At 43.5% G+C, this 72,089-nt stretch overlaps 2 pseudogenes and 4 gene segments (V, D, J or C); all 6 read left to right on the forward strand.

Annotated features, from left to right (window-relative positions):
* Nucleotides 1–409: 409 nt before the first annotated feature.
* LOC132358173 (uncharacterized) lies at nucleotides 410–7,537 on the forward strand (annotated as a pseudogene).
* A 7,401-nt stretch (nucleotides 7,538–14,938) lies between these two features.
* Nucleotides 14,939–15,405, forward strand: LOC132358179 (immunoglobulin heavy variable 3-23-like). The segment is given in 2 exon segments: nucleotides 14,939–14,984; nucleotides 15,089–15,405. Coding segments are annotated over 2 exon segments (363 nt in total).
* A 6,720-nt stretch (nucleotides 15,406–22,125) lies between these two features.
* LOC132358174 (immunoglobulin heavy variable 4-38-2-like) lies at nucleotides 22,126–24,925 on the forward strand. The segment is given in 3 exon segments: nucleotides 22,126–22,201; nucleotides 22,286–22,603; nucleotides 24,777–24,925. Coding segments are annotated over 3 exon segments (534 nt in total).
* A 9,040-nt stretch (nucleotides 24,926–33,965) lies between these two features.
* LOC132358175 (uncharacterized) lies at nucleotides 33,966–49,238 on the forward strand (annotated as a pseudogene).
* A 5,992-nt stretch (nucleotides 49,239–55,230) lies between these two features.
* Nucleotides 55,231–58,011, forward strand: LOC132358177 (immunoglobulin heavy variable 4-39-like). The segment is given in 3 exon segments: nucleotides 55,231–55,306; nucleotides 55,391–55,708; nucleotides 57,863–58,011. Coding segments are annotated over 3 exon segments (534 nt in total).
* Nucleotides 58,012–69,914: 11,903 nt separating this feature from the next.
* On the forward strand, nucleotides 69,915–70,382 carry LOC132358178 (immunoglobulin heavy variable 4-39-like; the record flags this gene model as incomplete). The annotated part of the segment is given in 2 exon segments: nucleotides 69,915–69,990; nucleotides 70,075–70,382. Coding segments are annotated over 2 exon segments (375 nt in total), but the record flags the coding sequence as incomplete, so codon positions are not given.
* Nucleotides 70,383–72,089: the final 1,707 nt, after the last annotated feature.

The following is a 72,089-nucleotide window of genomic DNA, read 5'->3' on the forward strand; positions in this document are numbered from 1 at the left end:
CACCCCATGTTTATTCCTGGACACTCCACAAACCTTCTATACCTCTGGGTGTAGTTTACACCTCTAGTATGAGGGTAACAATGACAGCTACCTCACAGGATGTGTGTGCATATGTAAAATGACATATGGATCTTAAATGTTTACTCTGGAAGAATCACATAATGAAAGTTATATTTCCCAAATGCTATCAACACCACGAAATCCGAGACTCTCACACCTGCTCTGAGACCCTCCCCTTTGTGAGGACATTCAATGACATAGCCTCTTATATACTAGAAGGTCATGCAAATAGGGTCCTTCCTCTGCTGATATAAAGCAGCCCCAGCCCTGACCCTGCAGCTCTGGGAGAGCAGCTCCAGCCCGGGATTCGCAGGTGCTCCCATTCGGGGTTCAGGACAGAACACTCACCATGGAGTTTGGGCTGAGCTGGGTTGTCCTTGTTGCTATTTTACAAGGTAATTCATGGAGAGCAAGAGATACTGAGGATGTGAGTGGATGTGAGTGAGGGAATCAGTGGATGTGTGACAGTCTCCTGACCAGTATGTCTCTGTGTTTGCAGGTGTCCAGTGTGAGGTGCAGCTGGTGGAGTCTGGGAGAGGCCTGATGCTGCCAGGGGGGTCTCTGAGACTCTGTTGTGCAGCGTCTGGGTTCACCTTCAGTAACTATCCCATGAGCTGGCTCCGCCAGGCTCCAGGGAAGGGGCTGGACAGGGTCTCAGTTATTAGTAGTACTGGTGGTAGCACATACTATGCAGACTCTGAAGGGCCGATTCACCATCTCCAGAGATAACTCCAAGAACACACTTTATCTGCAAATGAACAGCCTCAGATCTGAGTACACGCCTGTGTATTACGGTGTGAAAGATACACAGAGAGGGGAAGTCAGTGTGAACCCAGACACAAACCTCCTTGCAGGGAGACAGGAGGGGGGATGCAAGGGGCACTCAGGACATACAACTGTGTGTTTCAGCCCCTAGAGCAGGTGCAGATGGTAGTTAAGGGCGGCTTTCCTGTCAGGGTCTGGGGTTTCCTCTCCATATAGCAGTTTTCCCTGGGGAACCTCTCTGTACTCATCCATGGTTCTTTACGTACACATTCAGGCTCAGAATTCCAAAGACTTTTCGAAATGGGGGGGGGGGGGGGGAAATGTCATATATGTAAGGCAGAGACTCAAAGTTAGATATTCAGGTTTTCGCTTGTCTAAATCTTGTCTAAATTGACCTGTTTCAAAACTATCCCAGCGGATGTATAAAGAGTTGAAAAGATTCTTCCTTCCTCATTATGATACCTCAGCCCTGCCCTACTGGTAGACCAGCTGTCCCTGCCAGGATGCTGGCTCTTGACTTGCCTGCTAACCTCTTGCATGAGAAATGTAAATGAGCTGAGCAGCACCCGATCCTCACTGGGTTACAGGGAATGATGCCAGTTAGAGGGGACGTGGGTAGGGGTGTTTCTACATGTGCTCCTTGCTTCCAGGTCCAAGAGAATCCCTATACGCTTAGATAATACCTGCATCCTGTTCTACTGTGCAGTTTATTTTATGTCAAATATTCACTGTCAAAGCTATTACCAATAGATGCATATGTAGTCGGTTGGGAAAGTTTATAGTCAGGTGGATAATAACATGAATATTCAGAAGCTGCTGAAAAGAAATCTATTCTCCTTTCTTCACCACAGCATCGTAGGTGAACGCTAAAACGCAGGAAAGTCACACAGGTTCTCATTCCACGAAGAGTCCTGCAGCCTCACAGGCAGACCCACCTCTGTCCAGGAACCTTTTCAGGGGCGGCCAGGTCCAGGGTGGAGAAGCCCAGGCCTCGAAAGGAGGTCTCACTGTGCCCTGTTGTGTGTTCTTCAGCACATCACCTGCCAATTCCAGGCTGCAGTTTAGCTTCACATCTGTAAGATTCAAGTAATCCGACACCTACATCACATGCTTGGTGTGCATATGTAGAAACAAAATAATAAAAGAGGCCCTGAGTGTTGGGCCTCAGGGTAGCCCACCCCAAAATATGCCTCAAAATGACTTAAGACAGAGCCAGTGCAGAGGGACATTCTGACCTTCCTCCCTGTCACCCTGAAGCAAGAAATAAACCTCCCACGTGAAAGGTGCTCTCCCTGTACCTGGAGGTGGAAGTGAAATGGTCCTTAACCCCATGCCATCTGCCTGCCGTTTATCTGTGCCAAAAATTTAGCCTAAGAGTAAGTTTAATCAGAGAAGTGAGAAAATCTAGACAGAAACGAAAACTGTCCAACAAAACGAAATAATAATAGTTTAGTCATTAAGCAAATCAAGAACCTTTAGTTCCGCCTCCAGGGCTATAGACAATATTCTTCTCCATGTCCCTTGAGCTGTCTTGTAGATACTGAAACTCCTACCAGAAGGAAAGAGTTAACTGCATGATGACCAGACTGTAGCCATGACATAAGCTGCCACAATTCCAAGAAGTGGCCTCAAAGAAATGGGAACAAAGCGACCCTTGAACTGAAGATTAACTCTACTTAAAACAATCAACATGAGGCTGATCACACCACCACATGACCAATTTCAAGACGACTGTCAGAGTTGACTCTGCTGTTTCTGTCTGTAGCCCCCTCCTTCCGCCTATAAAAGCCCTTTCCCACAGATTCTCAGTGGGGGATGGCCTTTGGAGAGAAGTCTGTCCCCCACCCGCGGTTGCAGGCAGCCAAAATAAAGCAAATTTTCCTTTCTACCAACTTTGCCTCTTTATTGGCTTTTCAGCACCGAGCAACTGGACCTTGCTTTCCATTACACAGGGACACTCTTATCACCAGGGACGGGGAATTCAGGCCTGGAAGTCTCTATGAACAAACCTTGTTCCTTCTGTAATGACTATGCCAGCCCAAACTCTGCTTAGGTTCGTCACTAATTGCACACCAAAAACATACATTTCCTCCTTCTACCAATTCCTCACAAATATTGGATCTTGGTCTAAAAATATAAACGCTGCCTGCTTTGGTCACTTCTGGGTCCATTTCTATGGCACGTCTATGCCTGTGCTTACAATTATTTTCTTTTCTCCTGTTAATCTGTCTTTGTTAGTTTTATTATCAGTCCAGCCTCAGGAACTCAAGAGGGGCAGAGGAGGAGATTTCCCTCCTGACAAATCCAAGTTGTCTTCTCTTCAGCCTCACTCTGTAGAACCTCTTAGGAAACTCAGTCCTCACGGGCCACTTTCAGACTCCTGACATCACCTTGCCAGTTGTGTTCTTCTGGCATCTCTTCGTTGCATTTCCATCTCACCCTTCAATATTTTTCCAAATCGCTGTGACATTTCAGTGTCCATTGTCTGGATATACACAGTTTATTAGTCATTCCCTAGGATAGGTCATCTTGGTCCTTTCCAAATTTTGGCAAATATGAATAAAGCTAAGTAAGCATCGTGTGCAGGGTTTTCTCTGGACTAAAGCCTTATTGTCTTTCAGGTACATACAAAAGAGCACTATTGCTGCAACACAGATAAGAGTATGTTTAGTTTTGCAAGAAGCCACCAGAAGAGCTCCTGGGGTGCATCCCGTTTTGCATCCCCACCTGCAGTGAATGGACCCCCTGCCGCTCCACATCCTCCCAGTGTTTAAGGTTCTCAGAGTCCTGACTTGATCCACTCTTGTAAGTTTTCAGGGATATATCCTTGTTCTGATTGACATTTCCCTGTGATAAATGTTCTCCCATAGCCTTATTTGTAAACTCTTTCTCTTTTTGGTCAGGTGTCTGTTAAGGATTTTAGCCCATTTTTTAATAGTTTTATTTCTTTCTTATTGTTGAGTTTAAGACTTCTTGGCACATATTAGATAACAATCAGATATAGTAGATATGTCTTTTGCAAATATTTTCTGCCAATCTCTAGCTTGCCTTTGGGTAAATTTTAAATGTATTTTGTATGCTTCTCAATTATTACTTGTTGTGTTTCTATTACAATGAAAAGTGGAGTTAAACATTCACTTCCTAAGCCATGGGAACTTTATGTGGGAACATGTCACAGTACACTCAAAGGCCTCTTTCAGATACTACAAGGATGGAATGGGTAAACAAAGGGGAGACTTCTTCAGAGATGCTCTTCTGGAAAAATAGAAATGTACCAACATACCCATCTTCCTGTCTTGCTGATGAGAACTGTGCCGCGTGTCCACAGAGACACAGATCCTTGAGGAGAGAGTGAGATTTCATCAGCTAGAATGACCGTTTACTAACAATACATTTTACCCGTGATGGATCTGAGTTTATGAATGATTGTTACTTGAATGATTCAATGGATTTAGCAATGGTTGAAAACAAAATCAATACCTTGAATTATTATTATTAATTTTAATTTATGTTGCCCCAGAGAAGAGTTTGACAATTACAATTTCAGTAACACAGTTCAATAATTTTGACTTATACCTCTTAAAATTTAGATACCACGTTGTTTCACAATAAATGTTTCATCTACATCCCTCACATTTGAAACTGGATTCCAAGTGGACCTAGAAGATGAAATGTGAGGACAGCGAATCTCTCTACATTCAGTAACATCTAAGGCAACAAATCTAATATCACAGGAGGACACTGCTGATTTCCAAGTATAGTTCCTGCTTCTTCTTTGCTCAGTGATTCTAACAAAGATACAAAATGACCTAAACCATTTGGTCTCAATGTTCCTGAAGTCCACACCTCATTCTGATCTTATACTCTCAAGATTTTATGAGGGAAATCACAGAGACCATCAGAAGGCCCTGTCCACGTGGTCACCATGAAGCCCACCACCGTCAATCCTTCTCCCTCCAATCACAATGGTCAGACCCTCTTGATGTGACCATCACTGGTAACCTGCAAAGCAATATGACTTAAATCTCACCACTTCTTTTTACCATCACCCATTGGTCATCTCTAATGGGTATTCTCTCCTGCATTATAATATGATCTAGTCTCCAGACATAATGGCCTGCAATTATCTCCACAAAGGAAAAATATCTTCTTTTTACGCCTGGTGACCTAACACATTTTTCCTAGGGTTAAATAGACCCTAACAACACATCCGCAACCACTGAAATGTAAAGAAACCTGTTATATATCCTTCTATGTTAGCATGAATTTGGATGGATCTCCTCAAATCCACCAGCTCAAGAAGGGGTGGTCAGATGCTGGGGCATCTGCATAAATGCCGGCCCTTCTTCCACGTGGTGAAATATAGGCTTACCTGGTTCTAGGTTTTAGATGCCATCCCTTCCACTCCCCTATCACACAGCATATCAGCTCAATTTTTTGGTCCTGACAACAGGGTCCAGACTTCTCCTGTGATTCTTGTCCATATTACTTTGGTTGGCTCTCCTATTATCGACATTCAATCAGGAAGATTCTTTAGTATTTTATTTACTCTGCAAATAGTATTGGAAAAGCTAGAAGAAGTATAGTACTCTGTTCATGAAATAGTATGGAGTAAATATCTTCTCATAGACAGCAGCCTCGACATCAGTCAGTGTACAGGTGAGATCACTGGGCTGAGGGAGAGCTGACAGGTGTGACCTCGCAGGGCAGGAGTGGAGCCAGTGCTACATGTACAAGGGTGTCCGTCAGAGATGGGGACTCACATTGGTCTTTCTTTTTCCCAGGAGTGATAACATCACCGAAGACACTGATGACAACATTCAACACCCGTGGCACACCCACTATAAATTTCAGACATACCATTACCACCGTGATCCCCGATTTACATCCTTGAAGACTGAAATGCAGATGGTGAGGCCACATCCTCAGTGCCCACAGTGAGATGGGATGGAGCTGTGCTCTGCTCTCCAGCACCACTTACTTATATGACCTCGGGCACAGTTCCAGGACTCACTGACCCAGGGACTCGGGAAAGCTGCTCTCAGGTGGACTTTTCAAAGGAAACTGCTTGCTGAGGTGGGGGCTTTCCTCTGACCATGACACCCTCATACTCTGAAAGCCATTCACTGTGAAGGTTTACTTCCAAGAATCATGCGTGTTCTCTCACCCATTGCGGTGGGAACTGTGTTCCCTGAGCTCCAATGTCACTGGCAGTGACAGAGTTAGAAAGGAACACTTCTAGAAGGAGTGAGTCTGTGCACTGTGACCAGGTCACCTGCCCAGCATATTGGAGTCCTGAGGAGCTTCCCGTAGCTGTCTGTTCTTAGTCCTTGGTAGCCATGGGGATTCCTCAATGTCCACCCTTAAGGAAGGAGCCCTGAAGCTCACGGTGTTCGTGCAGACACTCAGTTGTGCACAGGAAAAAGGCAGGGCAGGCTACTGGCCAGGTCAGCAGTGCTAGGAACCATGACCATCTCAGCAAGGATGACTGTCTTGTCCACAAAATACGCTGTGTGTTTAGTTGTTATGAATAAATCCACCTCCAGAGCAACTCTTGATCATATTTAAACTGTTTCAGGTGAAGAAATGTTCACCCTAGTTAAGGGAAACACGAAGTCCGTTGTGAATTATGATTAACATTAAATTTTACCTAACTTTGTCTGAATTCAATGTGATTATTACATGTATGATTTCTCTCAAATACTTGCATATCCAGGAAATAAACACGAGATAATGCAGAAAGGGCAAAAAATACTAGTGTGTTTCAGACAACTTGGAGGACCCTGAATGTTTGATGGGTATTTATGTGAAATATATACACACATGGGATTAAAGTCTATTCCCCAAATCTTCCATTAATCCTAGACAATATCAGATTTCCTGACTAGCCCTTCAGCATCATTTCATTCCTGAGCAAAGAGTCCCCCAGGCTTCAGGAGGGGGACCCCAGGTGCGGGCTGAGTTCTCTGAGGGCACAGTCAGCACCCTGCTCACAGGGGGAGCCCCAGGTACAGGGACCTCCCTTCACTACTTGATGCTTTTTATAAAAAGGTCCCTCCTATATGCAAATATCCCCTTAGACCACAAGGTAAAAACAAAGTACCAGTTCACTTAAATACGGGTTTCTCCTCATGCTTGAAGACATTTTCTGGGCTTGATGAATCTCATCTGCAAGAAGATGAATCCACTGTGGTTCTTCCTCTTTCTGGTGTCAGCTCCCAGAGGTGAGTGTCTCAGGGATTCAGCCATGAACACACGGGGAAGCTGCATCTGAGCCCATGAGTCACCGTGGTTCTCTCTGTCCACAGGTGTCCTGACCCAGGGGCAGCTGCAGGAGTCGGGACCCAGCCTGGTGAAGCCCTCCCAGACCCTCTCCCTCACCTGCACTGTCTCCGGATTCTCATTAACCAGTTATGATGTAGGCTGGGTCCGACAGGCTCCAGGAAAGGGGCTGGAGTATGTTGGTGTGATGGATTATGATGGAAACGCATATTATAACCCAACTCTGAAGTCCCGGCTCAGCATCACCAGGGACACCTCCAAGAGCCAAGTCTATTTATCACTGAGCAGCCTGACAACTGAAGACACCGCCGTGTATTACTGTGCAGGCAACACAGTGAGGGGAAGTCAGTGTGAGGCCAGACAAAAACCTCCCTGCACGGAGGCCCGTAACCACCAGGGGGCGATCAGGACCCACAAAGTACAGGGCTGAGGCCTGCAGCAGGTGCAGAGAGGGGCTGGGAGGCAATTCTTGTTAGAACCTCTGCTTTCCTCTTCCTGCCCAGGAGCTCCACCAGAGACCCTGTTCTGTATCGAATGTTTCATTGTTGCGGATTATGTTGTGTCTAGAAAATTTTGTGTGCATGTACATATTTGCTTAATTTTATTTTTGTTATAGTTGTGTATATATATTTATTCACATGCACACACACATATAATATTCAAGAATTGAGGTTGTTTTTCATTTCTTTATTTATCTTTTTCTCAACGGAGCTCTAAACAACCCTGCGGCTCACCATAAGGTTCACTTTGAGCCTGAAGTTCGTGAAACTTGTAAATATCCTGAGAATGCACATGAGAATTTTAAACAGTATTAATTGTTGTTCTGTTTTTGTACGTGTGGAAGGAAGAGACACACCCTCCTGCATTCAGCAACCTGCACAAACAGTTTGAATTCTGCAGCAGGCAGTGTTATAGACTCAGATGCCAGAGTGCTCCAATACTGCACATACAATGATCCTCACTATTCAGATTCCATTATCTGCAAATTCACCTACTTCTAGCTGTCATGAGCACCCCAAAATAAACACTGTCATTTTGTGCTCATTCACGGACAGTAACAATGTGGCCCGTTGTTTGAATCACCCAACACACACACACACACATTCCCAGCTGAGGTCAGTCAAGCTGATGCTCTCTTTTCTTGTTTCAACTCCCGTCATGTAATTGAGCATTTTCTGGGGTCAAATTAGTGCCATGCTTTTCATATTTCTGGGATTCTTGGCGATTGTTTAAGGTAGTCACAGGCATAGGGTTGAAGAACAGTCTAGTGTCCCTACGCACCAATGGCTGTGACTGGACTTAGGAAAAATATACATGAGAGATCAGCTTCATTCAGGCATGAGTTATATGGCGATGGGTGGTGAAAATCATACTCATGTTTCCAATATAAATCTCATCCAAAACCAAAAGACAAAACTCACTGCTGCATATGGAATGCAGCCTTGGAAGCTTGGCTTAATTCCAAATACAGCAGGGCAAGTGGGGGCTTATAGCCAAGAAGAGGGTGGGGTGGACTGGACTGGAAATAATTAACAGAAGAAATACAGGCTAAGGGGATTCTGGTTACTTAGCCTCACAAGGATTCTTGCTGAAGGGAGACCAGGGTGATCAGATACCATGTGGGTGATAGGAGGTTTGATGGATTTGATCAAATACTGAGGGCGATCAGAGTTCAAGGGTGGGAGATTTTCATTATTCTCACTTAACAGGGGTCTTGACAAAACCTGGCCATGCAAATATAAACACAGAAGCCCACAGGTCCAGACTAGCTGAGAAGAGCATTACAAGGAGCCTGTTGGCTAAGGGGTGGTCAAGGGTCTTTGTCACACTTAAGAAGAGTAATAACGAACATACAAGTAAACCAGGGATGCACACAGACACACAGAGAAAAGACCATCTGAGGATTCAGTGAGAAGAGGTCCATCTGCAAGCAAAGGAGAAACGCCTGAGAAGGACCCGAACCTGCTGACACCGTGATCTTAGACTTCTAGCCTCCAGGTCTGAGAGGAATACATTTCTGTAGTTTAATCCACCCATCTGTTATTCTGTAATGGCCACACTAGCCTACTAATACACCTATAATATAGACGCAGATAGACATATATGGAAATGTAAGTATCGTATTGGAAAACAAATATCACCCATTCTTCAGAGGTGACATGAAGCTGTGTCCACCCTGGATCTCAGCCAGCACCCTCCTCCAGAGCCCTAGACAAGGACCAGCCATGACCATCTTTATATGGAAACATGCTTCCTACCTGCACATCACACCCAGGCTCAAGGGGAAAACACAGCACCTGTGCTACTCAGAGTCAGGGTTCTCATCTTCACTGATGTAACTCTCTGAAAGTCAAAGCATTAATCAAAATGAACATGAAAGCCTTCTGGTCATTCCTCCTCTTGCTGGCATCTCTGAGCTGTGAGCATCTCCTGGGTCTGAGGAAGGTGGAATTAGGGGGTGACATCTGCGAAGTGGGTGTCTCATGGTTTCTCCTTCCCCCGGTGTCCTGTCCCAGGTGTTGGTGCAGGAATCGGGCCCAGGACTATTGAACACCCCCTCCCTCACCTGCTCAGTCTCTGGATTCTCCATCACAAACAGTGCTGACTGCTGGGACTGGATCCCTCAGCCCCCAGGGAAAGGGCTGGGGTGACTGGGGTGCTTTGGTTCTGGGAATAGCACAGCCTACAACCTGTCTCTCCAAACATGACTCGCCACCTCCAGACAAACCTCACAATTTCAGTTTTCCCTGCAGCTCAGCTCCGTGCTGCCCTAGGACACAGCCCTGTGTTACTGTCCCAGGAGGCTCAGTGAGAAGTCAGGGTGAGTCCAGACACGACCCTCCCTGCAGGGGCCGTTCCAACCACCAGGGGGCCATCAGGGTCATCAGGACACAAGAGGACCAATTTCAGGTCAGGTGCAGAGGATGGCATGGAGGGGTTTTCTCTCAGAAGCTGTGGTTTCTCCGCTGGATCATTGCCGCCCCTGGAAGCCTCATCCACAATGACTCCAGGGAACTTTCTTGTCTCTAAACTTGAGACTTTTTTCATGGAGTCAGGCTTGTCTGTTTTTCTCCATCTATCTTTGGACGAGCCGCACAGAATTATCTCTTCATGAGACCTTTATTTGAAGATTAGGTCACTACTTTCTGTTATTAGTTGTCAAGTTTTTAATCATTTAATGACATAAATAATTTTTGCTGTTGAACTTTACATCTGCTTTCCACCCTCAGATGGATTTCCAATTCCTCTCATCCTGAAAATCTCCCCAGTCCTGTTTCATGCAATGCCTTTCACTTGAATAGTAGGAGTCATGTTTATATTCAGAAATTAATGTCCATATAGCACTGCAGTCATTCTCTCCCCAGAAGACATTTTGAAATGTCGGGACACAGGTTGGGCTGTAACATATGTGCTGTGTTGCCTGTACCTTGTTATCTAGTGTTGAGATTGATAATAGATATTTAGGTAAAAGGGAACAGAAACAGGTATATGCTAATCATATGGAAAATAACCATAAAAACTGACTACATAACCCATTTTTAGGGAGTGGTAAAGGCTCAAATGTGTAAAGATGATACAAGCACCCGTTTGAAGTTATTTGCATCAACATAAATATTGAAACAATTTTTGTAAATACTTTTCAAGCTCACTCGTCAATCCCATGGTGAGTGTCTGCTTTTCTCTCTAAGAAATCGACGAATGTATTCCAATTGGCTGCCATTGGCGTTCCTTGCAGCAAGCGGAGGAAGGGCCTTTCACTCTACATCATCCCCAATATTTGAAATTCTTATGATTTTGTGCTTTAACTGTTGTAATAAGTGAGCAGCAGTATCTCATCATCGTGTTATTTTATATTTCCTTAATGAAGAATGCTCTTAAAACCTTTTATCTCTACTTTGTGGAAGTGTCTTCAGATCACTGGCACAGTGTTCATTATTTTCATTTTTTGTTGCTGTGGTTGAGCTGTGAATTAGCTGTATATTCATGATACAAGTCCTTTATAAATATGATATTAGACAGCACGTTCTCCAAGTCTGTGCTTTAATTCCCTTATCAGTGAAGGTATTGTTGCTATTGCTGCTGTTGTTTTCAGGACAGAATTTTTAATGGATACAGAAAAATTACAAATTTATTTTATGAATGATGTTTGGGATATTATACCTAAAAATTCATCATGAAACACAAGGACACCCATAATTTCTGCCACGTCCCTATGCCAGGCCACATTCAGGGATGGAGGGTTAAGTCCACCTTCTTGAAGGGAGGATGACCGTTATGAGTTACCTGAAGTTATTCCTTAAGGGAGATTTATCCTACCTTCCCCGTCAGATAGATTTATTCAATCTCTTTATATAAGTATGAATCAAGATATTTGTTTCATACTTTGTGTGAAGGTTATATACGAAGGCATCTTCTATGCTCCTGTAATTGTAACCGCTTGTTAGCCATGGTGAGCTCTTTCAGATTGTCTCCTGTATCCTCCTTACGGGCCCCCGCCCATTTGTGTGAACACTTCCTTACTTTCTGGGGCTACAAGAATCTGCAGTATAATCATGGGTATTCTCTTCTCCGGTCCTAGAATTAGCCATGCCTCAGATGAGTTGTGGATCCTTTTCTGGAGAATAGTATTAGCAACCAAAAAAGTGGGTATTAGGATATTAATGCTGGTGTCCTGTCTACTGGGGGCATTGCCTCTAGGCCCTATAAGCTAACAGACCTTAGAAATATATCTGTGTGCACTACCCCATGTATACACACACACGTCTGCAACTATCTCTGTATCTCACCTTCGGACCTGTGTTAAGGTAAATGTGAGAGCATTCTTATGTCTCGGATCCTAGTGCAACATCACATGAGTAAATCCAGCCTTTCCCCCTTGCTTGTCTGTTACTTTCCATCCAACAGTGAGAAGCCTGGCTCCACCGATGCCATCCAGCTACTAACTGTTCAATTCCACAGGCACAGTAGTAACACAATTCTTAGCCTGACTCCTGATGGAAATACCGTTATCCACCAGGCTCTAGTGCTTATGTGCAGTGGCTTAGAACTTAGCCTTCAGACTCCACTCATTTCCAAAGTCACTTAGTTCAAAACCTATTTTCCCACCTTCTTCAGACATGTTAATTCATAGATTCACTATAATATTAGGTATCATCTATACAGTGTGCATCGTTCCATCCTTGAGTCTCTGACTTATAAATGAAATTTATGTTCATATTCAATAAGGTTCACTCTTTCTGCTATTACTTTATATATTTTGATAAGTTCATAGTGCAATGTTTCCACCACTGCAATTACATAGAGAAGAATTTCACGATCCTTAAATATTGTCCATTTTTCATTTATCAAAGACCTTCTCCCACATGCCTGCTAAATGCTCATCTGCTTGCTTTATATATAGACTTGCCTTTTCCCAAAGGCCAAATAGGTGAAATTGAATGTTTTCAGGTCGAATTTTTAATTAGCAATATGCATTTAGGATTCCCTCATGTCCTTTCATGGTATAATAGTTTAATATTTCAATTGCTGAATACAATTCCACAGCATGGATACATCACGCATTGTTTATCTACTAATTTATGGAAGAACGTGTTTGTTGCTTCCACTTTATCTCAATACTAAATGAATATACTACAATAATTCATGGGCAGTCTATGATGGAGCTATAAGTTTCAAGTCAGTTAGGTAAATGTTAGGAGCATGACTTCTGGCATCTTATATTAAGCTCTGCCTAGGTGTGTAAGTGGTTGCCCTGAGGAAGGGCTCTGATGTGGAGACCACTCAGCTGTCCCAGTCCTCTTGCTGAAAGGAAGTCAGAGCCCAAGCAATGTCCACACGAGGTGGAAACAAGGCCCAGCCCTCAGACCTGGCTGAGCTCCCAGCCTACAGTCAGGGTTACCCTCCCTTACACGTGAGTGTGCATCACGGGAGCAGATCCTGCAGCTGAACGTGAGCTTCTCACAGTGACCCTGCATGGAGTAGGGTGGGTTTCTCCTCCAGGCCCTCCCAAAGCACGGACGGTGAACAAAATATAGAGCTGCTGTTACTGTAAACTGTCAAGGGTGGTGGCAGGGTTTTGTGCGTCAGTCAACACCTCGAACATTGTTATTCATTTCCGCGTGCGATCCTATTTCACCATTTCATATGTGGTAACTATGTGGCACAGCTGGACTGGATGAGGGGACAAAGATCACACTGTAAGTGGAGATGCTATGACACAGTGCAGATCCAAGTCCAGAGCCAAGGTCCTCCTCCCCATGATACAGGAGGACCTAAGAGCTCAGGCAGGAATCGTGGGCTGTTCCAGGTAGGAAGACACACCTGTGTGAATAGAGAGGTAACACCATCTGATTCACACTTTAGCAGGACCACGCTGACACTGGTGAGGTAGTTAGTTAGGAGACATTGGGGCACTATTACACCTTGACCACACTCGACCTCAAGGCATCCATTTCTTCTTTAATCTTGTAGTAATTTTTATTCCATTCAGAAGGCTATGTCAGGATTAATATTCTTATTCTTTGTTATTCTCTGAGCATTTGTCTCTCTCCAAGATTTAAATTTGTCGCTGTCTTAGTTCTATAGTTATCTGATATATTGGTGAGATTTTGATAATGTGCCACTTGTTCCATTTTGATGTTGTTTTAAGAACATTAAATAAGAAGCATTTTCTCAGCTTCTCATCTCTCTACATCTCCAAGACGATTATCAGCTTTATTGTAACACCCAGAAACTGGAAACAATTCCAATATCACACATCAGCTTAATAAATAAGCCAATCATGCTATGATCATTCTTCAAATGCAACCTGTTATTAAAAGCAAGCATTCTTGGTACACACAAAAGCATGATAGTATTCACAACTATTTGTGCTGAGTAAAATAAGCCATAACAATAAAAATACATATAATACGATCGCACTTTTATAAATTCTAGAAAATGAAAAGTAACCTGAAGTAACAAGGGAAGATCAATGTTTATGTGGGGACAGGATGGAAGACAAGGAGGGACAGGAAGGAGAAAACCCAGAAACTACTGAAAATAATGAGAGGAATTGATCTGTTCTCTCCTGATAATGCTGATGCCTACGTCAGTATTTATCTGAGTGCTCATTCTGAGTTTGTGCGCTCTATTATATGTCAATCACCTCATTAAAGTAATTACAAACAAAGAAATGCATGACTTGGGAGGGAAGGAGTGAAAGAAAGATACTGAAACATAAGACACTCTTGAAAATACTTCTCAGGAACCCTGACCCTCTCCATATATTTTAGGTAAACAGTACAAGAGAGCAAAGTCATAATGATCCCATTACAGGAAGGGGATCTGCAAACCTCACCCGGCAAGTCCAACTCTGTCCTGGAATAGGTTCAAGGGAGCAGCCTGGCCCAGAGCAGAGGGGCAGATGCTGGATCTAACGATCACCCCATGTTTATCCTTGGACACTCCACAAACACTCTATACCTCTGGGTGTAGTTTACACCTCTAATATGAGGGAAACAATGACAGCTACATCACAGGGTGTGTGTGCATATGTAAAATGACATATGGGTCCTAAATGTTTACTCTGGAAAAATCACATAATGAAAGTTATATTTCCCAAATGCTATCAACACCACAAAATCCGAGACTCTCACACCTGCTCTGAGACCCTGCCCTTTCTGTGGACATTCAATGACATAGCCTCTTATATACTAGAAGGTCATGCAAATAGGGTCCTTCCTCTGCTGACATAAAGCAGCCCCAGCCCTGACCCTGCAGCTCTGGGAGAGCAGCTCCAGCCCGGGATTCCCAGGTGCTCCCATTCGGGGTTCAGGACAGAACACTCACCATGGAGTTTGGGCTGAGCTGGGTTGTCCTTGTTGCTATTTTACAAGGTAATTCATGGAGAGCAAGAGATACTGAGGATGTGAATGGATATGAGTGAGGGAATCAGTGGATGTGTGACAGTCTCCTGACAACAATGTCTCTGTGTTTGCAGGTGTCCAGTGTGAGGTGCAGCTGGTGGAGTTTGGAGGAGGCTTGGTGCAGCCAGGGGGGTCTCTGAGACTCTCTTGTGCAGCGTCTGGATTCACCTTCAGTAGCTATTAAATGAACTCGGTCCGCCAGGCTCCAGGGAAGGGGCTGGACAGGGTCTCAGTTATTATTACTAGTGGTGGTAGCACATACTATGCAGACTCTGTGAAGGGCCGATTCACCATCTCCAGAGACAACTCCAAGAACACGCTGTATCTGCAAATGAACAGCCTGAGATCTGAGGACACGGCCGTGTATTACTGTGCAAAAGATACACAGTGAGGGCAAGTCAGTGTGAGCCCAGACACAAATCTCTTTGCAGCGAGACAGGAGGGGGGATGCAGGGTGCACTCAGGACATATAACAGTGTGTTTCAGCCCAGGGAGCAGGTGCAGATGGTAGTTAAGGGCTGCTTTCCTGTCAGGGTCTGGGATTTCCTCTCCATATAGCAGTTTTCCCTGGGGAACCTCTCTGTACTCATCCATGGTTCTTTACGTACACATTCAGTCTCTGAATTAGAAAGACTTTTCGAAAATGTATGTCTCAGAAATAACTAAATTTCCTTGTCAATTGCATTATTATGAACTTCATCAAATCTTTAACCGTGGTCATTTTTAAGTCTTTTGTCATTTACAGACAGTTCTGGGTGTACTGTGATGCTTTTGCAAATATGTTCCTATAAAATGCTTTCATCTTCAACGAATTCATGGAAAACACTCTGACAAGTACAGGTTTCTGGTAACTGACTGTACTGCTGAACTGAATGAATAAGCATTTTCAGAACTCTAATGAAAAACTGATGAACTCATAAAAGTGCTAACAAAAGATCAAGATGAAAAAAAAATTGATTACATGGGACTGAGTCAACTGATGAGGACTGATTATAACTTTTGTGACTTTCTGTTTCAATTAAAAAAAAAATCCCACAAGGACTCAGAGGCAAAGAATATACACATCAATTTTGACTGCAAAGTAAAGGAGCTGTTACAGTGGAGGATTACTGGACTGAATGTCAATATTATGACATAGCATGAATGTGTTTTGTGTTTCGTAATTTTAATCATTGTTGCTTTTGTTGTGGTCATCCATGTACAATGCTTGGTGTCAGTCTATTTATCTCTTGTAAAAATAAAATACAGTGTGTGTGTGTGTGGAAAAAAAGAAAGAAAGACTTTTCGAAATAGGGCAGGAAAATGTCATATATGACAGGCAGAGACTCACAGTTAGATATTCAGGTTTTCACTTGTCTAAATCTTGTCTAAATGGACCCGTTTCAAAACTATCCCAGTGGATGTATAAAGAGTTGAACATATTCTTCCTTCCTCGTTATGATATCTCAGCCCTGCCCTACTGGTAGACCAGATGTCCCTGCCAGGATGGTGGCTCTTGACTTGCCTGCTAACCTCTTGTATGAGAAATGTAAATGAGCTGAGCAGCACCAGATCCTCACTGGGTTACTGGGAATGATGCCAGTTAGAGGGAACATGTGTAAGGGTGTTTCTACATGTGCTCCTTGCTTCCAGGTCCAATAGAATCCCTATACGCTTAGATAATACTTGCATCCTCTTCTACTGTGCAGTTTATTTTATGTAAAATATTCATTGCAAAGCTATTACCATTAGAAACATATGTAGTCGGTAGGGAAAGTTTATAGTCAGGTGGATAATAACATGAATTTTCAGAAGCTGCTGAAAACAAACCTATTCTCCTTTCTTCACCACAACATCTTCGGTGAACACTAAAATATAGGAAAATCACACAGGTTCTCATCCCACAAAGAGCCCTGCAGCCTCACAGGCAGACCCACCTCTGTCCAGGAACCTTTGCAGGGGCGGCCAGGTCCAGGGTGGAGAAGCCCAGGCCTCGACAGGAGGTCTCACTGTGTCCTGATGTGTGCTCTCCAGCACATCACCTGCCAATTCCAGGCTGCAGTTTAGCTTCACATCTGTAAGATTCAAGTAAACTGACACCTACATCACATGCTTGGTGTGCATATGTAGAAACAAAATAATAAAAGAGGCCCTGAGTGTTGGGCCTCAGGGTAGGCCACCCCAAAATATGCCTCAAAGTGACTTAAGACACAGCCAATGCAGAGAGACGTTCTGACCTTCCTCCCTGTCACCCTGAGGCAAGAAATAAACCTCCCATGTGAAAGGTGCTCTCCCTGTACCTGGAGGTGGAAGTGAAATGGTCCTTTACCCCATGCCCTCCACCTGCCTTTTTCTGGACAAAAAATTTAGCCTAAGTGTAAGTTTAATCAGAGAACTGAGAAAATCTAGAAAGAAACGAAAACTGTCCAACAAAACGAAATAATAATAGTTTAGCCATTAAGCAAATCAAGGACCTTTATTTCCTCCTCAAGGGCTATAGATAATATTCTTGTCCATGTCCCTTGAGCTGTCTTGTAGATACTGAAACTCCCACCAGGAGGAACAAGTTAACTGCATGATGACCAGACCGTAGCCATGACATAAGCTGCCACAATTCCAAGAACTGGCCTCAGAGAAATGGGAACGAAGTGACCCTGGAACTGAAGATTAACTCTACTTAAAACAATCAACATGAGGCTGATCAGACTCCCACGTGACCAATTTCAAGACAACTGCCAGCGTTGACTCTGCTGTTTCTGCCTGTAGCCCCCTCCTTCCACCTATAAAAGCCCTTTCCCACAGATTCTCAGTGGGGGTTGGCCTTTGGAGAGAAGTCGGTCCCCCACCCGCGGTTGCAGGGAGCCAAAATAAAGCAAACTCTCCTTTCTACAAACTTTGCCTCTTTATTGGCTTTTCAGCACCGAACAGCCGGACCCTGCTTTCCATTACACAGGGACACTCTTATCACCAGAGATGGGGAATTCAGACCTGGAAGTCTCTATGAACAAACCTTGTTCCTTCTTTAATGACTATGCCAGCCCAAACTGTGCTTAGGTTCTTCACTACTTGCACACCAAAAGCATACATTACCTCCTTCTACCAATTCCTCACAAATATTGGATCTTGGTCTAAAAATATAAAAGCTGCCTGCTTTGGTCACTTCTGGGTCCATTCCTATGGCACGTCCATGCCTATGGTTACAATTTTTTTCTTTTCTCCTGTTAATCTGTCTTTGTTAGTATTATTATCAGCCCAGCCTCAGGAACTCAAGAGGGGCAGAGGAGGAGATTTCCCTCCTGACAAATCCAAGTTGTCTTCTCTTCAGCCTCACTCTGTACAACCTCTTAGGACCCTCAGTCCTCACGAGCCACTTTCACACTCCTGATATCACCTTGCCAGTTGTGTTCTTCTGGCATCTCTTCGTTGCATTTCCATCTCACCCTTCAATATTTCTTCCAAATCAGTGTGACATTTCAGTGTCCATTGTCTGGATGTACACAGTTTATTAGTCATTCCCTAGGAAAGGACATCTTGGTCCTTTCCAAATTTTGGCAAATATGAATAAAGCTAAGTATGCATCGTGTGCAGGGTTTTCTCTGGACTAAAGTCTTATTGTCTTTCAGGTACATAAAAAAGAGCACTGTTGCTCAAACACAGATAAGAGTATGTTTAGTTTTGCAAGAAGCCACCAGAATAGCTCCCAGGGTGCATCCTGTTTTGCATCCCCACAGCAGTGAATGGACCCCCTGCCGCTCCACATCCTCCCAGTGTTTAAGGTTCTGAGTCCTGACTTGATCCACTATTGTAAGCTTTCAGGGATATGTCCTTGTTCTGATTGGCATTTCACTGTGATATAAGTTCTCCCATAGCCTTATTTGCAAACTCTGTCTTTCTGGTCAGGTGTCTGTTAAGGATTTTAGCCCATTTTTAAATACTTTTGTTTCTTTCTTATTGTTGAGTTTAAGACTTCTTGGTACATATTAGATAACAATCAGATATACTAGATATGTCATTTGCAAATATTTTCTGCCAATCTCTAGCATGCCTTTGGGTATATTTTAAATGTATTTTTTATGCTTCTTAATTATTACTTGTTGTGTTTCTATTACAATGAAAACTGGTGTTAAACGTTCACTTCCTAAGCCATGGGAACTTTATGTGTGAACATGTCACAGTACACTCAAAGGCCTCTTTCAGATACTACAAGGATGCAATGGGTAAACAGAGGGGGGACTTCTTCAGAGATGCACTTCCGGAAAAATAGAAATGTACCAACATACCCTCCTTCCTGTCTTGCTGATAAGAACTGTGTTGCACGTCCGCAGAGACACAGATCCTTGAGGAGAGAGTGAGATTTCATCAGTTAGAATGACCGTTTTCTAACTATACATTTTACCCGTGATGGATCGGAGTTTATGAATGATTGTTACCTGAATGATTCAATTGATTTAGCAACGGTTCAAACCAAAATCAATACCTTGAATTATTATTATTAATTTAAATTTATGTTGTCCCAGAGAAGAGTTTGACAATTACAATTTCAGTAACACATGTGCATAATTTTGAATTATACCTCTTAAAATTTAGATACCACGTTGCTTCATAATAAATGTTTCATCTACATCCCTCACATTTGAAACTGGATTCCAAGTGGACCTAGAAGATGAAATGTGAAGACAGCGAATCTCTCTACATTCAGTAACATCTAAGGCAACAAATCTAATATCACACGAGGACACTGTTGATTTCCAAGTGTAGTTCCTGCTTCTTCTTTGCTCAGTGATTCCAACAAAGATACAAAATGACCTAAACCATCTGGTCTCAATGTTCCTGAAGTCCACACCTCCTTCTGAGCTTATACTCTCAAGATTTTATAAGGGAAAACACAGAGACCGTAAGAAGGCCCTGTCCACGTGGTCACCATGAAGCCCACCATCATCGGTCCTTCTCTCTCCGATCACAATGTTCAGGCCCTCTTGCTATGACCATCACTGGTAACCTGCAAAGCAATATGACTTAAATCTCACCACTTCTTTTTACCATCACCCATTGGTCATCTCTAATGGATATTCCCTCCAGCATTATTATATGATCTGGTCTCCACACATAATGGCCTCCAATTATCTCCACAACGGAAAAATAACATTTTTATACTCCTGTTGACCTAACACATTTTTCCTATGGTTAAATAGACCCTAACAACACATCCCCAACTACTGAAACATAAACACACCTTTTATATATCCTTCTATGTTGACATGAATATGGATGGATCTCCTCTAATCCACCAGCTCAAGAAGGGCAGGGCAGATGCTGGGGCATCTGTACAAACGCAGGCCCTTCTTCCACCTGGTGAATAATGGGCTCACCTGATTCTACGTTTTAGATGCCATCCCTTCCGCTCCCCTGCACCACAGCGTATCAGCTCAATTTTCAGGTCCTGACAGCAGGGTCCAGACTTCTCCTGTGATTCTTGCCCATATTACTTTGGTTGGCTCTCCTATTAACGACATTCAAGCAGGCAGATTCCTTAGTATTTAATTTACTCTGCAAATGTTATTGGAAAAGCGAGAAGTATACTACTGTGTTCATGAAATAGTATGGAGTAAATATCTTCTCATAGACAGCAGCCTCGACATCAGTCAGTGTACATGTGAGATCACTGGGCTGACGGAGAGCTGACAGGTGTAACCTCGCAGGGCAGGAGTGGAGCCAGTGCTACATGTAAAATCGTGTCAGTCAGAGATGGGAACTCACATTGGTCCTTCTGGTTCCCAGAAGAGATAACATCACTGATGACAACATTCAACACCCCTGGCACACCCACTATAAATTTCAGACATACCATTACCATCATGATCCCCGATTTACATCCTTGCAGACTGAAATGTAGATGGTGAGGCCACATCCTCAGTGCCCACAGTGAGATGGGATGGAGCTGTGCTCTGCTCTCCAGCACCACTTACTTATATGATGTCAGGCACAGTTCCAGGACTCACTGACCCAGGGACTCAGGAAAGCTGCTCTCAGGTGGACTTTTCATGGGAACCTGCTTGCTGAGGTGGGGGCTTTCCTCTGACCATGACACCCTCATACTCTGAAAGCCATTCACTGTGAAGGTTTACTTCCAAGAATCATGCGTGTTCTCTCACCCATTGCGGTGGGAACTGTGTTCCCTGAGCTCCAATGTCACTGGCAGTGACAGAATTAGAAAGGAACACTTCTAGAAGGAGTGAGTCTGTGCACTGTGATCAGGTCACCTGCCCAGCATACTGGAGTCCTGAAGAGACTCCCGTAGCTGTCTGTTCTTAGTCCTTGGTAGCCATGGGGATTCTTCAATGTCCACCCTTAAGGAAGGAGCCCTGAAGCTCACGGTGTTCCTACAGACACTCAGTTGTGCACAGGAAAAAGGCAGGGCAGGCTACTGGCCAGGTCAGCAGTACTAGGAACCATGACCATCTCAGCAAGAATGACTGCTTTGTCCACAAAATACGCTGTGTGTTTAGTTGTTATGAATAAATCCTACTCCAGAGCAACTCTTGATCATATTTAAACTGTTTCAGGTGAAGAAATGTTCACCCTAGTTAAGGGAAACACGAAGTCCGTTTGAATTATGATTAACATTAAATTTTACCTAACTTTGTCTGAATTCAATGTGATTATTACATGTATGATTTCTCTCAAATACTTGCATATCCAGGAAATAAACACGAGATAATGCAGAAAGGGCAAAAAATACTAGTTTGTTTCAGACAACTTGGAGGACCCTGAATGTTTGATGGGTATTTATGTGAAATATATACATCCGTGCGATTAAAGTCTATTCCCCAAATCTGCCATTAATCCTAGAGCACATCTGATTTCCTGACTAGCCCTTCAGCATCATTTCATTCCTGAGCAAAGAGTCCCCCAGGCTTCAGGAGGGGGACCCCAGGTGCGGGCTGAGTTCTCTGAGGGCACAGTCAGCACCCTGCTCACAGGGGGAGCCCCAGGTACAGGGACCTCCCTTCACTACTTGATGCTTTTTATAAAAAGGTCCCTCCTATATGCAAATATCCCCTTAGACCACAAGGTAAAAACAAAGTACCAGTTCACTTAAATACGGGTTTCTCCTCATGCTTGAAGACATTTTCTGGGCTTGATGAATCTCATCTGCAAGAAGATGAATCCACTGTGGTTCTTCCTCTTTCTGGTGTCAGCTCCCAGAGGTGAGTGTCTCAGGGATTCAGCCATGAACACACGGGGAAGCTGCATCTGAGCCCATGAGTCACCGTGGTTCTCTCTGTCCACAGGTGTCCTGTCCCAGGGGCAGCTGCAGGAGTCGGGACCCAGCCTGGTGAAGCCCTCCCAGACCCTCTCCCTCACCTGCACTGTCTCCGGATTCTCATTAACCAGTTATGATGTAGGCTGGGTCCGACAGGCTCCAGGAAAGGGGCTGGAGTATGTTGGTGCAATATGCAGTGGTGGAAGCGCATATTATAACCCAACTCTGAAGTCCCGGCTCAGCATCACCAGGGACACCTCCAAGAGCCAAGTCTATTTATCACTGAGCAGCCTGACAACTGAAGACACCGCCGTGTATTACTGTGCGAAAGACACAGTGAGGGGAAGTCAGTGTGAGGCCAGACAAAAACCTCCCTGCACGGAGGCCCGTAACCACCAGGGGGCGATCAGGACCCACAAAGTACAGGGCTGAGGCCTGCAGCAGGTGCAGAGAGGGGCTGGGAGGCAATTCTTGTTAGAACCTCTGCTTTCCTCTTCCTGCCCAGGAGCTCCACCAGAGACCCTGTTCTGTATCCTAATGTTTCATTGTTGTGGATTATGTTGTGTCTAGAAAATTTTGTGTGCATGTACATATTTGCTTAATTTTATTTTTATTATAGTTGTGTATTTATATTTATTCATATGCACACACACATATAATATTCAAGAATTAAGGTTGTTTTTCATTTCTTTACTTATCTTTTTCTCAACGGAGCTCAAACCAAACCTGCAGCTCACCATAAGTTTCACTTTGAGCCTGAAGTTCGTGAAACTTGTAAATATCCTGAGAATGCACATGAGAATTTTAAACAGTATTAATTGTTGTTTTATTTTTGTACATGTGGAAGGAAGAGACACACCCTTCTGCATTCAGCAACCTGCACAAACATTTTGAATTCTGCAGCACGCAGTGTTATAGACTCTGATGCCAGAGTGCTCCAATACTGCACATGCAATGATCCTCACTATTCACAGATTCCATATCTGCAAATTCACCTACTTCTAGCTTTTATGAGCACCCCAAAATAAACACTGTCATTTTGTGCTCATACACGGACAGTAACAATGTGGCCGGTTGTTTGAATCACCCAACACACACACACCCACACACACACACACATTCCCTGCTGAGGTCAGTCAAGGTGATGCTCTCTTTTCTTGTTTCAACTCCCTTCATGTAACTGAGCACTTTCTGGGGTCAAATTAGTGCCATGCTTTTCACATTTCTGGGATTCTTGGCGAATGTTTAAGGTAGTCACAGGCCTCGGACTGAAGAACAGTCTAGTGTCCCTACGTACAAATGGCTGTGAGTGGACTTAGGGAAAATATACATGAGAGATCAGCTTCATTCAGTCATGAGTTATATGGCCATGGGTGGTGAAAATGATACTCGTGTTTCCAATACAAAGCTCCTCAGAAACATGAAGACAAAACTCGCTGCTGCATATGGGATGCAGCCTTGGAAGCTTGGCTTAATTCCAAATACAGCAGGGCAAGTGGGGGCTTAGGGCCAAGAAGAGGGTGGGGTAGAGTGGACTGGAAATTATTAAGAGAAGAAATAAAGGCTAAGGGGATTCTGGTTACATAGACTCACAAGGATTCTTGCTAAAGAGAGACCAGGGTGATGAGATACCGTGTGTGCAGTAGGAGGTTTGATGGATTTGATCAAATACTGAGGGTGATCAGAGCTCAAGGGTGGGGGATTCTCAGTATTCTCACTTAGCAGCGGTCTTGCCAAAACCTCACCAAGCAAGTATCAACGCAGAATCCCACAGGTCAAGACTAGTTGAGAAGAGCATTACAAGGAGCCTGTTGGCTAAGGGGTGGTCAAGGGTCTTTGTCACACTTAAGAAGAGTAATAATAAACATACAAGTAAACCAGGGATGCACACAGACACACAGAGAAAAGACAATCTGAGGATTCAGTAAGAAGAGATCCATCTGCAAGCAAAGGAGAAACGCCTGAGAAGGACCCAAACCTGCTGACACTGTGACCTTAGACTTCTAGCCTCCAGGCCTGAGAGGAATACATTTCTGTTGTTTAATCCACCCAGTCTGTTATTCTGTAATGGCCACACTAGCCAACTAATACACCTATAATATAGACGCAGATAGACATATATGGAAATGTAAGTATCATATTGGAAAACAAACATCACCCATTCTTCAGAGGTGACATGAAGCTGAGTCCACCCTGGATCTCAGCCAGCACTCTCCTCCAGCGCCCTAGACAAGGACCAGCCGTTACCATCTTTATATGGAAAAATGCTTCCCACCTGCACATCACACCCAGGCTCAAGGGGAAAACACAGCACCTGTGCTACTCAGAGTCAGGGTTCTCATCTTCACTGACATAACTCTCTGAAAGTCAAAGCATTAATCAAAATGAACATGAAAACGTTCTGGTCACTCCTCCTCTTGCTGGCATCTCTGAGCTGTGAGCATCGCCTGGGTCTGAGGAAGGTGGAATTATGGGGTGACATCTGCGAAGTGGGTGTCTCATTGTTTCTCCTTTCCCAGATGTCCTGTCCCAGGTGCTGGTGCAGGAATCGGGCCCAGGTCTATTGAACACCCCCTCCCTCACCTGCTCAGTCTCTGGATTCTCCATCATAAACAGTGCTGACTGCTGGGACTGGATCCCTCAGCCCCCAGGGAAAGGGCTGGAGTGACTGGGGTGCTTTGGTTCTGGGAATAGCACAGCCTACAACCTGTCTCTCCAAACATGACTCTCCACCTCCAGAGAAACCTCACGAATTCAGTTTTCCCTGCAGCTCCGCTCCGTGATGCCCTAGGACACAGCCCTGTGTTACTGTCCCAGGAGGCTCAGTGAGAAGTCAGGGTGAGTCCAGACACGACCCTCCCTGCAGGGGCCTCTCTAACCACCAGGGGGCGCTCGGGTTCATCAGGACACAAGAGGACCAATTTCAGGGCAGGCGCAGATGTCATGGACGGGTTTTCTCTCAGAAGCTGTGGTTTCTCCGCTGGATCATTGCCGCCCTGCAGGCTCCCTCCTTAATGATTCCAGGGAGAGACTTCCCTGGTGGTCCAGTGGGTGGTAAGTCTCTGAGCTCCCAATGCAGAGGGTCCGGGTTCAATCCCTGGTCTGGAAAATAAATCCCGCATGCATGTCACAACTAAGAGTTCCCATGCCGCAACTAAGAAACAATGATTCCAGGGAACTTTCTTGTCCCTAAACTTGAGACTTTTTTCATGGAGTCAGGCTTGTCTGTCTTTCCCCATCTATCTTTGGACGAGCCGCACAGAAATATTTCTTTCTTTTTTTTTTTTTTTCATTGTTTTTATCAGATTTTGACATATAACAGATAAAAGATATGGAAGATTTTAATAGCAATATTAAGAAGTTTGATTTAAAGTATCTATAGAAAACTTTATTCCCAAAACACAGCATCCACAGTTGTTCCAAATGCCCACGGAATATTTACAAAAATTAACTGTACATTTAGGCAAAATGTTGATAAATCCGCAAAGTAGAACATTTCTAACTAAGCTTATATTCTCTAACCACAGTACAATAAGGTTGGAGTTTAACAACTATAACTTTTTCCTTAAATAAACATTTTAAAACAGTCTAAGCTTTTGGGCTACAGGAGAACTAAAAATTGAGATTATAGAATTTTTTTCATTAATGACAGTAAAAGCACATATCCAAAACTTACGGGATGTGACTAAATCTATATTGAGAGGAAAATGTATAGCCTTCAATGATATTTTAGTTCAACAAACTCAACTAGGAAACAATTGAAATAAGCATTCTATAAATCAGTCCCCAGAATTGATCGATATAACCAAGATCTGGTTCTTTCAAAAAAAAAATAGACCAAATCTCTGGTTATTCTGACCATGAGAAAAGGATCAACACTAATAGTATGGAAGGGTATAACCACAGTCAAAGAAGTGTTTTTTTTAAAAAGATTACTGTATGCAACTTTAAGCTGATATATATATATATTTTTCCTTTTTTTTTTTTTAATATGAATGGCTGGATTTTATTTATTTATTTATTTATTTTTTTGGCTGTGTTGGGTCTTCGTTTCTACGCGAGGGCTTTCTCTAGTTGTGGCAAGCGGGGGCCACTCTTCATCGCGGTGCGCGGGGTTTTCACTGTCGCGGCCTCTCTTGTTGCGGGGCACAGGCTCCAGACGCGCAGGCTCAGTAGTTGTGGCTCACGGGCCTAGTTGCTCCGCGGCATGTGGGATCTTCCCAGACCAGGGCTCGAACCCGTGTCCCCTGCATTGGCAGGCAGACTCCCAACCACTGCGCCACCAGGGAAGCCCTAGGCTGATATATTTTAAAACCGAAATTAGATGGGTGATTTTCTAAGAAAATATAAATTAACAGAGTTGACCAAGAAGTTTTAAATCCTAAGTAGATCATTAATAATAGAAATTTAAAAGACTGTCAGTAATCTGTAGACCTCCCCACCTCTAACTATGTGCCCTCCGGGAATTTTGTACAAATATATGTGCCCACCAAAAGTATGAGAGGATGTGTTTCTTCATTCCTTTGCCAACTATGGGTAGTATCAGTCTTTTTAATATTTGCTAATCTAATGTGTGAAAAAACTCGTTGCTTTAAATTGCATTTTTTAAATATTAGGTTTCAGAGATTGCTCTTTACATTTCTTGTTTTGAGAATTAGCTGCTTATATCCTTTGCCCATTTTTCTCTGAAGAATTTTTCTTATTAATTCTTGAGCATTATTGATATTGTATTAATAGTGTAATAGCATTGTTGTGTACTCAACTTCTTTATTTCTTTTTTCCATGCTAAGAAAGATGTCCCCAACCACAAGATTATAAAAAAGTATTCTCCTTTTTTTTTTTTTTTTAATACTTATTTAGGGTGGAGGGCAATGCATTTAAACACTTAATCCACATGGAATTTATTTTGTGTGTCTAGATATAATTTTATTGCCAAATGTTTAGCTAATTGTCAGCAGAGATTTTTAAATAAGAAAGTGATATTCATCAATTAATTTATGAGAAGAAACTAAGCTGGACTCTCATCACTTGGACTTGGTAATTAATAGCCGTGGTTCTTTTGAAATTTCTACCCAAAGCAACTAAAATACTATGCAAACACCTTATCAAAATGGAGAGATTGGAAGAGGAAACTAATTCTGACTGAAATATGAAGGAGTTTTATTGATTAAAGTTGAAGTTAGATCAAAACATCCAAGTGAAACTATCTAAAAACATAGCTACGTATGACCTCATGAGTATGTCATGAGTGGAATAAAGATTTTAGAGCCATCCATGTAAAAAAGGTGATCATAATCCTCACAAATACTAAAGCTAAGAGGAAAGATTTCAGAGAATGCAGAGAAGCAAAGAGAGTGAGAGGGTCACTTCCAGACCATAATTTTTCAAACCTGATAGAAAATCCTTTGGGACTTAAGTCATCTAGCTCTACCACCCTCTACAAGATTTTAATGATCATTTGCTAACCTTCCAGTTTTTCCTGTATATTAATTGAGGACTTTAGCTCTTGATTTTCTTTCTTTTCTACCCCAAACCCAGCCACTATCTGGGAACCTTACCATCCTGTTAGTTTCTTGACCTCGGTTCTAATGACAAGTACTTCCATTACATTTTAACTCTACAGTCTCATGGCCATACTTGGAATTTTGGCATTATTCAGATTCGTTATGTCTCTGCAATCTTTACTCATTCATGTATGAAAAGAAATTTTCTGAGGACCATTCTGCAGGCGCAATGCATTTTTGATTTGAGGGGGAGGATATATTAGAGTTATCATCTACCATACTTGCAGAAGTAATTGACCAGTTCTGATTTTCTGATGGTGACTACTAGACAGTTATCACCTTAGTTCCTGCTTTTAGAAGTTCTAATCTTGCCTTTCAGAATTAAATCTAACTAATTTTCTTGTCAACTGCATTATTATGAACTGTCATCAAATCTTTAACCGTGGTCATTTTTAAGTCTTTTGTCATTTACAGACAGTTCTGGGTGTACTCTGATGATTTTGCAAATATGTTCCTATAAAAGGGTTTCATCTTCAAGAAATACATGGAAAAGACTCTGACAAGTACAGGTTTCTGGTAACGGACTGTACTGCTGAACTGAATGAATAAGCATTTTCAGAACTCTGATGAAAAACTGATGAACTCATAAAAGTGCTAACAAAAGATCAAGATGAAAAAAAAAATTAATTACATGGGACTGAGTGAACTGATGAGGATGAGTATAATTTTTGTGACTTTCTGTCTGAATTAAAAAAAAAAAAATTCCACAAGGATTCAGAAGCAAAGAATATACAAATCAATTTTCACTGCAAAGTAAAGGAGCTGTTACAGTGGAGGATTACTGGACTGAATGTCAATACTATGACATAGTATGAGTGTGTTTCATGTTTGGTAATTGCAATCATTGTTGCTTTTGTTGTGGTCATCCATGTACAATGCTTGGTGCCAGTCGATTTATCTCTTGTAAAAATAAAATACAGTGTGTGTGTGTGAAAAAAAAAAAAAATCTAGGTGAAATTCATTCCCGTGTTCATTGATCAGACAAACCATCATAGAGACCCAGGGGGGGAAAAAGAAAAGCTTTTCAATTAAATAATGACTTTTTAGGTGGAAACTGAACTTAGGAAAACATCTCTAATATAGGAAAAAGGCTGTATTTTCTTACATCACCTTATACAGCTATTCTTCATGTATGAAGATTGTTATTGCTGACCTTCTGCCGGCAAGGTGCCTGCTGAAAGATGCTTTTCTTTCAGAAAAATGGGTTTATGCTTATTTATTTATAACCACTAAAGTTTAGGACCAGAGATACACATTGATAAGACAGAGTCAAAATTAGAAATACAGTCGATGGCACCAAAAGACAGTCTTTTCTTGTGAAAAGTTTTTAGATATGCACCGTTCAAACTGGCAACTGGCGTTTCAGTACGAAAACGTACTAGCTCGTCTGCCCCCAAGAAATATTTCTTCATGAGACGTTTATTTGAAGATTAGGTGACTACTTTCTGTTCTTAGTTGTCAAGTTTTTAATCGTTTAATGACATAAATAATTTTTACTGTTGAACTTTAAATCTGCTTTCCACCGTCACATGGATTTCCAATTCCTCTCATCCTGAAAATCTCCCCAGTCCTGTTTGATGCAATGCCTTTCACTTGAATAATATGAGTCATGTTTATATTCAGAAATTGATGTCCATATAGCACTGCAGTCATTCTCTCCTCAGAGGACATTTTGAAATGTCGGGACACAGGTTGGGCTGTAACGTGTGGGCTGTGTTGCCTGTACCTTGTTATCTAGTGTGGAGATTGTTAATAGATAATTAGATAAAATAGAGACATCGATAAAAGGGAACAGAAACAGGTGTATCCCAATCATATGGAAAATAACCATAAAAACTGACTACATAACCCATTTTTAGGGAGTGGTAAAGGCTCGAGTGTGTAAAGATGATACAAGCACCCGTATGAAGTTATTTGTATAAACATATATAGTCAAACAATTTTTGTAAATACTATTCTAGCTCACTCCTCAATCCCATGGTGAGTGTCTGGTTTTCTCTCTAAGAAATCGACAAATACATTCCAATTGGCTGCCATTGGCATTCCTTCCACAAGCGGATGAGGGGACTTTCGCTCTACAGCATCCCCAATATTTGAATTTCTTATTATTTTGTGCTTTAACTGTTGTAATAAGTGAGTAGCAATATCTCATCTTCGTGTTATTTTATATTTCCTTAATGAAGAATGCTGTTAAAACCTTTTATCTCTTCTTTGTGGAAGTATCTTCAGATTACTGGCACAGTGTTCATTATTTTCATTTTTTGTTGCTGTTGTTGAGCTGTGAATTAGCTGTATATACATGATACAAGTCCTTTATAAATATGATATTAGAAAGCACATTCTCCAAGTCTGTGCTTTAATTCCCTTATCAGTGAAGTTATTGTTGCTGTTGCTGTTGTTGTTTTCAGGACAGAATTTTTAAAGCATGCAGAAAAATTACACATTTATTTTATGAATGATGTTTTGGATATTATACCTAAAAATTCATCATGGAACTCAAGGACATCCATAAATTCTGCCACGTCCCTATGCCAGGCCACATTCAGGGATGGAGGGTTAAGTCCGCCTTCTTGAAGGGAGGATGACCGTGATGAGTTACCTGACGTTATCCCTTAAGGGAGATTTATCCTACCTTCTGCATTAGATATATTTATTCAATCTCTATATAAGTATGAATCAAGGTATTTCTTTCATACCTTGTGTTAAGGTTATATATTAAGGTATTTTCTTTGCTCCTCTAATTGTTACCGCTTCTCAGCCATGGAGAGCTCTTTCAGATTGTCTCCTGTATCCTCTTTATGGGCCCCCATCCATTTGTGTGAACACTTCCTTACCTTCTGGTGCTACAAGAATCTGCAGAATAATCATGCGTATTCTCTTCTCCGGCCCTAGAATTAGCCATGCCTCAGATGAGTTGTGGATCCTTTTCTGGAGAATAGTATTAGCAACCAAAAGAGTGGGTATTGGGATAATAATCCTGGTGTCCTGTCTACTGGGGGCATTTCCTCTAGATCCTGTAAGCTAACAGACCTTGGAAATATACCTGTGTGCACTACCGCACGTATACACACACACGTCTGCAACTATCTCTGTATCTCACCTTCGGACCTGTGTTAAGGCAAATGTGAGGTCACTCTTACATCTCCGATCCTAGTGCAACATCACATGGGTAAATCCAGCCTTTCCCCCTTGCTTCTCTGTTACTTTCCATCCAACAGTGAGAAGACTGGCTCCACCGATGCCATCCAGCTACTAATTGTTCAATTCCACGGGCACAGTAGTAACACAATTCTCAGCCTGACTCCTGATGGAAATACCATTATCCACCAGGCTCTAGTGCTTATGTGCAGTGGCTTAGAACTTAGCCTTCAGACTCCACTCATTTCCAAAGTCACTTAGTTCAAAACCTATTTTCCCACCTTCTTCAGACATGTTAATTCATAGATTCACTATAATATTAGGTATCATCGATACAGTGTGCATCGTTCCATCCTTGAGTCTCTGACTTATAAATGAAATTTATATTTATATTCAATAAGGTTCACTCTTTCTGCTATTACTTTATATATTTTGACAAGTTCATAGTGCAATGTTTCCACCACTGCAATTTCATACAGAAGAATTTCATTATCCTTAAATATTGTCCATGTTTCACTTATCAAAGACCTTCTCCCAAATTCCTGCTAAATGCTCATCTGCTTGCTTTATATATAGACTTGCCTTTACCGAAATGGGAAATAGGTGAAATTGAACGTTTTCAGACCGATTTTATAACTAGCAATATGCATTTAGGATTCCCTCATGTCCTTTCATGGTAGAATAGTTTAATATTTCAATTGCTGAATACAATTCCACAGCATGGATACATCACGCATTGTTTATCTACTAATTTATGGAAGAACGTATTTGTTGCTTCCATTTTTTCTCAATTGTAAATGAAGAGACCACAATAATTCATGGGCAGTCTATGATGGAGCTATAAGTTTCAAGTCAGTTAGGTAAATGTTAGGAGGATGACTTCTGGCATCTTATATTAAGCTCTGTCTTCGTGTGTAAGTGACTGCCCTGAGGAAGGGCTCTGATGCAGGGACCACTCAGGTGTCCCAGTCATCCTGCTGAAAGGAAGTCACAGCCCAAGCAATGTCCACATGAGGTGGACACAAAGCCCAGCCCTCAGACCTGGCTGAGCCCCCAGCCTACAGTCAGGGTCACCCTCCCTTACACGTGAGTGTGCATCACGGGAGCAGATCCTGCAGCTGAACGTGAGCCTCTCACAGTGACCCTGCATGGGGCAGGGTAAGCTTCTCCTCCAGGCCCTCCCAAAGCAGACACGGTGATCAAAATATAGAGCTGCTGTCTGTGTAAACTGTCAAGGGTCGTGGCAGGGTTTTGTGCGTCAGTCAACACCTGAAACATTATTCGTCATTTCCACGTGCGATCCTATTTCACCATTTCATATGTGGTAAATATGCGGCATAGTTGGACTGGATGAGGCGACAAAGATCACACTGTAAGTGGAGATGCTATGCCACAGTGCAGATCCAAGTCCAGAGCCAAGGTCTTCCTCCCCATGATACAGGAGGACCTAAGAGCTCAGGCGGGAATCCTGGGCTGTCCCAGGTAGGAGGACACACCTGTGTGAATAGAGAGGTAACACCATCTGATTCACACTTTAGCAGGACCACGCTGACACTGGTGAGGTAGCTAGTTAGGAGACATTGGGACACTATTACACCTTAACCACACTCGACCTCAAGGCATCCATTTCTAGTTTAATCTTGTAGTAGTTTTTATTCCATTCAGCAGCCTATGTCAGGATTACTCTTCTTATTCTTTGTTATTCTGTGAGCATTTGTCTCTCTCCAAGATTTAAATTTGTTGCTGTCTTAGTTCTACACTTATCTGATATATTGGTGAGATTTTCATAATGTGCCACTTGTTCCATTTTGAGGTGGTTTTAAGAACATTAAATAAGAAGCATTTTCTCAGCTTCTCATCTCTCTACATCTCCAAGACGATTATCAGCTTTATTGGAACACCCAGAAACTGGAAACAATTCCAATATCACACATCAGCTTAATAAATAAGCCAATCATGCTATGATCATTCTTTAAATGCCACCTGTTCTTAAAACCAAGGATTCTTGATACACACAAAAACGTGATAGTATTCACAACTATTTGTGCTGAGTAAAATAAGCCATAACAATAAAAATACAGATAATATGATCGCACTTTTATAAATTCTAGAAAATGAAAAGTAACCTGAAGTAACAAGGGAAGATCAATGGGTATGTGGGGACAGGATGGAAGGTAAGAAGGGACAGGAAGGAGGAAACCCAGAAACTACTGAAAATAATGAGAGGAATTGATTTGTTCTCTCCTGATAATGCTGACGCCTACGTCAGTATTTATCAGAGTGCTCATTCTGAGTTTGTGCGCTTTATTATATGTCAATCACCTCATTAAAGTAATTACAGATAAAGAAATGCATGACTTGCGAGGGAAGGAGTGACGGAAAGATACTGAAACATAAGAGACTCTTGAAAATACTTCTCATGAACCCTGACCCCCTCCATGTATTTTAGGTAAACCGTAGAATAGAGCAAAGTCATAAAGATCCCATTACAGGAGGGGGATCTGCAAACCTCACCCTGCAAGTCCAACTCTGTCCTGGAATAGGTTCAAGGGAGCAGGCTGGCCCAGAGCACAGGGGCAGATGCTGGATCTAACGGTCACCCCATGTTTATTCCTGGACACTCCACAAATCTTCTATACCTCTGGGTGTAGTTTACACCTCTAGTATGAGGGTAACAATGACAGCTACCTCACAGGATGTGTGTGCATATGTAAAATGACATATGGATCCTAAGTGTTTACTCTGGAAGAATCACATAATGAAAGTTATATTTCCCAAATGCTATCAACACCACGAAATCCGAGACTCTAACACCTGCTCTGAGACCCTCCCCTTTGTGAGGACATTCAGTGACATAGCCAATTATATACTAGAAGGTCATGCAAATAGGGTCCTTCCTCTGCTGATATAAAGCGGCCCCAGCCCTGGCCCTGCAGCTCTGGGAGAGCAGCTCTAGCCCGGGATTCGCAGGTGCTCCCATTCGGGGTTCAGGACAGAACACTCACCATGGAGTTTGGGCTGAGCTGGGTTGTCCTTGTTGCTATTTTACAAGGTAACTCATGGAGAGCAAGAGATACTGAGGATGTGAGTGGATGTGAGTGAGGGAATCAGTGGATGTGTGACAGTCTCCTGACCAGTATGTCTCTGTGTTTGCAGGTGTCCAGTGTGAGGTGCAGCTGGTGGAGTCTGGGAGAGGCCTGATGCAGCCAGCGGGGTCTCTGAGACTCTCTTGGGCAGCGTCTGGGTTCACCTTCAGTAACTATCCCATGAGCTGGCTCCGCCAGGCTCCAGGGAAGGGGCTGGACAGGGTCTCAGTTATTATTACTAGTGGTGGTAGCACATACTATGCAGACTCTGTGAAGGGCCGATTCACCATCTCCAGAGACAACTCCAAGAACACGCCGTATCTGCAAATAAACTACCTGAGGTCTGAGGACAGGCCTGTGTATTACGGTGTGAAAGATACACAGAGAGGGGAAGTCAGTGTGAACCCAGACACAAACCTCCTTGCAGGGAGACAGGAGGGGGGATGCACGGGGCACTCAGGACCTACAACTGTGTGTTTCAGCCCCGGGAGCAGGTGCAGATGGTAGTTAAGGGCGGCTTTCCTGTCAGGGTCTGGGGTTTCCTCTCCATATAGCAGTTTTCCCTGGGGAACCTCTCTGTACTCATCCATGGTTCTTTACGTACACATTCAGGCTCAGAATTACAAAGACTTTTCGAAATGGGGGGGGGGGGATGTCGTATATGTAAGGCAGAGACTCAAAGTTAGATATTCAGGTTTTCGCTTGTCTAAATCTTGTCTAAATTGACCTGTTTCAAAACTATCCCAGCGGATGTATAAAGAGTTGAAAAGATTCTTCCTTCCTCATTATGATACCTCAGCCCTGCCCTACTGGTAGACCAGCTGTCCCTGCCAGGATGCTGGCTCTTGACTTGCCTGCTAACCTCTTGCATGAGAAATGTAAATGAACTGAGCAGCACCAGATCCTCACTGGGTTACAGGGAATGATGCCAGTGAGAGGGGACGTGGGTAGGGGTGTTTCTACATGTGCTCCTTGCTTCCAGGTCCAACAGAATCCCTATACGCTTAGATAATACCTGCATCCTGTTCTACTCTGCAGTTTATTTTATGTCAAATATTCACTGTCAAAGCTATTACCAATAGACGCATATGTAGTCGGTAAGGAAAGTTTATAGTCAGGTGGATAATAACATGAATATTCAGAAGCTGCTGAAAAGAAATCTATTCTCCTTTCTTCACCACAGCATCGTATGTGAACACTAAAATGCAGGAAAGTCACACAGGTTCTCATTCCACGAAGAGTCCTGCAGCCTCACAGGCAGACCCACCTCTGTCCAGGAACCTTTGCAGGGGCGGCCAGGTCCAGGGTGGAGAAGCCCAGGCCTCGAAAGGAGGTCTCACTGTGCCCTGTTGTGTGTTCTTCAGCACATCACCTGCCAATTCCAGGCTGCAGTTTAGCTTCACATCTGTAAGATTCAAGTAATCCGACACCTACATCACATGCTTGGTGTGCATATGTAGAAACAAAATAATAAAAGAGGCCCTGAGTGTTGGGCCTCAGGGTAGGCCACCCCAAAATATGCCTCAAAGTGACTTAAGACAGAGCCAGTGCAGAGGGACATTCTGACCTTCCTCCCTGTCACCCTGAAGCAAGAAATAAACCTCCCATGTGAAAGGTGCTCTCCCTGTACCTGGAGGTGGAAGTGAAATGGTCCTTAACCCCATGCCATCTGCCTGCCGTTTATCTGTGCCAAAAATTTAGCCTAAGAGTAAGTTTAATCAGAAAACTGAGAAATTCTAGAAAGAAACGAAAACTGTCCAACAAAACGAAATATTAATAGTTTAGTCATTAAGCAAATCAAGAACCTTTAGTTCCGCCTCCAGGGCTATAGACAACATTCTTGTCCATGTCCCTTGAGCTGTCTTGTAGATACTGAAACTCCTACCAGAAGGAAGAAGTTAACTGCATGATGAGCAGACTGTAGCCATGACATAAGCTGCCACAATTCCAAAAACTGGCCTCAAAGAAATGGGAACAAAGCGACCCTTGAACTGAAGATTAACTCTACTTAAAACAATCAACATGAGGCTGATCACACCACCACATGACCAATTTCAAGACGACTGTCAGAGTTGACTCTGCTGTTTCTGCCTGTAGCCCCCTCCTTCTGCCTATAAAAGCCCTTTCCCACAGATTCTCAGTGGGGGATGGCCTTTGGAGAGAAGTCTGTCCCCCACCCGCGGTTGCAGGCAGCCAAAATAAAGCAAACTTTCCTTTCTACCAACTTTGCCTCTTTATTGGCTTTTCAGCACCGAGCAACTGGACCCTGCTTTCCATTACACAGGGACACTCTTATCACCAGGGACGGGGAATTCAGGCCTGGAAGTCTCTATGAACAAACCTTGTTCCTTCTGTAATGACTATGCCAGCCCAAACTCTGCTTAGGTTCGTCACTAATTGCACACCAAAAACATACATTTCCTCCTTCTACCAATTCCTCACAAATATTGGATCTTGGTCTAAAAATATAAACGCTGCCTGCTTTGGTCACTTCTGGGTCCATTTCTATGGCACGTCTATGCCTGTGCTTACAATTATTTTCTTTTCTCCTGTAAATCTGTCTTTGTTAGTTTTATTATCAGTCCAGCCTCAGGAACTCAAGAGGGGCAGAGGAGGAGATTTCCCTCCTGACAAATCCAAGTTGTCTTCTCTTCAGACTCACTCTGTAGAACCTCTTAGGAAACTCACTCCTCACGGGCCACTTTCACACTCCTGATATCACCTTGCCAGTTGTGTTCTTCTGGCATCTCTTCTTTGCATTTCCATGTCACCCTTCAATATTTCGTCCAAATCGCTGTGACATTTTAGTGTCCATTGTCTGGATGTACACAGTTTATTAGTCATTCCCTAGGAAAGGGCATCTTGGTCCTTTCCAAATTTTGGTAAATATGAATAAAGCTAAGTATGCATCGTGTGCAGGGTTTTCTCTGGACTAAAGTCTTATTGTCTTTAACGTACATACAAAAGATCACTGTTGCTGAAACACAGATAAGAGTATGTTTAGTTTTGCAAGAAGCCTCCAGAATAGCTCCCAGGGTGCATCCTGTTTTGCGTCCCCACCAGCAGTGAATGGACCCCCTGCCACTCCACATCCTCCCATGTTTCAGGTTCTGAGTCCTGACTTGATCCACTCTTGTAAGCTTTCAGGGATATGTCCTTGTTCTGATTGGCATTTCCCTGTGATAAATGTTCTCCCATAGCCTTATTTGCAAACTCTGTCTTTCTGGTCAGGTGTCTGTTAAGGATTTTAGCCCATTTTTTAATACTTTTGTTTCTTTCTTATTGTTGAGTTTAAAACTTCTTGGCACATATTAGATAACAATCAGATATACTAGATATGTCTTTTGCAAATATTTTCTGCCAATCTCTAGCATGCCTTTGGGTATATTTTCAATGTATTTTTTATGCTTCTCAATTATTACTTGTTGTGTTTCTATTGCAATGAAAACTGGTGTTAAACGTTCACTTCCTAAGCCATGGGAACTTTATGTGTGAACATGTCACAGTACACTCAAAGGCCTCTTTCAGATACTATAAGGATGCAATGGGTAAACAGAGGGGGGACTTCTTCAGAGACGCACTTCCGGAAAAATAGAAATGTACCAACATACCCTCCTTCCTGTCTTGCTGATGAGAACTGTGTTGCACGTCCGCAGAGACACAGATCCTTGAGGAGAGAGTGAGATTTCATCAGTTAGAATGACCGTTTTCTAACTATACATTTTACCCGTGATGGATCGGAGTTTATGAATGATTGTTACCTGAATGATTCAATTGATTTAGCAATGGTTCAAACCAAAATCAATACCTTGAATTATTATTATTAATTTAAATTTATGTTGTCCCAGAGAAGAGTTTGACAATTACAATTTCAGTAACACATTTGCATAATTTTGAATTATACCTCTTAAAATTTAGATACCACGTTGCTTCATAATAAATGTTTCATCTACATCCCTCACATTTGAAACTGGATTCCAAGTGGACCTAGAAGATGAAATGTGAAGACAGCGAATCTCTCTACATTCAGTAACATCTAAGGCAACAAATCTAATATCACACGAGGACACTGTTGATTTCCAAGTGTAGTTCCTGCTTCTTCTTTGCTCAGTGATTCCAACAAAGATACAAAATGACCTAAACCATCTGGTCTCAATGTTCCTGAAGTCCACACCTCATTCTGATCTTATATTCTCAAGATTTTATAAGGGAAAACACAGAGACTGTAAGAAGGCCCTGTCCACGTGGTCACCATGAAGCCCACCACCGTCAATCCTTCTCCCTCCGATCACAATGGTCAGACCCTCTTGCTGTGACCATCACTGGTAACCTGCAAAGCAATATGACTTAAATCTCACCACTTCTTTTTACCATCACCCATTGGTCATCTCTAATGGGTATTCTCTCCTGCATTATAATATGATCTAGTCTCCAGACATAATGGACTGCAATTATCTCCACAAAGGAAAAATATCTTCTTTTTACTCCTGGTGACCTAACACATTTCTCCTAGGGTTAAATAGACCTTAACAACACATCCGCAACCACGGAAACGTAAAGACACCTTTTATATATCCTTCTATGTTGACATGAATATGGATGGATCTCCTCTAATCCACCACCTCAAGAAGGGCAGGGCAGATGCTGGGGCATCTGTACAAACGCAGGCCGTTCTTCCACCTGGTGAATAATGGGCTCACCTGATTCTAGGTTTTAGATGCCATCCCTTCCGCTCCCCTACACCACAGCGTATCAGCTCAATTTTCAGGTCCTGACAACAGCGTCCAGACTTGTCCTCTGATTCTTGTCCATATTACTTTGGTTGGCTCTCCTATTAACGATATTCAAGCAGGCAGATTCTTTAGTATTTAATTTACTCTGCAAATGGTATTGGAAAAGCGAGAAGAAGTATAGTACTCTGTTCAGGAAAGAGTATGGAGTAAATATCTTCTCATAGACAGCAGCCTCGACATCAGTCAGTGTACAGGTGAGATCACTGGGATGAGGGAGAGCTGACAGGTGTGACCTCGCAGGGCAGGAGTGGAGCCAGTGCTACATGTACAAGGGTGTCCGTCAGAGATGGGGACTCACATTGGTCTTTCTTTTTCCCAGGAGTGATAACATCACTGAAGACACTGATGACAACATTCAACACCCGTGGCACACCCACTATAAATTTCAGACATACCATCACCACCGTGATCCCCGATTTACATCCTTGCAGACTGAAATGCAGATGGTGAGGCCACATCCTCAGTGCCCACAGTGAGATGGGATGGAGCTGTGCTCTGCTCTCCAGCACCACTTACTTATATGACCTCAGGCACAGTTCCAGGACTCACTGACCCAGGGACTCGGGAAAGCTGCTCTCAGGTGAACTTTTCAAAGGAAACTGCTTGCTGAGGTGGGGGCTTTCCTCTGACCATGACACCCTCATACTCTGAAAGCCATTCACTGTGAAGGTTTACTTCCAAGAATCATGCGTGTTCTCTCACCCATTGCGGTGGGAACTGTGTTCCCTGAGCTCCAATGTCACTGGCAGTGACAGAGTTAGAAATGAACACTTTTAGAAGGAGTGAGTCTGTGCACTGTGACCAGGTCACCTGCCCAGCATATTGGAGTCCTGAGGAGCTTCCCGTAGCTGTCTGTTCTTAGTCCTTGGTAGCCATGGGGATTCCTCAATGTCCACCCTTAAGGAAGGAGCCCTGAAGCTCACGGTGTTCCTACAGACACTCAGTTGTGCACAGGAAAAAGGCAGGGCAGGCTACTGGCCAGGTCAGCAGTGCTAGGAACCATGACCATCTCAGCAAGAATGACTGTCTTGCCCACAAAATACGCTGTGTGTTTAGTTGTTATGAATAAATCCACCTCCAGAGCAACTCTTGATCATATTTAAACTGTTTCAGGTGAAGAAATGTTCACCCTAGTTAAGGGAAACACGAAGTCCGTTGTGAATTATGATTAACATTAAATTTTACCTAACTTTGTCTGAATTCAATGTGATTATTACATGTGTGATTTCTCTCAAATACTTGCATATCCAGGAAATAAACATGAGATAATGCAGAAAGGGCAAAAAATACTAGTTTGTTTCAGACAACTTGGAGGACCCTGAATGTTTGATGGGTATTTATGTGAAATATATACATCCATGGGGTTAAAGTCTATTCCCCAAATCTGCCATTAATCCTAGAGCACATCAGATTTCCTGACTAGCCCTTCAGCATCATTTCATTCCTGGGCAAAGAGTCCCCCAGGCTTCAGGAGGGGGACCCCAGGTGGGGGCTGAGTTCTCTGAGGGCACAGTCAGCACCCTGCTCACAGGGGGAGCCCCAGGTACAGGGACCTCCCTTCACTACTTGATGCTTTTTATAAAAATGCCCCTCCTATATGCAAATATCCCCTTAGACCACAAGGTAAAAACAAAGTACCAGTTCACTTAAATACGGGTTTCTCCTCATGCTTGAAGACATTTTCTGGGCTTGATGAATCTCATCTGCAAGAAGATGAATCCACTGTGGTTCTTCCTCTTTCTGGTGTCAGCTCCCAGAGGTGAGTGTCTCAGGGATTCAGCCATGAACACACGGGGAAGCTGCGTCTGAGCCCATGAGTCACCGTGGTTCTCTCTGTCCACAGGTGTCCTGTCCCAGGGGCAGCTGCAGGAGTCGGGACCCAGCCTGGTGAAGCCCTCCCAGACCCTCTCCCTCACCTGCACTGTCTCCGGATTCTCATTAACCAGTTATGATGTAGGCTGGGTCCGACAGGCTCCAGGAAAGGGGCTGGAGTATGTTGGTGCAATATGCAGTGATGGAAGTGCATATTATAACCCAACTCTGAAGTCCCGGCTCAGCATCACCAGGGACACCTCCAAGAGCCAAGTCTATTTATCACTGAGCAGCCTGACAACTGAAGACACCGCCGTGTATTACTGTGCAAGCAACACAGTGAGGGGAAGTCAGTGTGAGCCCAGACAAAAACCTCCCTGCACGGAGGCCCGTAACCACCAGGGGGCGATCAGGACCCACAAAGTACAGGGCTGAGGCCTGCAGCAGGTGCAGAGAGGGGCTGGGAGGCAATGCTTGTTAGAACCTCTGCTTTCCTCTTCCTGCCCAGGAGCTCCACCAGAGACCCTGTTCTGTATCGAATGTTTCATTGTTGCGGATTATGTTGTGTCTAGAAAATTTTGTGTGCATGTACATATTTGCTTAATTTTTATTTTTATTATAGTTGTGTATATATATTTATTCATATGCACACACACATATAATATTCAAGAATTAAGGTTGTTTTTCATTTCTTTACTTATCTTTTTCTCAACGGAGCTCAAACCCAACCTGGGGCTCACCATAAGGTTCACTTTGAGCCTGAAGTTCGTGAAACTTCTAAATATCCTGAGAATGCACATGAAAATTTTAAACAGTATTAATTGTTGTTTTATTTTTGTACATGTGGAAGGAAGAGACACACCCTTCTGCATTCAGCAACCTGCACAAACATTTTGAATTCTGCAGCACGCAGTGTTATAGACTCTGATGCCAGAGTGCTCCAATACTGCACATGCAATGATCCTCACTATTCACAGATTCCATATCTACAAATTCACCTAATTCTAGCTTTTATGAGCACCCCAAAATAAACACTGTCATTTTGTGCTCATACACGGACAGTAACAATGTGGCCGGTTGTTTGAATCTCCCAACACACACACACACACACACACACACACACACACATTCCCAGCTGAGGACAGTCAAGGTGATGCTCTCTTTTCTGGTTTCAACTCCCGTCATGTAATTGATCTCTTTCTGGGGTCAAATTAGTGCCATGCTTTTCACATTTCTGGGATTCTTGGCGAATGTTTAAGGTAGTCACAGGCATAGAGCTGAAGGACAGTCTAGTGTCCCTACGTACAAATGGCTGTGAGTGGACTTAGGGAAAATATACATGAGAGATCAGCTTCATTCAGTCATGAGTTATATGGCCATGGGTGGTGAAAATGATACTCATGTGTCCAATACAAAGCTCATCAAAAACATGAAGACAAAACTCGCTGCTGCATATGGGATGCAGCCTTGGAAGCTTGGCTTAATTCCAAATACAGCAGGGCAAGTGGGGGCTTAGGGCCAAGAAGAGGGTGGGGTGGAGTGGACTGGAAATTATTAAGAGAAGAAATAAAGGCTAAGGGGATTCTGGTTACATAGACTCACAAGGATTCTTGCTAAAGAGAGACCGGGGTGATCAGATACCATGTGTGCGGTAGGAGGTTTGATGGATTTGATCAAATACTGAGGGTGATCAGAGCTCAAGGGTGGGGGATTCTCAGTATTCTCACTTAGCAGCGGTCTTGCCAAAACCTCACCATGCAAGTATCAATGCAGAAGCCCACAGGTCAAGACTAGTTGAGAAGAGCATTACAAGGAGCCTGTTGGCTAAGGGGTGGTCAAGGGTCTTTGTCACACTTAAGAAGAGTAATAATAAACATACAAGTAAACCAGGGATGCACACAGACACACAGAGAAAAGACAATCTGAGGATTCAGTAAGAAGAGATCCATCTGCAAGCAAACGAGAAACGCCTGAGAAGGACCCAAACCTGCTGACACTGTGACCTTAGACTTCTAGCCTCCAGGCCTGAGAGGAATACATTTCTGTTGTTTAATCCACCCAGTCTGTTATTCTGTAATGGCCACACTAGCCAACTAATAAACCTATAATATAGACGCAGATAGACATATATGGAAATGTAAGTATCGTATTGGAAAACAAATATCACCCATTCTTCAGAGGTGACATGAAGCTGTGTCCACCCTGGATCTCAGCCAGCACTCTCCTCCAGCGCCCTAGACAAGGACCAGCCGTGACCATCTTTATATGGAAAAATGCTTCCTACCTGCACATCACACCCAGGCTCAAGGGGAAAACACAGCACCTGTGCTACTCAGAGTCAGGGTTCTCATCTTCACTGACATAACTCTCTGAAAGTCAAAGCATTAATCAAAATGAACATGAAAACGTTCTGGTCACTCCTCCTCTTGCTGGCATCTCTGAGCTGTGAGCATCGCCTGGGTCTGAGGAAGGTGGAATTATGGGGTGACATCTGCGAAGTGGGTGTCTCATTGTTTCTCCTTTCCCAGATGTCCTGTCCCAGGTGCTGGTGCAGGAATCGGGCCCAGGACTATTGAACACCCCCTCCCTCACCTGCTCAGTCTCTGGATTCTCCATCATAAACAGTACTGACTGCTGGGACTGGATCCCTCAGCCCCCAGGGAAAGGGCTGGAGTGACTGGGGTGCTTTGATTCTGGGAATAGCACAGCATACAACCTATCTCCCCAAACATGACTCTCCACCTCCAGACAAACCTCACAAATTCAGTTTTCCCTGCAGCTCAGCTCCGTGATGCCCTAGGACACAGCCCTGTGTTACTGTCCCAGGAGGCTCAGTGAGAAGTCAGGGTGAGTCCAGACACGACCCTCCCTGCAGGGGCCTCTCTAACCACCAGGGGGCGCTCGGGTTCATCAGGACACAAGAGGACCAATTTCAGGGCAGGCGCAGATGTCATGGACGGGTTTTCTCTCAGAAGCTGTGGTTTCTCCGCTGGATCATTGCCGCCCTGCAGGCTCCCTCCGTAATGATTCCAGGGAGAGACTTCCCTGGTGGTCCAGTGGGTGGTAAGTCTCTGAGCTCCCAATGCAGGGGGCCCGGGTTCAATCCCTGGTCTGGAAAATAAATCCCGCATGCATGTCACAACTAAGAGTTCCCATGCCGCAACTAAGAAATAATGATACCAGGTAACTTTCTTGTCCCTAAACTTGAGACTTTTTTCATGGAGTCAGGCTTGTCTGTCTTTCCCCATCTATCTTTGGACGAGCCGCACAGAAATATTTCTTCATGAGACGTTTATTTGAAGATTAGGTGACTACTTTCTGTTCTTAGTTGTCAAGTTTTTAATCGTTTAATGACATAAATAATTTTTACTGTTGAACTTTAAATCTGCTTTCCACCGTCACATGGATTTCCAATTCCTCTCATCCTGAAAATCTCCCCAGTCCTGTTTGATGCAATGCCTTTCACTTGAATAATATGAGTCATGTTTATATTCAGAAATGGATGTCCATATAGCACTGGAGTCATTCTCTCCTCAGAGGACATTTTGAAATGTCGGGACACAGGTTGGGCTGTAACGTGTGGGCTGTGTTGCCTGTACCTTGTTATCTAGTGTGGAGATTGTTAATAGATAATTAGATAAAATAGAGACATCGATAAAAGGGAACAGAAACAGGTGTATCCCAATCATATGGAAAATAACCATAAAATCTGTCTACATAACCCATTTTTAGGGAGTGGTAAAGGCTCGAGTGTGTAAAGATGATACAAGCACCCGTATGAAGTTATTTGTATAAACATATATAGTCAAACAATTTTTGTAAATACTATTCTAGCTCACTCCTCAATCCCATGGTGAGTGTCTGCTTTTCTCTCTAAGAAATCGACAAATACATTCCAATTGGCTGCCATTGGCATTCCTTCCACAAGCGGATGAGGGGACTTTTGCTCTACAGCATCCCCAATATTTGAATTCCTTATTATTTTGTGCTTTAACTGTTGTAATAAGTGAGTAGCAATATCTCATCTTCGTGTTATTTTATATTTCCTTAATGAAGAATGCTGTTAAAACCTTTTATCTCTTCTTTGTGGAAGTATCTTCAGATTACTGGCACAGTGTTCATTATTTTCATTTTTTGTTGCTGTTGTTGAGCTGTGAATTAGCTGTATATTCATGATACAAGTCCTTTATAAATATGATATTAGAAAGCACATTCTCCAAGTCTGTGCTTTGATTCCCTTATCAGTGAAGTTATTGTTGCTGTTGCTATTGTTGTTTTCAGGACAGAATTTTTAAAGCATACAGAAAAATTACACATTTATTTTATGAATGATGTTTCGGATATTATACCTGAAAATTCATCATGGAACTCAAGGACACCCATAAATTCTGCCACGTCCCTACACCAGGCCACATTCAGGGATGGAGGGTTAAGTCCGCCTTCTTGAAGGGAGGATGACTGTGATGAGTTACCTGACGTTATCCCTTAAGGGAGATTTATCCTACCTTCTGCATTAGATATATTTATTCAATCTCTATATAAGTATGAATCAAGGTATTTCTTTCATACCTTGTGTTAAGGTTATATATTAAGTTATTTCCTTTGCTCCTGTAATTGTTACCGCTTCTCAGCCATGGAGAGCTCTTTCAGATTGTCTCCTGTATCCTCTTTATGGGCCCCCATCCATTTGTGTGAACACTTCCTTACCTTCTGGTGCTACAAGAATCTGCAGGATAATCATGCGTATTCTCTTCTCCGGCCCTAGAATTAGCCATGCCTCAGATGAGTTGTGGGTCCTTTTCTGGAGAATAGTATTAGCAACCAAAAGAGTGGGTATTGGGATAATAATCCTGGTGTCCTGTCTACTAGGGGCATTTCCTCTAGATCCTGTAAGCTAACAAACCTTGGAAATATATCTGTGAGCACTACCGCACGTATACACACGCACGTCTGCAACTATCTCTGTATCTCACCTTCGGACCTGTGTTAAGGTAAATGTGAGGTCACTCTTACATCTCCGATCCTAGTGCAACATCACATGGGTAAATCCAGCCTTTCCCCCTTGCTTGTCTGTTACTTTCCATCCAACAGTGAGAAGACTGGCTCCACCGATGCCATCCAGCTACTAATTGTTCAATTCCACGGGCACAGTAGTAAAAGAATTCCTAGCCGGTCTCCTGATGGAAATACCATTATCCACCAGGCTCTAGTGCTTATGTGCAGTGGCTTAGAACTTAGCCTTCAGACTCCACTCATTTCCAAAGTCACTTAGTTCAAAACCTATTTTCCCACCTTCTTCAGACATGTTAATTCATAGATTCACTATAATATTAGGTATCATCTATACAGTGTGCATCGTCCCATCCTTGAGTCTCTGACTTATAAATGAAATTTATATTTATATTCAATAAGGTTCACTCTCTCTGCTATTACTTTATATATTTTGACAAGTTCATAGTGCAATGTTTCCACCACTGCAATTTCATACAGAAGAATTTCATTATCCTTAAATATTGTCCATGTTTCACTTATCAAAGACCTTCTCCCAAATTCCTGCGAAATGCTCATCTGCTTGCTTTATATATAGACTTGCCTTTACCGAAATGGGAAATAGGTGAAATTGAACGTTTTCAGACCGATTTTATAACTAGCAATATGCATTTAGGATTCCCTCATGTCCTTTCATGGTAGAATAGTTTAATATTTCAATTGCTGAATACAATTCCACAGCATGGATACATCACGCATTGTTTATCTACTAATTTATGGAAGAACGTATTTGTTGCTTCCATTTTTTCTCAATTGTAAATGAAGAGACCACAATAATTCATGGGCAGTCTATGATGGAGCTATAAGCTTCAAGTCAGTTAGGTAAATGTTAGGAGCATGACTTCTGGCATCTTATATTAAGCTCTGTCCTCGTGTGTAAGTGACTGCCCTGAGGAAGGGCTCTGATGCAGGGACCACTCAGGTGTCCCAGTCATCTTGCTGAAAGGAAGTCAGAGCCCAAGCAATGTCCACACGAGGTGGACACAAGGCCCAGCCCTCAGACCTGGCTGAGCCCCCAGCCTACAGTCAGGGTCACCCTCCCTTACACGTGCGTGTGCATCACGGGAGCAGATCCTGCAGCTGAACGTGAGCCTCTCACAGTGACCCTGCATGGGGCAGGGTGGTCTTCTCCTACAGGCCCTCCCAAAGCAGACACGGTGAACAAAATAAAGACCTGCTGTCTGTGGAAACTGTCAAGGGTTGTGGCAGGGTTTTGTGCGTCAGTCAACACCTGAAACATTATTCGTCATTTCCGCGTGCGATCCTATTTCACCATTTCATATGTGGTAAATATGTGGCATAGTTGGACTGGATGAGGCGACAAAGATCACACTCTAAGTGGAGATGCTATGCCACAGTGCAGATCCAAGTCCAGAGCCAAGGTCTTCCTCCCCATGATACAGGAGGACGGACCTAAGAGCTCAGGCGGGAATCCTGGGCTGTCCCAGGTAGGAAGACACACCTGTGTGAATAGAGAGGTAACACCATCTGATTCACACTTTAGCAGGACCACGCTGACACTGGTGAGGCAGTTAGTTAGGAGACATTGGGGCACTATTACACCTTAACCACACTCGACCTCAAGGCATCCATTTCTAGTTTAATCTTGTAGTAGTTTTTATTCCATTCAGCAGCCTATGTCAGGATTACTCTTCTTATTCTTTGTTATTCTGTGAGCATTTGTCTCTCTCCAAGATTTAAATTTGTTGCTGTCTTAGTTCTACAATTATCTGATATATTGGTGAGATTTTGATAATGTGCCACTTGTTCCATTTTGAGGTTGTTTTAAGAACATTAAATAAGAAGCATTTTCTCAGCTTCTCATCTCTCTACATCTCCAAGACGATTATCAGCTTTATTGGAACACCCAGAAACTGGAAACCATTCCAATATCACACATCAGCTTAATAAATAAGCCAATCATGCTATGATCATTCTTTACACGCCACCTGTTCTTAAAACCAAGGATTCTTGATACACACAAAAACGTGATAGTATTCACAACTATTTGTGCTGAGTAAAATAAGCCATAACAATAAAAATACAGATAATATGATCGCACTTTTATAAATTCTAGAAAATGAAAAGTAACCTGAAGTAACAAGGGAAGATCAATGCGTAGGTGGGGACAGGATGGAAGGTAAGAAGGGACAGGAAGGAGGAAACCCAGAAACTACTGAAAATAATGAGAGGAATTGATTTGTTCTCTCCTGATAATGCTGATGCCTACGTCAGTATTTATCAGAGTGCTCATTCTGAGTTTGTGCGCTTTATTATATGTCAATCACCTCATTAAAGTAATTACAGATAAAGAAATGCATGACTTGCGAGGGAAGGAGTGACGGAAAGATATTGAAACATAAGAGACCCTTGAAAATACTTCTCATGAACCCTGACCCCCTCCATGTATTTTAGGTAAACCGTAGAATAGAGCAAAGTCATAAAGATCCCATTACAGGAGGGGGATCTGCAAACCTCACCCTGCAAGTCCAACTCTGTCCTGGAATAGGTTCAAGGGAGCAGGCTGGCCCAGAGCACAGGGGCAGATGCTGGATCTAACGGTCACCCCATGTTTATTCCTGGACACTCCACAAACCTTCTATACCTCTGGGTGTAGTTTACACCTCTAGTATGAGGGTAACAATGACAGCTACCTCACAGGATGTGTGTGCATATGTAAAATGACATATGGATCTTAAATGTTTACTCTGGAAGAATCACATAATGAAAGTTATATTTCCCAAATGCTATCAACACCACAAAATCCGAGACACTCACACCTGCTCTGAGACCCTCCCCTTTGTGAGGACATTCAATGACATGGCCTCTTATATACTAGAAGGTCATGCAAATAGGGTCCTTCCTCTGCTGATATAAAGCAGCCCCAGCCCTGAACCTGCAGCTCTGGGAGAGGAGCTCCAGCCCGGGATTCCCAGGTGCTCCCATTTGGGGTTCAGGACAGAACACTCACCATGGAGTTTGGGCTGAGCTGGGTTGTCCTTGTTGCTATTTTACAAGGTAATTCATGGAGAGCAAGAGATACTGAGGATGTGAGTGGATGTGAGTGAGGGAATCAGTGGATGTGTGACAGTCTCCTGACCAGTATGTCTCTGTGTTTGCAGGTGTCCAGTGTGAGGTGCAGCTGGTGGAGTCTGGGAGAGGTCTGATGCAGCCAGGGGGGTCTCTGAGACTCTCTTGTGCAGCGTCTGGGTTCACCTTCAGTAACTATCCCATGAGCTGGCTCCGCCAGGCTCCAGGGAAGGGGCTGGACAGGGTCTCAGTTATTAGTAGTACTGGTGGTAGCACATACTATGCAGACTCTGAAGGGCCGATTCACCATCTCCAGAGATAACTCCAAGAACACACTTTATCTGCAAATGAACAGCCTCAGATCTGAGTACACGCCTGTGTATTATTGTGTGAAAGATACACAGAGAGGGGAAGTCAGTGTGAACCCAGACACAAACCTCCTTGCAGGGAGACAGGAGGGGGGATGCAAGGGGCACTCAGGACATACAACTGTGTGTTTCAGCCCCTAGAGCAGGTGCAGATGGTAGTTAAGGGCGGCTTTCCTGTCAGGGTCTGGGGTTTCCTCTCCATATAGTAGTTTTCCCTGGGGAACCTCTCTGTACTCATCCATGGTTCTTTACGTACACATTCAGGCTCAGAATTCCAAAGACTTTTCGAAATGGGAGGGGGGGAAATGTCATATATGTAAGGCAGAGACTCAAAGTTAGATATTCATGTTTTCGCTTGTCTAAATCTTGTCTAAATTGACCTGTTTCAAAACTATCCCAGCGGATGTATAAAGAGTTGAAAAGATTCTTCCTTCCTCATTATGATACCTCAGCCCTGCCCTACTGGTAGACCAGCTGTCCTTGCCAGGATGCTGGCTCTTGACTTGCCTGCTAACCTCTTGCATGAGAAATGTAAATGAGCTGAGCAGCACCCGATCCTCACTGGGTTACAGGGAATGATGCCACTTAGAGGGGACGTGGGTAGGGGTGTTTCTACATGTGCTCCTTGCTTCCAAGTCCAAGAGAATCCCTATACGCTTAGATAATACCTGCATCCTGTTCTACTGTGCAGTTTATTTTATGTCAAATATTCACTGTCAAAGCTATTACCAATAGACGCATATGTAGTCGGTAAGGAAAGTTTATAGTCAGGTGGATAATAACATGAATATTCAGAAGCTGCTGAAAAGAAATCTATTCTCCTTTCTTCACCACAGCATCGTAGGTGAACGCTAAAACGCAGGAAAGTCACACAGGTTCTCATTCCACGAAGAGTCCTGCAGCCTCACAGGCAGACCCACCTCTGTCCAGGAACCTTTGCAGGGGCGGCCAGGTCCAGGGTGGAGAAGCCCAGGCCTCGAAAGGAGGTCTCACTGTGCCCTGTTGTGTGTTCCTCAGCACATCACCTGCCAATTCCAGGCTGCAGTTTAGCTTCACATCTGTAAGATTCAAGTAATCCGACACCTACATCACATGCTTGGTGTGCATATGTAGAAACAAAATAATAAAAGAGGCCCTGAGTGTTGGGCCTCAGGGTAGGCCACCCCAAAATATGCCTCAAAGTGACTTAAGACAGAGCCAGTGCAGAGGGACATTCTGACCTTCCTCCCTGTCACCCTGAAGCAAGAAATAAACCTCCCACGTGAAAGGTGCTCTCCCTGTACCTGGAGGTGGAAGTGAAATGGTCCTTAACCCCATGCCATCTGCCTGCCGTTTATCTGTGCCAAAAATTTAGCCTAAGAGTAAGTTTAATCAGAGAACTGAGAAAATCTAGACAGAAACGAAAACTGTCCAACAAAACGAAATAATAATAGTTTAGTCATTAAGCAAATCAAGAACCTTTAGTTCCGCCTCCAGGGCTATAGACAATATTCTTCTCCATGTCCCTTGAGCTGTCTTGTAGATACTGAAACTCCTACCAGAAGGAAAGAGTTAACTGCATGATGACCAGACTGTAGCCATGACATAAGCTGCCACAATTCCAAGAAGTGGCCTCAAAGAAATGGGAACAAAGCGACCCTTGAACTGAAGATTAACTCTACTTAAAACAATCAACATGAGGCTGATCACACCACCACATGACCAATTTCAAGACGACTGTCAGAGTTGACTCTGCTGTTTCTGTCTGTAGCCCCCTCCTTCTGCCTATAAAAGCCCTTTCCCACAGATTCTCAGTGGGGGATGGCCTTTGGAGAGAAGTCTGTCCCCCACCCGCGGTTGCAGGCAGCCAAAATAAAGCAAACTTTCCTTTCTACCAACTTTGCCTCTTTATTGGCTTTTCAGCACCGAGCAACTGGACCTTGCTTTCCATTACACAGGGACACTCTTATCACCAGGGACGGGGAATTCAGGCCTGGAAGTCTCTATGAACAAACCTTGTTCCTTCTGTAATGACTATGCCAGCCCAAACTCTGCTTAGGTTCGTCACTAATTGCACACCAAAAACATACATTTCCTCCTTCTACCAATTCCTCACAAATATTGGATCTTGGTCTAAAAATATAAACGCTGCCTGCTTTGGTCACTTCTGGGTCCATTTCTATGGCACGTCTATGCCTGTGCTTACAATTATTTTCTTTTCTCCTGTAAATCTGTCTTTGTTAGTTTTATTATCAGTCCAGCCTCAGGAACTCAAGAGGGGCAGAGGAGGAGATTTCCCTCCTGACAAATCCAAGTTGTCTTCTCTTCAGCCTCACTCTGTAGAACCTCTTAGGAAACTCAGTCCTCACGGGCCACTTTCAGACTCCTGACATCACCTTGCCAGTTGTGTTCTTCTGGCATCTCTTCGTTGCATTTCCATCTCACCCTTCAATATTTTTCCAAATCGCTGTGACATTTCAGTGTCCATTGTCTGGATATACACAGTTTATTAGTCATTCCCTAGGATAGGTCATCTTGGTCCTTTCCAAATTTTGGCAAATATGAATAAAGCTAAGTAAGCATCGTGTGCAGGGTTTTCTCTGGACTAAAGCCTTATTGTCTTTCGGGTACATACAAAAGAGCACTATTGCTGCAACACAGATAAGAGTATGTTTAGTTTTGCAAGAAGCCACCAGAAGAGCTCCCAGGGTGCATCCCGTTTTGCATCCCCACCTGCAGTGAATGGACCCCCTGCCGCTCCACATCCTCCCAGTGTTTAAGGTTCTCAGAGTCCTGACTTGTTACACTCTTGTAAGTTTTCAGGGATATGTCCTTGTTCTGATTGACATTTCCCTGTGATAAATGTTCTCCCATAGCCTTATTTGTAAACTCTTTCTCTTTTTGGTCAGGTGTCTGTTAAGGATTTTAGCCCATTTTTTAATAGTTTTATTTCTTTCTTATTGTTGAGTTTAAGACTTCTTGGCACATATTAGATAACAATCAGATATAGTAGATATGTCTTTTGCAAATATTTTCTGCCAATCTCTAGCTTGCCTTTGGGTAAATTTTAAATGTATTTTGTATGCTTCTCAATTATTACTTGTTGTGTTTCTATTACAATGAAAAGTGGAGTTAAACATTCACTTCCTAAGCCATGGGAACTTTATGTGGGAACATGTCACAGTACACTCAAAGGCCTCTTTCAGATACTACAAGGATGGAATGGGTAAACAAAGGGGAGACTTCTTCAGAGATGCTCTTCTGGAAAAATAGAAATGTACCAACATACCCTCCTTCCTGTCTTGCTGATGAGAACTGTGCCGCGTGTCCACAGAGACACAGATCCTTGAGGAGAGAGTGAGATTTCATCAGCTAGAATGACCGTTTACTAACAATACATTTTACCCGTGATGGATCTGAGTTTATGAATGATTGTTACTTGAATGATTCAATGGATTTAGCAATGGTTGAAAACAAAATCAATACCTTGAATTATTATTATTAATTTTAATTTATGTTGCCCCAGAGAAGAGTTTGACAATTACAATTTCAGTAACACAGTTCAATAATTTTGACTTATACCTCTTAAAATTTAGATACCACGTTGTTTCACAATAAATGTTTCATCTACATCCCTCACATTTGAAACTGGATTCCAAGTGGACCTAGAAGATGAAATGTGAGGACAGCGAATCTCTCTACATTCAGTAACATCTAAGGCAACAAATCTAATATCACAGGAGGACACTGCTGATTTCCAAGTATAGTTCCTGCTTCTTCTTTGCTCAGTGATTCTAACAAAGATACAAAGTGACCTAAACCATTTGGTCTGAATGTTCCTGAAGTCCACACCTCATTCTGGTCTTATACTCTCAAGATTTTATGAGGGAAATCACAGAGACCATCAGAAGGCCCTGTCCACGTGGTCACCATGAAGCCCACCACCGTCAATCCTTCTCCCTCCAATCACAATGGTCAGACCCTCTTGATGTGACCATCACTGGTAACCTGCAAAGCAATATGACTTAAATCTCACCACTTCCTTTTACCATCACCCATTGGTCATCTCTAATGGGTATTCTCCCCAGCATTATATTATGATCTAGTCTCCAGACATAATGGCCTGCAATTATCTCCACAAAGGAAAAATATCTTCTTTTTACTCCTGGTGACCTAACACATTTTTCCTAGGGTTAAATAGACCCTAACAACACATCCGCAACCACTGAAATGTAAAGAAACCTGTTATATATCCTTCTATGTTAACATGAATTTGGATGGATCTGCTCAAATCCACCAGCTCAAGAAGGGGTGGTCAGATGCTGGGGCATCTGCATAAATGCAGGCCCTTCTTCCACGTGGTGAAATATAGGCTTACCTGGTTCTAGGTTTTAGATGCCATCCCTTCCACTCCCCTATCACACAGGATATCAGCTCAATTTTCAGGTCCTGACAACAGGGTCCAGACTTCTCCTGTGATTCTTGTCCATATTACTTTGGTTGGCTCTCCTATTATCGACATTCAATCAGGAAGATTCTTTAGTATTTTATTTACTCTGCAAATAGTATTGGAAAAGCTAGAAGAAGTATAGTACTCTGTTCATGAAATAGTATGGAGTAAATATCTTCTCATAGACAGCAGCCTCGACATCAGTCAGTGTACAGGTGAGATCACTGGGCTGAGGGAGAGCTGACAGGTGTGACCTCGCAGGGCAGGAGTGGAGCCAGTGCTACATGTACAAGGGTGTCCGTCAGAGATGGGGACTCACATTGGTCTTTCTTTTTCCCAGGAGTGGTAACATCACCGAAGACACTGATGACAACATTCAACACCCGTGGCACACCCACTATAAATTTCAGACATACCATTACCACCGTGATCCCCGATTTACATCCTTGAAGACTGAAATGCAGATGGTGAGGCCACATCCTCAGTGCCCACAGTGAGATGGGATGGAGCTGTGCTCTGCTCTCCAGCACCACTTACTTATATGACCTCGGGCACAGTTCCAGGACTCACTGACCCAGGGACTCGGGAAAGCTGCTCTCAGGTGGACTTTTCAAAGGAAACTGCTTGCTGAGGTGGGGGCTTTCCTCTGACCATGACACCCTCATACTCTGAAAGCCATTCACTGTGAAGGTTTACTTCCAAGAATCATGCGTGTTCTCTAACCCATTGCGGTGGGAACTGTGTTCCCTGAGCTCCAATGTCACTGGCAGTGACAGAATTAGAAAGGAACACTTCTAGAAGGAGTGAGTCTGTGCACTGTGACCAGGTCACCTGCCCAGCATATTGGAGTCCTGAGGAGACTCCCGTAGCTGTCTGTTCTTAGTCCTTGGTAGCCATGGGGATTCCTCAATGTCCACCCTTAAGGAAGGAGCCCTGAAGCTCACGGTGTTCCTACAGACACTCAGTTGTGCACAGGAAAAAGGCAGGGCAGGCTACTGGCCAGGTCAGCAGTACTAGGAACCATGACCATCTCAGCAAGAATGACTGCCTTGTCCACAAAATACGCTGTGTGTTTAGTTGTTATGAATAAATCCACCTCCAGAGCAACTCTTGATCATATTTAAACTGTTTCAGGTGAAGAAATGCTCACCCTAGTTAAGGGAAACACGAAGTCCGTTGTGAATTATGATTAACATTAAATTTTACCTAACTTTGTCTGAATTCAATGTGATTATTACATGTGTGATTTCTCTCAAATACTTGCATATCCAGGAAATAAACATGAGATAATGCAGAAAGGGCAAAAAATACTAGTTTGTTTCAGACAACTTGGAGGACCCTGAATGTTTGATGGGTATTTATGTGAAATATATACATCCGTGCGATTAAAGTCTATTCCCCAAATCTGCCATTAATCTTAGAGCACATCTGATTTCCTGACTAGCCCTTCAGCATCATTTCATTCCTGGGCAAAGAGTCCCCCAGGCTTCAGGAGGGGGACCCCAGGTGGGGGCTGAGTTCTCTGAGGGCACAGTCAGCACCCTGCTCACAGGGGGAGCCCCAGGTACAGGGACCTCCCTTCACTACTTGATGCTTTTTATAAAAAGGTCCCTCCTATATGCAAATATCCCCTTAGACCACAAGGTAAAAACAAAGTACCAGTTCACTTAAATACGGGTTTCTCCTCATGCTTGAAGACATTTTCTGGGCTTGATGAATCTCATCTGCAAGAAGATGAATCCACTGTGGTTCTTCCTCTTTCTGGTGTCAGCTCCCAGAGGTGAGTGTCTCAGGGATTCAGCCATGAACACACGGGGAAGCTGCATCTGAGCCCATGAGTCACCGTGGTTCTCTCTGTCCACAGGTGTCCTGACCCAGGGGCAGCTGCAGGAGTCGGGACCCAGCCTGGTGAAGCCCTCCCAGACCCTCTCCCTCACCTGCACTGTCTCCGGATTCTCATTAACCAGTTATGATGTAGGCTGGGTCCGACAGGCTCCAGGAAAGGGGCTGGAGTATGTTGGTGTGATCGATTATGATGGAAACGCATATTATAACCCAACTCTGAAGTCCCGGCTCAGCATCACCAGGGACACCTCCAAGAGCCAAGTCTATTTATCACTGAGCAGCCTGACAACTGAAGACACCGCCGTGTATTACTGTGCAGGCAACACAGTGAGGGGAAGTCAGTGTGAGGCCAGACAAAAACCTCCCTGCACGGAGGCCCGTAACCACCAGGGGGAGATAAGGACCCACAAAGTACAGGGCTGAGGCCTGCAGCAGGTGCAGAGAGGGGCTGGGAGGCAATTCTTGTTAGAACCTCTGCTTTCCTCTTCCTGCCCAGGAGCTCCACCAGAGACCCTGTTCTGTATCCTAATGTTCCATTGTTGCGGATTATGTTGTGTCTAGAAAATTTTGTGTGCATGTACATATTTGCTTAATTTTATTTTTGTTATAGTTGTGTATATATATTTATTCACATGCACACACACATATAATATTCAAGAATTGAGGTTGTTTTTCATTTCTTTATCTTTTTCTCAACGGAGCTCTAAACAACCCTGCGGCTCACCATAAGGTTCACTTTGAGCCTGAAGTTCGTGAAACTTGTAAATATCCTGAGAATGCACATGAGAATTTTAAACAGTATTAATTGTTGTTCTGTTTTTGTACGTGTGGAAGGAAGAGACACACCCTCCTGCATTCAGCAACCTGCACAAACAGTTTGAATTCTGCAGCAGGCAGTGTTATAGACTCAGATGCCAGAGTGCTCCAATACTGCACATACAATGATCCTCACTATTCAGATTCCATTATCTGCAAATTCACCTACTTCTAGCTGTCATGAGCACCCCAAAGTAAACACTGTCATTTTGTGCTCATTCACGGACAGTAACAATGTGGCCCGTTGTTTGAATCACCCAACACACACACACACACATTCCCAGCTGAGGTCAGTCAAGCTGATGCTCTCTTTTCTTGTTTCAACTCCCGTCATGTAATTGAGCATTTTCTGGGGTCAAATTAGTGCCATGCTTTTCATATTTCTGGGATTCTTGGCGATTGTTTAAGGTAGTCACAGGCATAGGGTTGAAGAACAGTCTAGTGTCCCTACGCACCAATGGCTGTGACTGGACTTAGGAAAAATATACATGAGAGATCAGCTTCATTCAGGCATGAGTTATATGGCGATGGGTGGTGAAAATCATACTCATGTTTCCAATATAAATCTCATCCAAAACCAAAAGACAAAACTCACTGCTGCATATGGAATGCAGCCTTGGAAGCTTGGCTTAATTCCAAATACAGCAGGGCAAGTGGGGGCTTATAGCCAAGAAGAGGGTGGGTGGACTGGACTGGAAATAATTAACAGAAGAAATAGAGGCTAAGGGGATTCTGGTTACTTAGCCTCACAAGGATTCTTGCTGAAGGGAGACCAGGGTGATCAGATACCATGTGGGTGATAGGAGGTTTGATGGATTTGATCAAATACTGAGGGCGATCAGAGTTCAAGGGTGGGAGATTTTCATTATTCTCACTTAACAGGGGTCTTGACAAAACCTGGCCATGCAAATATAAACACAGAAGCCCACAGGTCAAGACTAGCTGAGAAGAGCATTACAAGGAGCCTGTTGGCTAAGGGGTGGTCAAGGGTCTTTGTCACACTTAAGAAGAGTAATAATGAACATACAAGTAAACCAGGGATGCACACAGACACACAGAGAAAAGACCATCTGAGGATTCAGTGAGAAGAGGTCCATCTGCAAGAAAAGGAGAAACGCCTGAGAAGGACCCAAACCTCCTGACACCGTGACCTTAGACTTCTAGCCTCCAGGTCTGAGAGGAATACATTTCTGTAGTTTAATCCACCCATCTGTTATTCTGTAATGGCCACACTAGCCTACTAATACACCTATAATATAGACGCAGATAGACATATATGGAAATGTAAGTATCGTATTGGAAAACAAATATCACCCATTCTTCAGAGGTGACATGAAGCTGTGTCCACCCTGGATCTCAGCCAGCACCCTCCTCCAGAGCCCTAGACAAGGACCAGCCGTGACCATCTTTATATGGAAACATGCTTCCTACCTGCACATCACACCCAGGCTCAAGGGGAAAACACAGCACCTGTGCTACTCAGAGTCAGGGTTCTCATCTTCACTGACATAACTCTCTGAAAGTCAAAGCATTAATCAAAATGAACATGAAAACCTTCTGGTCACTCCTCCTCTTGCTGGCATCTCTGAGCTGTGAGCATCGCCTGGGTCTGAGGAAGGTGGAATTATGGGGTGACATCTGCGAAGTGGGTGTCTCATTGTTTCTCCTTTCCCAGATGTCCTGTCCCAGGTGCTGGTGCAGGAATCGGGCCCAGGACTATTGAACACCCCCTCCCTCACCTGCTCAGTCTCTGGATTCTCCATCATAAACAGTACTGACTGCTGGGACTGGATCCCTCAGCCCCCAGGGAAAGGGCTGGAGTGACTGGGGTGCTTTGATTCTGGGAATAGCACAGCATACAACCTATCTCCCCAAACATGACTCTCCACCTCCAGACAAACCTCACAAATTCAGTTTTCCCTGCAGCTCAGCTCCGTGATGCCCTAGGACACAGCCCTGTGTTACTGTCCCAGGAGGCTCAGTGAGAAGTCAGGGTGAGTCCAGACACGACCCTCCCTGCAGGGGCCTCTCTAACCACCAGGGGGCGCTCGGGTTCATCAGGACACAAGAGGACCAATTTCAGGGCAGGCGCAGATGTCATGGACGGGTTTTCTCTCAGAAGCTGTGGTTTCTCCGCTGGATCATTGCCGCCCTGCAGGCTCCCTCCGTAATGATTCCAGGGAGAGACTTCCCTGGTGGTCCAGTGGGTGGTAAGTCTCTGAGCTCCCAATGCAGGGGGCCCGGGTTCAATCCCTGGTCTGGAAAATAAATCCCGCATGCATGTCACAACTAAGAGTTCCCATGCCGCAACTAAGAAATAATGATACCAGGTAACTTTCTTGTCCCTAAACTTGAGACTTTTTTCATGGAGTCAGGCTTGTCTGTCTTTCCCCATCTATCTTTGGACGAGCCGCACAGAAATATTTCTTCATGAGACGTTTATTTGAAGATTAGGTGACTACTTTCTGTTCTTAGTTGTCAAGTTTTTAATCGTTTAATGACATAAATAATTTTTACTGTTGAACTTTAAATCTGCTTTCCACCGTCACATGGATTTCCAATTCCTCTCATCCTGAAAATCTCCCCAGTCCTGTTTGATGCAATGCCTTTCACTTGAATAATATGAGTCATGTTTATATTCAGAAATGGATGTCCATATAGCACTGGAGTCATTCTCTCCTCAGAGGACATTTTGAAATGTCGGGACACAGGTTGGGCTGTAACGTGTGGGCTGTGTTGCCTGTACCTTGTTATCTAGTGTGGAGATTGTTAATAGATAATTAGATAAAATAGAGACATCGATAAAAGGGAACAGAAACAGGTGTATCCCAATCATATGGAAAATAACCATAAAATCTGTCTACATAACCCATTTTTAGGGAGTGGTAAAGGCTCGAGTGTGTAAAGATGATACAAGCACCCGTATGAAGTTATTTGTATAAACATATATAGTCAAACAATTTTTGTAAATACTATTCTAGCTCACTCCTCAATCCCATGGTGAGTGTCTGCTTTTCTCTCTAAGAAATCGACAAATACATTCCAATTGGCTGCCATTGGCATTCCTTCCACAAGCGGATGAGGGGACTTTTGCTCTACAGCATCCCCAATATTTGAATTCCTTATTATTTTGTGCTTTAACTGTTGTAATAAGTGAGTAGCAATATCTCATCTTCGTGTTATTTTATATTTCCTTAATGAAGAATGCTGTTAAAACCTTTTATCTCTTCTTTGTGGAAGTATCTTCAGATTACTGGCACAGTGTTCATTATTTTCATTTTTTGTTGCTGTTGTTGAGCTGTGAATTAGCTGTATATTCATGATACAAGTCCTTTATAAATATGATATTAGAAAGCACATTCTCCAAGTCTGTGCTTTGATTCCCTTATCAGTGAAGTTATTGTTGCTGTTGCTATTGTTGTTTTCAGGACAGAATTTTTAAAGCATACAGAAAAATTACACATTTATTTTATGAATGATGTTTCGGATATTATACCTGAAAATTCATCATGGAACTCAAGGACACCCATAAATTCTGCCACGTCCCTACGCCAGGCCACATTCAGGGATGGAGGGTTAAGTCCGCCTTCTTGAAGGGAGGATGACTGTGATGAGTTACCTGACGTTATCCCTTAAGGGAGATTTATCCTACCTTCTGCATTAGATATATTTATTCAATCTCTATATAAGTATGAATCAAGGTATTTCTTTCATACCTTGTGTTAAGGTTATATATTAAGTTATTTCCTTTGCTCCTGTAATTGTTACCGCTTCTCAGCCATGGAGAGCTCTTTCAGATTGTCTCCTGTATCCTCTTTATGGGCCCCCATCCATTTGTGTGAACACTTCCTTACCTTCTGGTGCTACAAGAATCTGCAGGATAATCATGCGTATTCTCTTCTCCGGCCCTAGAATTAGCCATGCCTCAGATGAGTTGTGGGTCCTTTTCTGGAGAATAGTATTAGCAACCAAAAGAGTGGGTATTGGGATAATAATCCTGGTGTCCTGTCTACTAGGGGCATTTCCTCTAGATCCTGTAAGCTAACAAACCTTGGAAATATATCTGTGAGCACTACCGCACGTATACACACGCACGTCTGCAACTATCTCTGTATCTCACCTTCGGACCTGTGTTAAGGTAAATGTGAGGTCACTCTTACATCTCCGATCCTAGTGCAACATCACATGGGTAAATCCAGCCTTTCCCCCTTGCTTGTCTGTTACTTTCCATCCAACAGTGAGAAGACTGGCTCCACCGATGCCATCCAGCTACTAATTGTTCAATTCCACGGGCACAGTAGTAAAAGAATTCCTAGCCGGTCTCCTGATGGAAATACCATTATCCACCAGGCTCTAGTGCTTATGTGCAGTGGCTTAGAACTTAGCCTTCAGACTCCACTCATTTCCAAAGTCACTTAGTTCAAAACCTATTTTCCCACCTTCTTCAGACATGTTAATTCATAGATTCACTATAATATTAGGTATCATCTATACAGTGTGCATCGTCCCATCCTTGAGTCTCTGACTTATAAATGAAATTTATATTTATATTCAATAAGGTTCACTCTCTCTGCTATTACTTTATATATTTTGACAAGTTCATAGTGCAATGTTTCCACCACTGCAATTTCATACAGAAGAATTTCATTATCCTTAAATATTGTCCATGTTTCACTTATCAAAGACCTTCTCCCAAATTCCTGCGAAATGCTCATCTGCTTGCTTTATATATAGACTTGCCTTTACCGAAATGGGAAATAGGTGAAATTGAACGTTTTCAGACCGATTTTATAACTAGCAATATGCATTTAGGATTCCCTCATGTCCTTTCATGGTAGAATAGTTTAATATTTCAATTGCTGAATACAATTCCACAGCATGGATACATCACGCATTGTTTATCTACTAATTTATGGAAGAACGTATTTGTTGCTTCCATTTTTTCTCAATTGTAAATGAAGAGACCACAATAATTCATGGGCAGTCTATGATGGAGCTATAAGCTTCAAGTCAGTTAGGTAAATGTTAGGAGCATGACTTCTGGCATCTTATATTAAGCTCTGTCCTCGTGTGTAAGTGACTGCCCTGAGGAAGGGCTCTGATGCAGGGACCACTCAGGTGTCCCAGTCATCTTGCTGAAAGGAAGTCAGAGCCCAAGCAATGTCCACACGAGGTGGACACAAGGCCCAGCCCTCAGACCTGGCTGAGCCCCCAGCCTACAGTCAGGGTCACCCTCCCTTACACGTGCGTGTGCATCACGGGAGCAGATCCTGCAGCTGAACGTGAGCCTCTCACAGTGACCCTGCATGGGGCAGGGTGGTCTTCTCCTACAGGCCCTCCCAAAGCAGACACGGTGAACAAAATAAAGACCTGCTGTCTGTGGAAACTGTCAAGGGTTGTGGCAGGGTTTTGTGCGTCAGTCAACACCTGAAACATTATTCGTCATTTCCGCGTGCGATCCTATTTCACCATTTCATATGTGGTAAATATGTGGCATAGTTGGACTGGATGAGGCGACAAAGATCACACTCTAAGTGGAGATGCTATGCCACAGTGCAGATCCAAGTCCAGAGCCAAGGTCTTCCTCCCCATGATACAGGAGGACGGACCTAAGAGCTCAGGCGGGAATCCTGGGCTGTCCCAGGTAGGAAGACACACCTGTGTGAATAGAGAGGTAACACCATCTGATTCACACTTTAGCAGGACCACGCTGACACTGGTGAGGCAGTTAGTTAGGAGACATTGGGGCACTATTACACCTTAACCACACTCGACCTCAAGGCATCCATTTCTAGTTTAATCTTGTAGTAGTTTTTATTCCATTCAGCAGCCTATGTCAGGATTACTCTTCTTATTCTTTGTTATTCTGTGAGCATTTGTCTCTCTCCAAGATTTAAATTTGTTGCTGTCTTAGTTCTACAATTATCTGATATATTGGTGAGATTTTGATAATGTGCCACTTGTTCCATTTTGAGGTTGTTTTAAGAACATTAAATAAGAAGCATTTTCTCAGCTTCTCATCTCTCTACATCTCCAAGACGATTATCAGCTTTATTGGAACACCCAGAAACTGGAAACCATTCCAATATCACACATCAGCTTAATAAATAAGCCAATCATGCTATGATCATTCTTTACACGCCACCTGTTCTTAAAACCAAGGATTCTTGATACACACAAAAACGTGATAGTATTCACAACTATTTGTGCTGAGTAAAATAAGCCATAACAATAAAAATACAGATAATATGATCGCACTTTTATAAATTCTAGAAAATGAAAAGTAACCTGAAGTAACAAGGGAAGATCAATGCGTAGGTGGGGACAGGATGGAAGGTAAGAAGGGACAGGAAGGAGGAAACCCAGAAACTACTGAAAATAATGAGAGGAATTGATTTGTTCTCTCCTGATAATGCTGATGCCTACGTCAGTATTTATCAGAGTGCTCATTCTGAGTTTGTGCGCTTTATTATATGTCAATCACCTCATTAAAGTAATTACAGATAAAGAAATGCATGACTTGCGAGGGAAGGAGTGACGGAAAGATATTGAAACATAAGAGACCCTTGAAAATACTTCTCATGAACCCTGACCCCCTCCATGTATTTTAGGTAAACCGTAGAATAGAGCAAAGTCATAAAGATCCCATTACAGGAGGGGGATCTGCAAACCTCACCCTGCAAGTCCAACTCTGTCCTGGAATAGGTTCAAGGGAGCAGGCTGGCCCAGAGCACAGGGGCAGATGCTGGATCTAACGGTCACCCCATGTTTATTCCTGGACACTCCACAAACCTTCTATACCTCTGGGTGTAGTTTACACCTCTAGTATGAGGGTAACAATGACAGCTACCTCACAGGATGTGTGTGCATATGTAAAATGACATATGGATCTTAAATGTTTACTCTGGAAGAATCACATAATGAAAGTTATATTTCCCAAATGCTATCAACACCACAAAATCCGAGACACTCACACCTGCTCTGAGACCCTCCCCTTTGTGAGGACATTCAATGACATGGCCTCTTATATACTAGAAGGTCATGCAAATAGGGTCCTTCCTCTGCTGATATAAAGCAGCCCCAGCCCTGAACCTGCAGCTCTGGGAGAGGAGCTCCAGCCCGGGATTCCCAGGTGCTCCCATTTGGGGTTCAGGACAGAACACTCACCATGGAGTTTGGGCTGAGCTGGGTTGTCCTTGTTGCTATTTTACAAGGTAATTCATGGAGAGCAAGAGATACTGAGGATGTGAGTGGATGTGAGTGAGGGAATCAGTGGATGTGTGACAGTCTCCTGACCAGTATGTCTCTGTGTTTGCAGGTGTCCAGTGTGAGGTGCAGCTGGTGGAGTCTGGGAGAGGTCTGATGCAGCCAGGGGGGTCTCTGAGACTCTCTTGTGCAGCGTCTGGGTTCACCTTCAGTAACTATCCCATGAGCTGGCTCCGCCAGGCTCCAGGGAAGGGGCTGGACAGGGTCTCAGTTATTAGTAGTACTGGTGGTAGCACATACTATGCAGACTCTGAAGGGCCGATTCACCATCTCCAGAGATAACTCCAAGAACACACTTTATCTGCAAATGAACAGCCTCAGATCTGAGTACATGCCTGTGTATTATTGTGTGAAAGATACACAGAGAGGGGAAGTCAGTGTGAACCCAGACACAAACCTCCTTGCAGGGAGACAGGAGGGGGGATGCAAGGGGCACTCAGGACATACAACTGTGTGTTTCAGCCCCTAGAGCAGGTGCAGATGGTAGTTAAGGGCGGCTTTCCTGTCAGGGTCTGGGGTTTCCTCTCCATATAGTAGTTTTCCCTGGGGAACCTCTCTGTACTCATCCATGGTTCTTTACGTACACATTCAGGCTCAGAATTCCAAAGACTTTTCGAAATGGGAGGGGGGGAAATGTCATATATGTAAGGCAGAGACTCAAAGTTAGATATTCATGTTTTCGCTTGTCTAAATCTTGTCTAAATTGACCTGTTTCAAAACTATCCCAGCGGATGTATAAAGAGTTGAAAAGATTCTTCCTTCCTCATTATGATACCTCAGCCCTGCCCTACTGGTAGACCAGCTGTCCTTGCCAGGATGCTGGCTCTTGACTTGCCTGCTAACCTCTTGCATGAGAAATGTAAATGAGCTGAGCAGCACCCGATCCTCACTGGGTTACAGGGAATGATGCCACTTAGAGGGGACGTGGGTAGGGGTGTTTCTACATGTGCTCCTTGCTTCCAAGTCCAAGAGAATCCCTATACGCTTAGATAATACCTGCATCCTGTTCTACTGTGCAGTTTATTTTATGTCAAATATTCACTGTCAAAGCTATTACCAATAGACGCATATGTAGTCGGTAAGGAAAGTTTATAGTCAGGTGGATAATAACATGAATATTCAGAAGCTGCTGAAAAGAAATCTATTCTCCTTTCTTCACCACAGCATCGTAGGTGAACGCTAAAACGCAGGAAAGTCACACAGGTTCTCATTCCACGAAGAGTCCTGCAGCCTCACAGGCAGACCCACCTCTGTCCAGGAACCTTTGCAGGGGCGGCCAGGTCCAGGGTGGAGAAGCCCAGGCCTCGAAAGGAGGTCTCACTGTGCCCTGTTGTGTGTTCCTCAGCACATCACCTGCCAATTCCAGGCTGCAGTTTAGCTTCACATCTGTAAGATTCAAGTAATCCGACACCTACATCACATGCTTGGTGTGCATATGTAGAAACAAAATAATAAAAGAGGCCCTGAGTGTTGGGCCTCAGGGTAGGCCACCCCAAAATATGCCTCAAAGTGACTTAAGACAGAGCCAGTGCAGAGGGACATTCTGACCTTCCTCCCTGTCACCCTGAAGCAAGAAATAAACCTCCCACGTGAAAGGTGCTCTCCCTGTACCTGGAGGTGGAAGTGAAATGGTCCTTAACCCCATGCCATCTGCCTGCCGTTTATCTGTGCCAAAAATTTAGCCTAAGAGTAAGTTTAATCAGAGAACTGAGAAAATCTAGACAGAAACGAAAACTGTCCAACAAAACGAAATAATAATAGTTTAGTCATTAAGCAAATCAAGAACCTTTAGTTCCGCCTCCAGGGCTATAGACAATATTCTTCTCCATGTCCCTTGAGCTGTCTTGTAGATACTGAAACTCCTACCAGAAGGAAAGAGTTAACTGCATGATGACCAGACTGTAGCCATGACATAAGCTGCCACAATTCCAAGAAGTGGCCTCAAAGAAATGGGAACAAAGCGACCCTTGAACTGAAGATTAACTCTACTTAAAACAATCAACATGAGGCTGATCACACCACCACATGACCAATTTCAAGACGACTGTCAGAGTTGACTCTGCTGTTTCTGTCTGTAGCCCCCTCCTTCTGCCTATAAAAGCCCTTTCCCACAGATTCTCAGTGGGGGATGGCCTTTGGAGAGAAGTCTGTCCCCCACCCGCGGTTGCAGGCAGCCAAAATAAAGCAAACTTTCCTTTCTACCAACTTTGCCTCTTTATTGGCTTTTCAGCACCGAGCAACTGGACCTTGCTTTCCATTACACAGGGACACTCTTATCACCAGGGACGGGGAATTCAGGCCTGGAAGTCTCTATGAACAAACCTTGTTCCTTCTGTAATGACTATGCCAGCCCAAACTCTGCTTAGGTTCGTCACTAATTGCACACCAAAAACATACATTTCCTCCTTCTACCAATTCCTCACAAATATTGGATCTTGGTCTAAAAATATAAACGCTGCCTGCTTTGGTCACTTCTGGGTCCATTTCTATGGCACGTCTATGCCTGTGCTTACAATTATTTTCTTTTCTCCTGTAAATCTGTCTTTGTTAGTTTTATTATCAGTCCAGCCTCAGGAACTCAAGAGGGGCAGAGGAGGAGATTTCCCTCCTGACAAATCCAAGTTGTCTTCTCTTCAGCCTCACTCTGTAGAACCTCTTAGGAAACTCAGTCCTCACGGGCCACTTTCAGACTCCTGACATCACCTTGCCAGTTGTGTTCTTCTGGCATCTCTTCGTTGCATTTCCATCTCACCCTTCAATATTTTTCCAAATCGCTGTGACATTTCAGTGTCCATTGTCTGGATATACACAGTTTATTAGTCATTCCCTAGGATAGGTCATCTTGGTCCTTTCCAAATTTTGGCAAATATGAATAAAGCTAAGTAAGCATCGTGTGCAGGGTTTTCTCTGGACTAAAGCCTTATTGTCTTTCGGGTACATACAAAAGAGCACTATTGCTGCAACACAGATAAGAGTATGTTTAGTTTTGCAAGAAGCCACCAGAAGAGCTCCCAGGGTGCATCCCGTTTTGCATCCCCACCTGCAGTGAATGGACCCCCTGCCGCTCCACATCCTCCCAGTGTTTAAGGTTCTCAGAGTCCTGACTTGTTACACTCTTGTAAGTTTTCAGGGATATGTCCTTGTTCTGATTGACATTTCCCTGTGATAAATGTTCTCCCATAGCCTTATTTGTAAACTCTTTCTCTTTTTGGTCAGGTGTCTGTTAAGGATTTTAGCCCATTTTTTAATAGTTTTATTTCTTTCTTATTGTTGAGTTTAAGACTTCTTGGCACATATTAGATAACAATCAGATATAGTAGATATGTCTTTTGCAAATATTTTCTGCCAATCTCTAGCTTGCCTTTGGGTAAATTTTAAATGTATTTTGTATGCTTCTCAATTATTACTTGTTGTGTTTCTATTACAATGAAAAGTGGAGTTAAACATTCACTTCCTAAGCCATGGGAACTTTATGTGGGAACATGTCACAGTACACTCAAAGGCCTCTTTCAGATACTACAAGGATGGAATGGGTAAACAAAGGGGAGACTTCTTCAGAGATGCTCTTCTGGAAAAATAGAAATGTACCAACATACCCTCCTTCCTGTCTTGCTGATGAGAACTGTGCCGCGTGTCCACAGAGACACAGATCCTTGAGGAGAGAGTGAGATTTCATCAGCTAGAATGACCGTTTACTAACAATACATTTTACCCGTGATGGATCTGAGTTTATGAATGATTGTTACTTGAATGATTCAATGGATTTAGCAATGGTTGAAAACAAAATCAATACCTTGAATTATTATTATTAATTTTAATTTATGTTGCCCCAGAGAAGAGTTTGACAATTACAATTTCAGTAACACAGTTCAATAATTTTGACTTATACCTCTTAAAATTTAGATACCACGTTGTTTCACAATAAATGTTTCATCTACATCCCTCACATTTGAAACTGGATTCCAAGTGGACCTAGAAGATGAAATGTGAGGACAGCGAATCTCTCTACATTCAGTAACATCTAAGGCAACAAATCTAATATCACAGGAGGACACTGCTGATTTCCAAGTATAGTTCCTGCTTCTTCTTTGCTCAGTGATTCTAACAAAGATACAAAGTGACCTAAACCATTTGGTCTGAATGTTCCTGAAGTCCACACCTCATTCTGGTCTTATACTCTCAAGATTTTATGAGGGAAATCACAGAGACCATCAGAAGGCCCTGTCCACGTGGTCACCATGAAGCCCACCACCGTCAATCCTTCTCCCTCCAATCACAATGGTCAGACCCTCTTGATGTGACCATCACTGGTAACCTGCAAAGCAATATGACTTAAATCTCACCACTTCCTTTTACCATCACCCATTGGTCATCTCTAATGGGTATTCTCCCCAGCATTATATTATGATCTAGTCTCCAGACATAATGGCCTGCAATTATCTCCACAAAGGAAAAATATCTTCTTTTTACTCCTGGTGACCTAACACATTTTTCCTAGGGTTAAATAGACCCTAACAACACATCCGCAACCACTGAAATGTAAAGAAACCTGTTATATATCCTTCTATGTTAACATGAATTTGGATGGATCTGCTCAAATCCACCAGCTCAAGAAGGGGTGGTCAGATGCTGGGGCATCTGCATAAATGCAGGCCCTTCTTCCACGTGGTGAAATATAGGCTTACCTGGTTCTAGGTTTTAGATGCCATCCCTTCCACTCCCCTATCACACAGGATATCAGCTCAATTTTCAGGTCCTGACAACAGGGTCCAGACTTCTCCTGTGATTCTTGTCCATATTACTTTGGTTGGCTCTCCTATTATCGACATTCAATCAGGAAGATTCTTTAGTATTTTATTTACTCTGCAAATAGTATTGGAAAAGCTAGAAGAAGTATAGTACTCTGTTCATGAAATAGTATGGAGTAAATATCTTCTCATAGACAGCAGCCTCGACATCAGTCAGTGTACAGGTGAGATCACTGGGCTGAGGGAGAGCTGACAGGTGTGACCTCGCAGGGCAGGAGTGGAGCCAGTGCTACATGTACAAGGGTGTCCGTCAGAGATGGGGACTCACATTGGTCTTTCTTTTTCCCAGGAGTGGTAACATCACCGAAGACACTGATGACAACATTCAACACCCGTGGCACACCCACTATAAATTTCAGACATACCATTACCACCGTGATCCCCGATTTACATCCTTGAAGACTGAAATGCAGATGGTGAGGCCACATCCTCAGTGCCCACAGTGAGATGGGATGGAGCTGTGCTCTGCTCTCCAGCACCACTTACTTATATGACCTCGGGCACAGTTCCAGGACTCACTGACCCAGGGACTCGGGAAAGCTGCTCTCAGGTGGACTTTTCAAAGGAAACTGCTTGCTGAGGTGGGGGCTTTCCTCTGACCATGACACCCTCATACTCTGAAAGCCATTCACTGTGAAGGTTTACTTCCAAGAATCATGCGTGTTCTCTAACCCATTGCGGTGGGAACTGTGTTCCCTGAGCTCCAATGTCACTGGCAGTGACAGAATTAGAAAGGAACACTTCTAGAAGGAGTGAGTCTGTGCACTGTGACCAGGTCACCTGCCCAGCATATTGGAGTCCTGAGGAGACTCCCGTAGCTGTCTGTTCTTAGTCCTTGGTAGCCATGGGGATTCCTCAATGTCCACCCTTAAGGAAGGAGCCCTGAAGCTCACGGTGTTCCTACAGACACTCAGTTGTGCACAGGAAAAAGGCAGGGCAGGCTACTGGCCAGGTCAGCAGTACTAGGAACCATGACCATCTCAGCAAGAATGACTGCCTTGTCCACAAAATACGCTGTGTGTTTAGTTGTTATGAATAAATCCACCTCCAGAGCAACTCTTGATCATATTTAAACTGTTTCAGGTGAAGAAATGCTCACCCTAGTTAAGGGAAACACGAAGTCCGTTGTGAATTATGATTAACATTAAATTTTACCTAACTTTGTCTGAATTCAATGTGATTATTACATGTGTGATTTCTCTCAAATACTTGCATATCCAGGAAATAAACATGAGATAATGCAGAAAGGGCAAAAAATACTAGTTTGTTTCAGACAACTTGGAGGACCCTGAATGTTTGATGGGTATTTATGTGAAATATATACATCCGTGCGATTAAAGTCTATTCCCCAAATCTGCCATTAATCTTAGAGCACATCTGATTTCCTGACTAGCCCTTCAGCATCATTTCATTCCTGGGCAAAGAGTCCCCCAGGCTTCAGGAGGGGGACCCCAGGTGGGGGCTGAGTTCTCTGAGGGCACAGTCAGCACCCTGCTCACAGGGGGAGCCCCAGGTACAGGGACCTCCCTTCACTACTTGATGCTTTTTATAAAAAGGTCCCTCCTATATGCAAATATCCCCTTAGACCACAAGGTAAAAACAAAGTACCAGTTCACTTAAATACGGGTTTCTCCTCATGCTTGAAGACATTTTCTGGGCTTGATGAATCTCATCTGCAAGAAGATGAATCCACTGTGGTTCTTCCTCTTTCTGGTGTCAGCTCCCAGAGGTGAGTGTCTCAGGGATTCAGCCATGAACACACGGGGAAGCTGCATCTGAGCCCATGAGTCACCGTGGTTCTCTCTGTCCACAGGTGTCCTGACCCAGGGGCAGCTGCAGGAGTCGGGACCCAGCCTGGTGAAGCCCTCCCAGACCCTCTCCCTCACCTGCACTGTCTCCGGATTCTCATTAACCAGTTATGATGTAGGCTGGGTCCGACAGGCTCCAGGAAAGGGGCTGGAGTATGTTGGTGTGATCGATTATGATGGAAACGCATATTATAACCCAACTCTGAAGTCCCGGCTCAGCATCACCAGGGACACCTCCAAGAGCCAAGTCTATTTATCACTGAGCAGCCTGACAACTGAAGACACCGCCGTGTATTACTGTGCAGGCAACACAGTGAGGGGAAGTCAGTGTGAGGCCAGACAAAAACCTCCCTGCACGGAGGCCCGTAACCACCAGGGGGAGATAAGGACCCACAAAGTACAGGGCTGAGGCCTGCAGCAGGTGCAGAGAGGGGCTGGGAGGCAATTCTTGTTAGAACCTCTGCTTTCCTCTTCCTGCCCAGGAGCTCCACCAGAGACCCTGTTCTGTATCCTAATGTTCCATTGTTGCGGATTATGTTGTGTCTAGAAAATTTTGTGTGCATGTACATATTTGCTTAATTTTATTTTTGTTATAGTTGTGTATATATATTTATTCACATGCACACACACATATAATATTCAAGAACTGAGGTTGTTTTTCATTTCTTTATCTTTTTCTCAACGGAGCTCTAAACAACCCTGCGGCTCACCATAAGGTTCACTTTGAGCCTGAAGTTCGTGAAACTTGTAAATATCCTGAGAATGCACATGAGAATTTTAAACAGTATTAATTGTTGTTCTGTTTTTGTACGTGTGGAAGGAAGAGACACACCCTCCTGCATTCAGCAACCTGCACAAACAGTTTGAATTCTGCAGCAGGCAGTGTTATAGACTCAGATGCCAGAGTGCTCCAATACTGCACATACAATGATCCTCACTATTCAGATTCCATTATCTGCAAATTCACCTACTTCTAGCTGTCATGAGCACCCCAAAGTAAACACTGTCATTTTGTGCTCATTCACGGACAGTAACAATGTGGCCCGTTGTTTGAATCACCCAACACACACACACACACATTCCCAGCTGAGGTCAGTCAAGCTGATGCTCTCTTTTCTTGTTTCAACTCCCGTCATGTAATTGAGCATTTTCTGGGGTCAAATTAGTGCCATGCTTTTCATATTTCTGGGATTCTTGGCGATTGTTTAAGGTAGTCACAGGCATAGGGTTGAAGAACAGTCTAGTGTCCCTACGCACCAATGGCTGTGACTGGACTTAGGAAAAATATACATGAGAGATCAGCTTCATTCAGGCATGAGTTATATGGCGATGGGTGGTGAAAATCATACTCATGTTTCCAATATAAATCTCATCCAAAACCAAAAGACAAAACTCACTGCTGCATATGGAATGCAGCCTTGGAAGCTTGGCTTAATTCCAAATACAGCAGGGCAAGTGGGGGCTTATAGCCAAGAAGAGGGTGGGTGGACTGGACTGGAAATAATTAACAGAAGAAATAGAGGCTAAGGGGATTCTGGTTACTTAGCCTCACAAGGATTCTTGCTGAAGGGAGACCAGGGTGATCAGATACCATGTGGGTGATAGGAGGTTTGATGGATTTGATCAAATACTGAGGGCGATCAGAGTTCAAGGGTGGGAGATTTTCATTATTCTCACTTAACAGGGGTCTTGACAAAACCTGGCCATGCAAATATAAACACAGAAGCCCACAGGTCAAGACTAGCTGAGAAGAGCATTACAAGGAGCCTGTTGGCTAAGGGGTGGTCAAGGGTCTTTGTCACACTTAAGAAGAGTAATAATGAACATACAAGTAAACCAGGGATGCACACAGACACACAGAGAAAAGACCATCTGAGGATTCAGTGAGAAGAGGTCCATCTGCAAGAAAAGGAGAAACGCCTGAGAAGGACCCAAACCTCCTGACACCGTGACCTTAGACTTCTAGCCTCCAGGTCTGAGAGGAATACATTTCTGTAGTTTAATCCACCCATCTGTTATT

Source organism: Balaenoptera ricei, assembly GCF_028023285.1.
Source record: "Balaenoptera ricei isolate mBalRic1 chromosome 2 unlocalized genomic scaffold, mBalRic1.hap2 SUPER_2_unloc_6, whole genome shotgun sequence".
NCBI classification, from domain to species: domain Eukaryota; kingdom Metazoa; phylum Chordata; class Mammalia; order Artiodactyla; family Balaenopteridae; genus Balaenoptera; species Balaenoptera ricei.